Raw genomic sequence first — 72,089 nt, forward strand, 5'->3', positions numbered from 1 at the left:
ACTCTCTCCTCTCCCTTTTTGTTTTCTGTTTTCTTTTGTTTTTCATGTTTTTCCATTATATAAACTTTTATACAATAATGGTTTGATGTATGTGAGATAAGAAGTAATTAATTCAACAAGATGGTGTCACACAAATAAAACTCACATCAATAAGATATAAATTTTATTTTCTTGAACATCTAATGTCTTTTTTATAAACAAAATAAAAGCCCATTGATATTTAAATTGTTCCATTTTATTTCCTCACCATTAGAATTTTTTAGCTATGGCTTTTTTCATTTATTAAAAGAGAGATATATTTCTTTTTTATATTCTCTTGTACATTGGAATCTACAAAGTTGTTATATAATTACATTTTCATGTTTTAAATAAATGATATAATCATCCTAAAATAATAAAATAATATATAGGTAACTAATATTAAATAAATAAGAAAACAGTATAAGTTGAAAATTTTGCTTAACGAATTTAAAAAAACCATTGTAGTAATATGCAATAAACTAATGTTTTCAAAATTATAGTATTTTATATCATGTATTTCCCGTGCATCAGGGACGAATTTTAGTTATTTTAAAAACTAGATGTTCGAATTGGTTGGATTCTCAACTAGGGTCATTAATGGCTTGGTTTGCACTAGAAACCATTTTCATGGTTGGGACATGTTAGAACAAAATCGTGTTATTATTGAGCTAGAAACTAGTATTGAACCGGGACCAAAAAGATTTTTAGAAAACTAAATAATTTTAAACATAATATTTAAAAAATATTAAAAAATTTTAAAAAAACTACAAAAATTTAAAAATTAGACACCTACAACAAACTTCATTTTTGGACAACTCATATGTGTATAATATGATTTGAGACAATTTTCTATAAAGATGTTGACAGTTATAGATATAGCATATACTTTTGAGTCTACTCATATCTAATTTAATCAAAATCTGTCTATATTTGATAAATTATAAAATTAAAATTTATAATATTATTGTTAGTTTACAGTCCTGTTTCTAACATTTATTTTATATATACATTTAATATTATTTCTATTTAATTATTGCATTACCAATTCAACCACTCATTTAACCAATTAGACTACAAAAATCGAGAAATGCTGACTTTTCTTTTGTTTTTTTAATACAAAACCGTGCATATAGACTAAGATCTACTCATGTCTAAAGCCAAAAGGATTTTACAATCTTGCGGAGGAATAGCATAGATCATAGTAACAAAATTGTCATGAGGTATTTGTAACATCCAAAACATTTTAACCTTGATTTATTAACTTAATTAAGGTAGTTAGTAAGTTAATAAGGTGTGTAGTCAGAGGGGCTTAACTTGGCATAATTGATGTGATTTCAGCCTTAAAAGTGGGTCTGGATTGATGGTAGGCCACCTGGGCAAGGAAAAAGGATGAAAAAGTGAAGAGTTGTGTTCTGTGCCACATGCCGTGGCATGTGGTTGGTCTGTCATGGTGCACAGACACAATTTAAATGTAACAGGCTCCTCTGTGCCATGTGTCTCGGCGGAGGGCAGCGTGCGTCGCAGGCGCACGGTCAAAAATTAGATAAATCAACTCGTGAGTTGCGTGAAAACAGAAAAGAGAAAGAGGAGGAAAATGAAGAGCTTTATTTTGGCTCTGCTAGGGCATGACTTTTGGTCCAATTATTGATAGATTGGAGCTCTCAAATACCTAAGGTAAGATCATGGTTCCTTCTTCTTCCTTTTGTTCCCTCATTTATGATTATTTATGGTAGGGTTTGAGTTGGGAAATGGATTTTTGATCCATAAGAGTATGGGTCTGATTCCATTAGTTAAAATGATGTTAATGGGAGTAATTTAATGTATTGGAACACCACATTGATGATTTTAGAAGTGGTTGGTCCATAGGAGCATTGAATGTCCGAAAATTAGTATTTATGAGATAGTTGGTAGAGGTTAATGTGTATTAATGATGGTTTGAGGTGTTATTAATGATAATGTGCATTAATAAAATCTAATGAGCCCATTAGGTATGAATGGGTAGTGATTATGACTTGATAAAATAGTGTATAAGGAGTTTTATGTTGATAAAGCTTAAAGGGCTAAATGATGATGATATCCTTGTATTTGGTTGTAGAGAGGTTCGTCTTGGTGCCTTTCGAGCTTGTTGAAGCTTTGGGAAGTTGATATAGTGAGGGGTAAACCTTTACCTTTTAAAGGTTTGAAATAACTGGGGAAAACTTAATTTTTATAGTTATATGTTAATTGCATTGTGAAATGTGATTTATGATTAATTTGATGATGCATGTTGGCAAGTGTGTGATTGTAAAATGGTTTCTTTTAAAAGAAAACCTTGATTTCTACCACCCTTGATGTTTCATGGAATTAATTATAAATTATGAATAGGGGTGGAGAATTGTGATGAAATATGTATTAAAGTATAGAGCATTTGTGTTATATAAATTCATGTGTTGAGAAAATATTATTAAATGCATATTATGTGTGAAATGTTCATAGCATGATCATTAGCGGGAGTTCACCTAGGGAGAGGAGTACATTGGTTGAAATCCACGTCGTATTGGCAGTGACCTTGGAATCAAAAACTAACCTTGGCACCAACCGTTAGAATCGAAAGGTAACCCTTGTCCCATAGTTAATTCAAGATTGTTCTACTTGTTCTACGAGGGACTCGAACCTAACTAGTCTCCATCGGTTCATGAGGAGGCTAGATTAAGGGTACGACACCCCATGATTGTTAGTATTGGGGAAATCAGATTACATAAGTGAGTGAGTTAACCCTGGCCTGATAGCTCCTCACAAGTAGAAGGCTGGGTTAATCTGTGAAGGATGTGGTCTCATGATAGCCACCAATTTCGTGTCGAAGGTAACAGGAGGATATAAGGTTAGCATATGATCATGCATATAAGTTCGGCCACATAGTTGTTAATTTTGTGGTCTGACGCGTGTTAAGGGCACATGGTTGTTATTTTTGCGACCATGAGTTATGTTTTGAAAACAACATGATATAGTGTTTTATGGTCAGCCCAGTCATATAGTTGTTAGTTTTGTGAACCGTGGCCTAATGCTATGTGAAATATATGTTTATATGCCTAATTGCATCTATTTACAATTAATATGTAATTGTAAGGGTTAAGTAAAACTTAGTTACTAAGTGGTTATAGTCACCCCTCAATTCTCAATATTTTCAGGACCTAGCTCATCGAATCCAAGTCAGGAAAAACATACTGAGGCTTAGGATTGGTGGAGTAAATCCTTTATATGCCTCTCTTTTTCTCTTTACATGTATATTTGTTAATGCCTTTGCCAACTAGGATTAATTGTTATGTTTGGTGCACTACTTGCATGATTCTATATTTAACTAGTATATTTTGTACCCTGAGTTAGTAAGTTTTTGCTGTGAACCCGTGGATAGGGCCAAAATACATGTGCAAGTATGAACATATGTATTTTTGAGAAATATGAATTAAATGGTTGATTTTGTGCAACTTTTCCTCCCCCTTTATGTTTTGTGAAAATTGGGGTTGAGTGGTGATTTTGTGAAATAAGTATTTTTGGTTGTGTGTGGTGTGTTGCACAAGTTCGCAAGAGTCCATTGAGTGTGGTCGAAGAGTTGGTGTAGGCTATTGGCACGTGTAGTTGAATTAGGACACCCCATTTGGGAAATTTTGTGAAAATGTGTCAAAATGGATTTTAGTGTTCAACTTTTGATAGAAAATGAATTTGAGTGTGAAATTGGTGCTATTAGCTAGAGCTAGGAAAAAGCTCCGTGTAGACACTAAAACCACTTCAATTGGACGTCGGACGGAGAGTTGGGACGCATCGAAAGTTCGCTCCCTATACTGTCAAATGACAGCACTGATTTGTCAAATTTTGTGCAATGCGCCAAGGCACATGGCACCTCACGCCGCAGTGCACGAGTTGTAAGCCACGGCGCACGTGTTATTTTTGCACAGAAATGGTTTTTGAGTTTTAAAACTCATTTTTTTAAGGTCCAAATTGATTTTCAAGTTTTTGCTTTGTTTTTAAAACTCTGATTTGGAGCCCTTAAATTTTATATTTGGGATTTGAAATGGTAAATTGGGATTGCTTTGAAATAATTTTGAGAAATTCTCTTTAACACCTCAGATAATTACGAGATTTGAGTTAATTTGTGGTTTAACTTCAGGAAGGTTACAGTATCCGGTGCACTAAGTGATTTGTGCATCTATTCGCTTCTCTATACATGTGATCAAAAGTGATCACCTGGTCCCTCAGAGTGAATTCTTTGATATTTCTAATGATGTTAGATAATGAATGGCTTTCAGAGTAATTATAAGTAATGAAAGACACGCCTCTATGAAGTCAATATGAATATTAACTTTGGATAACTTTTTATTCCAGCAAAGGATAAGGCCTTCATAGATTCCTATGAGCTCAGTTACAATATGTTTGGAAAATCTTTGATCCAATTCCCCTTATCATTTTTTATGATGCCTCCACAAGTACCAATGCACTTAATATTAACTTTGGTTTTTCTAATTCGACATCCAATCTACATTTAAAACATTGGTTTGAATATTAGAATTTTAAAGGACCCTCTTTTAGGATGTAAGGATTTTTGGCTTTCTAACCTGACCTAGTATTGTTTTTCTTGCACGGTTTTAATCATGACCCTATAGTTAAAAAAAATTCCATAATTTTGAAGACATAACTTGGATATTGTAATGAGAAGCATTCATGTCCTTAATTTGGTTAATTTAATTCCTTTTACACGCACAGAGCAACATTCTCATTTTTTTTAAGAATAATGATTTATTGACACAGTCTTCTATTTACACACACACACACACACACAAGGCAATATTATTTTAAAAAAATTGATTTACCCATAAAGTCTTCTCCTATAAACAGGCATGACTTTAAAATTATTGCTCACAAGAAAAACATGCATCTCTCACAAATAAAATGTCACTACGTTCAAGAAAACAATGAACGCTAGAAAATCTCTTGCCATTATTGAGTAACATATTGCATGATTTTTCTGTCGAGATTGCTCATTTGATATTATTGGATTATTGCATCATATTTAAACATTGTCATATTCAAATGAGGATATATAAATATTCTGGTGTGTGTGTGTATATATATTTATTTACCCAGAATGCTCAAGCAAACGATCCTGCTTATGGCGTATTAAATATTTAATTCCATCCTATTCAACCTAACTACTCTCTCTAGTCTTTATTATAAGACATTTTCAATCGTTTCACGTATCACAAAAAAGTTAGTTTTTTTATATCATAAAAGGTTGAGATATACTTTTATTTTTACTTTTGGATTTAAATAATAATACAACTATATTAAATATATTTACACTAATCAAGAAGGAATAAAATTAAAAAAAAGTGATTTAATTATTACAATGTATCTTATATTTTGAATCAAAAATTATTTTCAGAATGTGTCTTATAAATAAGACTGGATAGTGCATTTATTAGTTGTTCTCCTTATATCATGTTTGGGCAGCTTTATTTGCAAGTTAGTTACCATTGATTTCTCAACAATAGATTGGCCCATATGAAAACGCCATTAAAGAGACACTTCATAATTTTTTTATGAAGAAAAGTTTAGGTGAGTTGAATTTTAGAACTCATCAAAATAAAAGTATTCAAATAACTCTTGCAAAATTATTACAATGTGTCTTATATTTTAGATCAAAAATTATTTTTAAAATGTATCTTATAAATAAGATCAGATAGAGCATCTATTGGTTGTTTTCTTTATGCCAAGTTTGTGCAACTTTATCTGCAAGTTATTCACCATTGATTTCTCAACAATAGATTGGCCTATATGAAAACACCACTAAAGAGACACTCCATAATTTTTTTATGAAGAAAAGTTTAGGTGAGTTGAATTTCAAAACTCATCAAAATAAGAGTATGCTTTCAAATTTAAAGAACTCTTACAAAATTACTTATAGATCATTTATTAATAAATTCCTCATATTAATAGTGAGATTTAAACTCATGACCTTGTAAATTATGGACTAAATATTTACTAGTTGAACTAATTTTTATTGAAACTTTTTGCATAACTTAATGAATGTCGTTGTCAATCTAAACAACAGATTGTGCTTTTCTTTGGTCACCTAAACAACAAATTTGATAGTATTGAAATCCAACTGTTTTTAAGATTTCAAGAAGTTAGAGAATCTCTCTCTCTCTCTTACACACACACTTGCTTATTTTCTTTCTAGCCGTACGAGTTATTTTTAAACAAAATTAGAGAGTTAAAATGATAAATTATAATGTAGTTAGAAGAATTTATGATTTAGCCAAATTTGATGGGGAATGATATCAAATAGACAGATAGTGTTTATGTCAATAAGATTGGAACCATAAGATACCCAAAAAAATGTATAAAGCTTGAAAAAAGAACGGCAAATAAAGTTTGGATGAAGTCTTTTATTTAATTAGTTTTGGTGTTTTAATCATTTTCTCATTCTGATTCTGTTTTAATTAGCTTTAATGTCTATTCTTCATTTATTTTTCTGGATTACCATGGGATTTTATTTTATTAGCAGATTTGATGAGCACCTGTGTTTTGTATTGCTTCCTAACATATTTACCATAGTAACCCTAATTTGATCCCATAAAGGCAGTTGATGGGCATGGAAGTGGAGAGAATCTTTAACTCCAGCCATTTCTTGCCTGAGGTAAATTAACTCGGATCATTCAGTTGAGAATATTTGATTTCTATTCTGATACATCAATAACTCACAGAATTTCTTGCCTATAACCTAAATCACGCTGAGAATTTGTAGTGCTAATTTGTATGTACATTATTTCTCTAAATGAATCGATATATATAGGGCCAAGGAGAAAACATAATCCCGGAAAATTTTCTCAATGACTGACAGAATAAAAATTAAAATTAAAGAAAATATTCTATATTGTTAAATAATTATAGAATATTAAGATACAGTCATAATCAGAGAAACTGCAGTTTTTTGATAAAAAGTTAACAAGCCTGGTAAAACAAAGTTAACTTTCAACACATACCAATCATCATCTAATGAAGAAACTATAGTGTTTGTTAGGTTAATGGGCTTGGTAAAACTAAGCCCACTTTTGACAATTTAAGTCATAATGTACAAAATTGTGAATTTAAATCCCACTGTCAATTTAAGAACCTTATTGATAAATAATTTATAAGTAGCTTTGTAAGCATTTTGAACCTAAAAGTACGTCCTAACCTTAATAAGCCCTTGAGGTCCAACTCATTTAAACTCTATTTTATTAAAGAAAAAAAAAAACACTTCTTGTTGAACCTAAGTTATGTCGATGCATGGCAAGAAAATAACCTTTAATTACAGATTTACTGAAAGACTCAGTTACAATTAAATGGAGTATCAACGACTAGATACGGCCCAAAAAATATAATGATTTCATTAACTACCATAAAAAAAAAATATGGAAAATTTATATTACTTACACAAATCAACAATACAATATTGGTCAGCTCCACGTAGCTTCCACAAGGAGATAGGGAAAAAAAAAGGCAGAATTTGACTAACCCATGCTAAACTAACAAACGTATAACCCTCTCTCTCGTACCCAACAGCACATATACATTCTAGTTTAGTTCAACGATGGCTGGAAACTACGAAGAACAAACTATATTGCAATGCAGGTTGGATGAATACCTTGAGAGGCACAGCGAATATCAGTATTCAGTAGATCAGATCAATCTCCCCATCAGCTTGAGGCTCCAAATAAAAACGGAATAACTGAATGAAGGTTGGATATCAATATTCGATTCGTAGCCGTCTCAGTTTGTAGCTGTCTCAGTTCAGCGATTAATATTCAAATCGTATCCGTCTGTGTTTGTGGCGATCAATATTCAATCCTTAGCCGTCTCAGTTCAGATTTGAAGGTGGGGCTGTTGTTTAGAGTTCGACGGGCAAGATTCCTTATGTCCTCCCGTGAACAATCCCTTGAAATCCGGACAAGCTCCCAAAGGGCACCACCACTAATCATGTCTTTTGCATTCACTTCTGCAAATTGTACAACTTGAATTGCTTGAATTTATGCTAAGAAAAATTTTAAAATAGGATCATCTATCAAAAGATAAATGAAACAACCAATTTAGGGATTAGGAATTAAAAGGGCGTTTAGTTAAGTTCTAGGAAAGGTGATCTTTTTTTGAAAAGACAAAATAAGCTCTACTGACAGCAGACTGGGTGAAAATGGTAAACTTTTCAAGCTAAGCTGCTACATACACAAGAGCTAAGATTGGAAACCCCAATCACTTGTTCAAGTGACAAAAGCTTTTATCACTTACATCAACTATAGTTGGTGGAAAGGTTATCTTTTCCCCCCCTCACTATACAAAAGAAATCCGTATCATCATTACTGAACAGTAACCATGCTTTTTTTTTAAAAAAAAAATTCAATAACATAAAAGATGCTTCTCATTTATAAAATTATTTTTGTATTCTATTTTCCTTTTCATTTCATTTCCATTTTGTATAACAACTTCTTAGTTCAATCACTTTTGATAGGCTCATTAATTATTATATATTTATCAGAATCATTTAGATCTTCATAAATTTGGAACACCTGTTTTAGCTATATTGTAAGCACAAATCTACCTTCAAAAATTTAAAGATAAGGTTAGATGCTATTACCATGCTGTGCCAAGTGGCAGATTGCAAGCTCAACGTGGCGCCTTATCGGTGCAGCTTCATTATTAGCATTTTGTACAATCCATGGCAGTGCGCCATCTTCTACTAAAAAGGATCTGCCACTTTTTAACCCTGTGAATGCAAAATCTAATCATCAAACTAATGAACAAAAAATGAGTTTCATAAGTTCATTTGGTGGTGGGGCTGTACAATGAAGCAAGGAAATTGATGGTAGGCATTGATTTTCTTGAAAGCATAGAAGTGGCCTTACAGTTATCGACGGAGTAAAATATTTTGATGTCAGCTGCGTTAAGAATTAGCCCATTATCTATCTAGTTTAATGCATCTCCTTCAATAGAGAAGACATTGCCTCAATATTCTGAGGGCATGAATACAATTTTATCGAATACAAATTTAGAGGCAAAGAAATCCCTCAAAGATGTGAGTATTTCTCATCAACCAAACAAATCATAAAATCCCATAAGCCATGCATTGCCAGTTCTTTTCTTTATTGCTTCAAAACACTCTAATTGAATTTGGAGCAATTCATTCTACGTCTGAATAATTTCTTTGATGCTTTTCAATCAAGAGATTTCATCGCACATGCACACGCTCGGGTGGGCATGGGCACAAGAGCGTGACTATGAACTTTCCTATGAAGGAGAATCAATCTAAAATGAATGTTGGGAGAAACTGAAGGGATTATAATAATTAATTATAATTATTACAGTATTAACATCACACCACTGTCAACCTATGCAAAAGGAAGAAAACTAAACCTTGACCAGAAGCTCGGGACTCGCATTTTGCAAAGTTGGCAATTCCTCGAGCAACTTGGGAAAGAACATCAGGATGTCCACACCTAACAATTCCCAGTAAAGCCTTTATACCACCCTGAGATCTCAGCTTCATTAATAACTTCTCTGGATGAGAAACATTAAAATGAAATAGTAAATATACTTAACATCAAACTCTCAATTGAACTCGAGTAGAAGTGATAATGTGAAGTATACACATGATTTCCAACGTGAATTAAATCTAAAGATGAAAGCATGATATTCTGATACAACTTAACAAGAAAATAAAAAACAAGGAAATGAAGCTAGTACTTCCCATAACATATTTCAGCACTACAACTAAGCTATGAAATGGAAAGTAAAAGAAGACTATATCAATAAATTTTATATTTCTTATAAGAAAACTAAAACTCTCTGGACATGTAGATCACGTTATGTGATGCAGAAAGTACACAAGTTTAATCGTTTAATACTTATGGAATCAACATATAATGGCAATATAAAACCATAACCTTTTATAGGATGAGTTCTCCCAAATCTATTCCCAACTTAAAATTTGCAATCATTGATAACGTCATGTTTACAATTTTCTTAAGCTGATAAAAAAAAATCATCTCCGAACAATATATCTTGTGTTGACAGAAAATGTCTTTCAAAAAATGAGTTACTTTATGCTTGTTCAATTTTCTAAAATTTGGGGTGTAGGATCAATAGTTTAGGGCCATATTCATATAAAGAACGTAAAAATTGATTTTGTGCGTATGTTGAAATCTTTATGCCAGTTTTCTTAAACATATTGAAAGCTGTGTCCAGTTTCATCAATGAAAATTGATTATATATATATATATATATTGTGAGTGCATCTGTAGTGAAGAATACTTGTTTATTAATGGCTATTGGGGGGCAGCAAATCCCAACCAATGATACACGTGAACCATTATAATTAAGGGCTAAAATAATATCCAGCACTTTAAAAAGGAAGTTCAAGGTGAATTAACATTGATGACTGTTACAAGAGAGAGAAAAAGGAGGAGAAACAAAATCCTTATCCACAAACACGTGTCAAGGGGTGAGGTACAGTGTCTATATTTCCATTCCCAACCATAACTATATGACAGCCAAGTATTTCTTTCTTTTATTATTTTATCATATTGCTTGTCCTTTTATTAGCATAGTAATCTATAATTCCAAACCCAACGCATATCAATACACCCCCCTAAAGAGCATCAATGTCCACAAGGATGGAAGAATATGAAGGGGTGGTGGCAGCGGCAGGAACGGTGGGGCTTTGCTGTTGGATGACAGAGAGGTCCTCCCAAGTGGCATCTTCAGGTCTGGAATGCAATCATCAATTTACAACTGAGTAACAGGCAATCAACCTCATCTAACTACCTTCCTAAAATATACTCTAGTTCAAGAAACTGACCTTCCTCATCAATCAGAGGATGCCAGCTACTAACAACAGCATTCCCAAGAGATTTATTTAGGACAGGAAAACAGGATGCACGTGAGAATTCTCTGATGGCTCAGGCTCGAACTCATGAGCAACTTTTCCAATCCATAATAGCGAGCAGCAAGCTTATGGAGTGCAGAATTATTAAGATTTCTGTGAAAAGGAAGCAGCTTCAAATAAAAAACATTTCCAGCTTGAAACTCATCTTTACTTCTTTGTTAGCCAGCGGAACCATTTGATGTTGTGATCTCAGCAAATGATGCTTAAGAGGCTGAATGGTCAATTCTCTAGCTAGGCCTGAACGATCAACCAAACCCTTAGGGAAGCCTCCAACTAAATAAGGAAGATGAGTTGGTGATGGAATTCCATAAGTGGCTTCTTTGAAAGGAGTCATTCCTACGGCAGAAGGATAAGTGGCATTACACCTAAGTTCAGCTAGTGGCAGCTGCTTGGCACATTGTTTAGGAAAATCCCCACCAGTGAAAAAAGGAAGGGGGGGAAAAACTCTCCAAGCACCGGTTTGAGACCTCAGCCTAATAGTCAGTCTGGTGGGTGGTTCACTTATCAGTAGTGCAAATTAACACCATTTAACCGAAACAATTCATGCCAGAATTAACCACAAAAAGTAGGGTCATGATCAGTGACTACTGTCTTAGGGAAACCATGGAGCATCATGGTGTTATCCAAAAAAATCTGATCCCCTTCAGCTGTAAAAGGATGCTTAAGGTACAAAAATGAGCTCCTGTGATTAAGTGATCAACCACCACTGGAATTGCGGACTTACCATAGGATTTATGTAGGCCACTGACAATTTATAGACAATTCAGTCAGACCACATATCCTCAGGAATAGGGAGAGGTTGAATAAAATCTGGACTAGCAACAATGTTTAGGCTTGAAAAAGGCTTAGAGTTTGTTGGAGTCTCCAAGAGATGGAGAGAAGGTTGCATCTCCTTAGCCTCACAAATGAATGTATTTCTGGTCAATAGTGTTTTATTTTGACTAGGTTGTTGCACTCCTTCAGGACACGAGTTTTGAACCTTAAACTCACTATTTAATGCGAAACTCCAGCGCTTGTACACATTTCTAGGTTGAGAAGTTCCGTGTTTCTGAATTTTCATATCCCCCTTAATTTCTAAATGAATTTGACTGCCTTTAATTCTTTTGCTAGGTGGCACAATTGCTGGTTCCCTAATTGTAGAATTGAAGACGTCTAGGTAAGCTATGATGTAAAGGAATAAATGTGTATCATAAGGCAAGGAAAAACGATTAGATAGGGAATTGCATGTCTAGATGAGTGGTGAGGATGAAGGTGGAGAAGCAATGTATAGGTGGTAGGAACCCATTAAGGATCAAACAGCTTTGATACCAAATGATAAGATCCAAGATAGGCTGAGAGAAATAAGGAAAATAAATCATTATTAAAATATAAAATCAAAATCTAACTTCATATATTAATAAGAGAACATTGCACTAATAGAAGAAAATAGGAAGAGTAATTACATTAAGATGATATAGAACAAAAATCTTGCTATATACTTTTCTCAATAGCCACACTTAAGAGAATCTTTAAAGGGCTCAAAAGCCTCAAAAGTTTATTTAATTCATGATATGCTAGCTTTTGAGTTGCTAAGCATATTTATATTGCAAAATACAATCAAAATACTGAAAAAAAACTATATAACTAGATAATTAAATAAAAAATAAAAAATCTACTAAGATCCATTATTTGGATAAAATACTAAATATTATTATTAAATAGAAAATATCTAAAATAAATTAAAAATAATATTTATTCCAAATATTTCTCTAACTTCCCAAATCATCCATTATCCCTCATTAATTGGTACCCTATCACACCTTAGTGAATTTGTATTATTTCTAATGTCATTATTTTATAGCTAACTATATGTTTTCGGGGATTTAGCAACCCACATGAAACAAACAAGTAAATATACTAGTAGCTGAAAGCTCAAATGGCACAAGCTTAATCTAAGACTCAGGTAAACCCTTGCTCAATCTCAGCTCCTTCCCCAAGACATAGACCTTCAGTGTAACCAACAAGAGAAGAGAAAACATGTAAATATACCATTTCCACATAGATTAGCAATAGCTCCAGCTACCATTCGGAGAGTTTGTGGATCTTCAGCATCAGATGAAGTCATTGATAAGAGAGTAATTCCACCTTCAGCCATAATAAGTTCTTGATTGGCTTCTGCATCACCGCAAAAGAAGCAAGATAACATACCAACATTAGTCAAATAAATACAACCACAAATGATAGCAAAATTACCAATTTAAGAAGCAAGATCTTGCAATCTCAATGTTTGAAAATTTAAAGAACTAGTAATCAACAATCACCATTCATCGCAAGATTGGCTATGGCCCCTGCAGCTACCCTGCGAACAGTTTCATCCTCATATCTTCTAAGAAGCATAAGCAAGGATGTAAGACCACCTGCATCTACAATTCTTTTTTGATTTGCTTCTGCAAATCACATTGAGAAATAACATTAGATAAAGTAACATGAGAGTTTAATCAGTTAACTACTGTCTACAAACTACAAACCACTAGTGAAAGCATATACTAGTATCACTAAACAGGAAACAGATGTTAAACAAAACCTCAAGAAGAGGTTAACAATTACCTTCAGCAGCTAGGTTGGCAACCACTTTCACTGCATGAATCCGTACATTGGCATCGTCTGACTCTAGTAATGTCAATATCTTGTGCAATCCAACTGTCAATTTTTTTTTTTGTCATATACACATGAACAGTGAAGAGTTTCAATTATTACACAAACCACTACTTATACCTTGTTCAAAAAGGGTAGCAACAGATGCCTTCTGACCATTCCCATTGTCTCTGAGTTGAGAATTCCTAGCTTGAGACATGGCGGAATCCATGGCAGAAAATGCATTTTCGGAGCCCCCATTTTCCAAACACCTTCTCATCTACAGACATAACATTCAATTAGATTGCAAAGCATACTAAAACAAGGTAATATAACTAGATGGTTTGGAAAGAGGATATTTTTCCCCCTCCCTTTCAACAAACAAAATTTTATTGGAATGAGAACAAGGAATGTCTTGCAGAGGACAAGGTACTTCAAACCAAAAACCACTAGTAGCTCAAAAACATTAAGTGGATAGCCCTAAGACACTTGCCCAAAATAGCCTTCCAGTCTGCTTCAAATGCATATGAGAAACATGTGCAGAGCACTGGAGCTAAGCCATACACACAATTCTATCACATAATACGTTTCAAGGAAAATATAAGGGAAGAGGAGAATACTTGATCTCATAAGGATTAATGCCGGTGACCTTTTGGCCCCACAAAAAAAAAAAAAAAAAAGCCAGTGACCTAAATGGTTTCAGGTGGACCCTGTTGATGCCAATCTGATCAAGGAATTTTATAATTTAAATCGTTAAGCTATCACAGATAAGTAAGAAACTAGCTTCCAGTACTCTAGACTTTGCACCCAAGCCGTTTCAAGTGTCCAAAGCTCTAACAAATGTTGAAACATCATTTATTTAAATCAGGTACCCATTTACAATTCCCTATATTTAAATGGCCGTAGATCATATAAAAATCAGGAACTGACAGGATTTAATGTCACAGCAAAGCCAAAATATTAACTTCAATTCCAAGCAAATAATAACTAATCAAGCAAATGCTGCAATTTGATTCAAAGTGAAAAAAAACCTGATCAGCTTCATAATTCACTTGTAATAATTGGCTTTGCAGTATTATTAACTCTTCTTCAAGTTTCCTTTTCTGATGAGCCTCCTCTTCCAGCATTTGGCGAAGATTTAGAATCTCCAGATTGCCTCCAGCCTAATACACAAAAGATGTTCCCACTATACCAGAAATTCAAGGTTGAAAAGATAGAAGCCAGAGATGCTTGTCATTTAAATCTACCTGTGTCTGTGAATGTTTCCCCAGCTGACTTCTTAGGTGTTCTACCTCTTCTTCAGCTGCCTTTCTACGATTAGTTTCATTATCAAGCAACCTTTTGACCTCAGCAACTTCATCTGTGGATGATGGCCCGGGCCCCTGTTCCATAAAAACTAATTATATGATAAAAAAATTAAAAGCTGAAAAAAGAAAGACAACCAACTAATCTTAGTTCAACGAGACAATAAGCAGAAGCTGGGGAAACCATAGACAACCTGCACGAGAGAAGATTAAATTGTTATCAATGTGATGGTTAATCAAGTGGGATGGGAAATCCTCCCTAAAAGCAAGCTGTGGAGGTGGGAGAACCAGCCCACTTGTGTTCCCCATTGAGGGGTACATGATACTAATAGATGCTCAAACTAACAAAGGAAAACAAGAGAAATAAATCTATCGAGGTGATATAAAACAAGAATCTCGCTCTACATTCTTCTCAATAGCTACACTTAAGAGAATCTCCAAAGGGTTTAATGAATTATTTTATTGATGATATGCTAGCTTTTGAGTTGCTAGTCATATTTATAAAAGCAAATACAAATAAAATCTAGATAACTAGATAATGAAAGACTAAATAAGTCATTAATGGAATCTTATCAGATACTCAATGGGGAACTTAGGCATCCCATACCACCTAAGTCTCCATCACCATCCTATTAAATTCGGCCATGAAGGGAAAAGATAAAAAGCAGCAGCCAGGAAAAATAATAAAATAAGACATTGTGATTTAGATACTGAAATAAATCAAGGTACAAGTGTTACATGCGTAGCTCCCTCCTGAAGTCCTAACTAACAGTGGCTTATTTAGCAGGACTGAAATGTTGTTAGTAGCTACTAGTTAGGAACGGGGAAACAAGGTCCTATATAAGGAGAACTAAACTCCCTGTACGCTGGTGAGGATTGAAAGAATACAATTGTTTTTTGAGTTTTCCTTCCATCAAAGTGGTATTAGAGCTGATCTCTGGCTTGATAATGCCAGAGACTTGATCATACAAATGAATTGACAACCTTGAAATTATTACAGCTGCTACATTGTTTGTGGGTGATCATATTAGAAGTGTAACATTTCACTAAATTTCAAGTGTAAAATTTCTTTCCATTCTCAAATCAAGGCTCAAATAGAAGGGCTTTATGAATTGTCAAGACAACTTTTCCAAAGAATCATTACTCTCTTAAGTAATAATATTGCCTTGCATGTTATGTAAATACTTTAGATCTATGACTATTGTTAAAATATATTCATATATAATCACTGTAACTGTATTTACAAACATCAAACAGGTGACATTTTCCCAGATGCAGTAAATCCAGTAAAAACAAAAGCAAAAGCCAAATACAAGATTAAAGGCACAAAAGCAAGTAAAAATTGCAAACGCACAAAAGAAAAAAAAAACACATACCATACTGATAGAAAAAAGCACAGGCGGCAAAAATACAAAATAAAATGCATCATGAAACATAAGCAGTAAAAATTGCCAATCCAACCAAAAAAAAAAAAAAGGAATCCAAAGTCATGCAGAAAATAATGGCCTGTTTGGCAATCTGTTTTGGGAATAATTTTCTGTTCTCTATAGAACAAAAATATATATTTGGCAATGTGTTTTCAAAAAGTGATTTTGAAAGCAAAAAAAAAAAAACAAACAAAATATTTTTTTGGAAAATAGAAAAATAATATCTTTTAGGTATTCTAAGATTATTGTTCTGGAAAATAAGGGAAAATTAAAAAAAATAACAATTTTCATATTTTTTTTGTTCTCAGAACATATTTTATAAAACATCAGTTCTCAGAACAATAAAACAAAAACAGTTTCAAACAAGCCCTAAGATTTCAGAAGACTGAATTGCTCAGGAAAACAAAAGTTAATTAGTCTGAAATGATAAATATTTGTTTTTTTAGAGAAAAAGCATAACAACCTGTTATAAAAAAACCAAAGAATGAGAAAAGAATTAACTTCAAATATTCCAAAATAAACAATAAAATCTCAAATGAGATACCTCTCCATGAGCATCCACAAAGCCATTGCAGTCATATCTTTCTTGACTCAACACCAACTTATGCTCCAACTGCTTGACTGAATCCATGTACTCCAACTGGCATTTCATCCTCTCTTTCTGCAATGCATGGTACAACTTACAATGAGTACATAAAGAGAAAAGAGGAGCTGCCTGAGGTTATCAAAAATATGCAGAAAAGGACAGCATCATCCCTAATGTCTGCTTCGAAATTACAATGTAGATTTAGCCTATATTGAGAAAGTATCAATTAGTCAAGGATTATTCTGACAAAGTTTATTGGGTCAAGAGATTATTAAAAATCAGAAAGTCAAGTAGGTTAAGGAAGCGTTACCCTAGTATGCAGTATCAAAACTTTATATTAAGTATTGTATGCTTTGCAATGGTATATCACATAAATAAGTTATATAGTATTAGGAAACAAGAGATTCAGCAATGGTCATGCATCATATATTCTTACCTACAATGGAAACCCACATCTATATATTATAATTAGTAAATTAAAGGACTAAAGGGCAAAAATACTTATAAACTTTTCCTCCAGGGGCACCTAGTATCTTTAAGTGAAGAATGGAACAAAAGTATCCATAACATTGATTTAGCAAGTGCAACTGTCCCAAAACCGTTAAAGAAGCTAAACATCCATTATGTTCCTTCACAGTCATCGCCACATGTTGCTAGGTGTCACCCACTCAGCCTTGACTTTTCTTCTGCTTCCAAGTGTCACCAAATCAGCCAAGTGTCCTTAATCTCCTGCATTTTGCTCATTCCCTTTCACTCAACTATTTCCCTCAGCTCTAATGGCCTTCTCCAACTCACCTCACCAATGGCAACAAGCAACAAACAAGTCATGCCATCTACCCCAACCCTATAGCTTTAGTCAAAAACTACTCTTTCTCTACCACTTTCGTTTTCACCATTAAACCTAAACACCCAACTCTAGTGGTCACGGAATAGCTTTTGTAATTTCTCCAACAAAGACTTTCCCAGGTGCTCTGCCCAATCAGTTCCAGTAGAAGGTGGGAAGCAATCAAACTAGTAGATAAATATCACCGAAAAAAGCTAGTTTCTAATTGGGTTGTGTCGGATCTATCTTGAGAACTTCATGGGTGGCTTCTAGCCTTCTCCTCTTCATTTTTCCAGGCTTCTTGAAGACAACTACAGATCAAAGGCAGTAGAAACGAAATTGAGAACTCATGCGTTGGTAGAAGATGATTTTAGCCGGGTTTGACAGAATCCAACCAGTATGGCAATGTTCTCATTTTCCAGCGTAAAGTATGTTATGTTGCTTTTTAATTTCTGGGTCATGACATTTAAGATTGTTAGAGAAAATATGTGATGAAATTAAGGGGAAGTCAGTTTTCTACATCAATTGGGTAGTTTATGTTCACATAACTTAACATTGATCGAGTAATGAAGAGACAAAGTGTGGAGTGAAATTGTGAGGCAAAGAGAAATCGATTGATGGAGATTGAGAGGAAGATTTAAAGATCAATCGATCAATTCATGTGGGTTAGGGTGATCTGGGTCTCATCGACGGAACCCATGATGATTGAGAGGAAGATCTAAAGATTTGGGTTTTTCATGTCTCTTTTATCGCCTTCGTGTGACCATCTTAGTGAATAGAATCTTTCGAGTCCCATTTTAATTTTCACACAAGCTACGCATTTTCTCTATTCATGTTTCATGATCACGGACTTTTCTGGATTGTGATTTCTCCCCCGATTTACATTAGAATTTGGAGTTTTCATATCTCTCACTTTGCATTTTTCGTTTTTGTTCTTCAGTGCATTTCCCACTATTTTTTTCAATGAATTTGCACTGAAGTTTTGTCGATGATGTATAAATGGAACTTCCGAGGAGAATCCATGTAGCTCATGTTGGGTTCTAAAGAAATGGCTAGTGCTTTGGACCTAGGAAAAATCAAAGGGAAAGAAGAAAGATGACGTCAAAGTTGCTGGAAGTCACAAATGGTGGAGTTAAGAAAGGAAGAAGATGATGATGATATGACCACGTGAGAGAGAGAGAGAGTTTACATGTCCATGTTAGCAAAATTAGTCAACCATGTGCTTACACGTCACTTAAACGGTCAACATTGAGTCTTTTTAATGATTTTTGGACAGATACACCAATTCAAACAAGTTTATGAGTATTTTTGCACCTTCATTCACTTAAAGATATTGGGTGCTCCTAGAGGAAAAATTCAAAGGTATTTTTTCCCTTTAACCCTAAATTAAACAAGATAGTATACTCAAGATAGAGACATTATAATATAAATATACAAACCTCCAATGCATCTGCAAAATTCCTCTCAACTTCAGCTATATGACTTTGGGCCTCCAAATTTATTTTTTCAACTTCAGCCTCAAAAGCTTTTTGCTGCCTTTCATTTTCCGCAATCAACTTATCGACTTGTACTTCAAACCTCCGGGCCAAACTTTTATAATCAAATTCCTCCTTTATTTTCAACATATTCTCAACTTTCATTGCCTTTGTGAAATAAATGACACTTAATCAATCATGCAGCCAACATATCAATCATCAATAACATCTTGCATTTGAAATTGTAAGAGATGTATAACGGAGAAAAGGATAGTAAGTCTATAAAAATACCCACCATCTGTTAACCATAAAACTTTACTAACTTGTTTGGGAACAATAGTGACGCAATATACACGGTAAAAAGTACTAGCAAATAGGAAGAGTCCATTAAAAACCATTTCATGGTTGACAAACAGCACAAGGAGGAAAAGCGTACATCTTCCAGATTTTGTGGGCACTGAGACTCTACCTCACAATAGGGTCATGAAAATTACTTTTTAAGATATTGTCCAAATATAGAAAAGTTAATATTAACATTTAAATTGTTCATAAAATGCAGGGAAAAAAAGATATACAACAGGTATTTAGATGATGTAGAAAGAAAGGAAGGAGAACTAGAGGGTAAGCCGGGGGGGGGGGGAGATTGGAAAATGCTGAATATTATTTCAATGGAAAAAAATTCTACGAGTGAATAATCCTAAGGCCATTTATAGAGCTCTAATCCTAGTTAGTCTAGACTACTGTAAAGATAAGATAAACTTTATTTAGATTTAAAAGAAACTAAATCCTTTATAAGATAAGATAGGATAATAGGATAAATCATATAAACCTAATTTAGACTTAAGAGATAATACCGTGATTTAAATAAAAATGGCCTACATCAGATAAAATCAAAGAATTCTGATACAAATTAAAATAACCCTAAGCGTATTCCCCATCATGATCATTTGCAAGTTTCACAACAATATATAAAGCATATTGCATTTTACACGGTAAAATATACAAGTCTAGAAATTCATAAATATGAAAACTGACCCTCTGGCCAAACAGTATGGTACTTGCAGTCTCTCCTCGATGACGTGGAGATGGTCCAATAGTTACAATCAAAGAAGTCCTAGCAGTACCTGCAAATTATTTAAAAAACTCATTAGGATAGCATGATATAACTAAAATTACAGTAGGTATCAACAGCTAAGAACAATGTCCAAGAAGCTCCACATTTGTGGTTTGGACATACGAGTCCTCACTTGCTAAGACAAAATGGGTATATTGGTCAGTTCCTCAAATCATGCGTTTGATGACAAAAGAAGGCCACCTAAACACCATTTCATCAATTCTACTTAAGAACAAAATGATTGTAATATCCCAGCATGTTTTTATCCTTTAGCGAGCTCTGCCTATATTTTGTAGCCTGTCCCAAGCTTGGGTAACGGAGGAGGGTTGTGTTAGGCCCCCAACAGCCAACATGAAACTTTGTTGAATCTTACATGAATATAGACAATAAACGTTTTTATTTGAAATACATGTAAAGACAAAATTCGTAATGAGTGAATGCAGGAAAAAGTGGGCGTTGCACCTATTAAGGAAAAATGGTAGAAAATCGTTTGAGATGGTTTGGACATATACCAAGAAGACTACAAGAGGCACTTGTGAGGAGAGTGGAACAAATAACTTTGAGCCTTGTCAAGAAGGGTAGAGGAATACCCAAAAGAACACTTGGAGGTTTTTAAGCGAGACCTTTTAATTAACAATATTTCTAAAACTTTAATAAATGATAGAGCACAATGGCATCATATAATCCATGTAACCAACCCCACCTAGTGGGATAAGGCTTGTTGTTATTGTTGTTTTTGTCCTTTAGTGACAAATTAAGGACATGTTACTTCAAAACATGAAAGTAGACGTTGCTAATAAACACATGCATATATGCACAATTTTCTCTTTCTTTGTTTTTTTTTTTTTGGTACTAGCATATATGCACAAATTTATTTACACACATGCACACACATATACACACATTAAGTATTCAAAAGATCTGATAAGCACTAATCAAGTAGTCTATAGATGTGAGTTATAAACCTAAGACTAAACATAACTCAATGAGGAAATTAAAAACTTTCATATGCATCATATCAATTTTATAAACTTTCAACTTCTCCCCACAATAATTTATTTCTAGATTTGTCCCTGTGAAAGGAGAGTGTTCAAGAATAAGAAAATCTTAGACAAAGAAAACAAGTGCAATTTTAAAACAGGGAAAAAACAACAAAAGCCTTAAAAATGCAGTGAAGAAGAGCTGCCCATACTCTTTAAATGTTGGAAATAGGAAAGACTGACAATATAGGATGAAAAGAAGTAAAAATGATTATATAGCAAGCCAAACAGGGACTAAAAAACGAGAACTGGTTTCTTAAACCATAAATCAAATTTAATAGCGAATGTGATCCCATTTAGTTGAAGCTGCAACGTCTAATAGTATGAAATCTAACGCAACAGATTAAGGCCTCTTACCTCCAAAAGAATCTCTGAGCAACCTGGTAAGCTTGGAATCACGAATTGGAACATGAGCACTGTTCTCTGCCAGAGCATTAATACATTTTCCCAATGCACTAAGTGAAAGATTTATAGATTTAGCTTCCTCTAGCATTTGTCCTTCACTCCCTGGTAAGAAGAAAAGAGATGGAAATGTTTAGCACATATTGACCTACAAGTACAAGATACTAGACCATCAACATGTAAATATAAAATATAAAACCTATATAGCAAGAGACATAGTCCACGCATCATAAATAGCATTGATTCATTTCTCAAACTCCGTAAAAAGTTCAAAGAAGCAAGTCATGTTAGACTAAAGGCAATGACTAACATCAAGTGAATGCATGAAAGTCAAAATCCCAAGAGGGAATAATGCTAGGTCACATTCCAGGGGGAAGAGGAAAAATTTCAATATATTTATCATCCAACAAAAAAAAAAAAAAAGACTTCTTTTTGCCAACAAAAAACAAAGAAAGAAAAACATCATGTTATTTCATTCAACTGAAGTTTTGACATTTGTGTTTTAAATGCCAAGACAGTTATTAGTTGGTCTGGCTCCCACTCAAATGAAGAAAGGTTGGTTCGAACTTGGCCTTTGGTCCAACTTAAAGCCATAATCTAGCTCCAATCAAGAATGACGCATTACATTCATATCTAACAAACTTGATTCCAGCCTATTTGGAACCATGAACTTAATCTTATTTAAGCATCCAATAAAGCATTATTCTTATGTGAGCAAATTCCAGAGTATGGTTGATTCTATTGATTCGAAAGTGTCGATACATAGGCTAAATAGAAACAGAAAGAGGAAGCCAAATGTCAGCGCTCTCATTTCTTGATTATAGGGGAAAATATGGAAAACGAAATCATCAGCAAATCTGTAACAAGATAATCTGGAAAATAAAACCCATATCTAGGAAATAAAATCAGAGATTAAAAGATAGATTACTGAGATAATGGGCTCTTATAATTGTCTGCATTATGATTAGCACATTAACTTACAGTTTAAATTCAATTATTTTATAGGTTAAGTAATGCTGAAGCCTGAATGTCAAGAAAAAATCAGATAATGATCCGTATCTTGACTGGGAGTTCATTGATTTAAAGAATGTTGTTTTTTGTCTTTTCTTTGTAATTTATATTAGAAATTGATTAAATCAATTATCTAGTTACTAACCAAACACCTATATTTTGATAAAAATCAATTTTGAAAGCTAAAACGGTGGTTTCCTTAAATTAAATCCAAACACCCACATTTTAGTTAAATCAATAATTACTTCCCCTGACACCCATATTTTGATTATGAAAGCCCAAAATGTGGTTCTCATAAGCAGCTCCCACATGCTTCAAGTGCGTTTAGATTAGTGTTGGGTAAAAACAGAGTTTAGATAAGGTTGATTTATCATAAGCATGATTTTGGAAAGAATTGATTTAATCAAAACACAGAAGCATGTGGAAGCTGCTTATGAGATAACGTGGTTGAGGATCTCATAATTGATTTAATCAATTGATGACAACAAGATTTGTTTGCACGGACGGCAGCATGCCTCATGCATAGCATAGATACACAAGAAATGCATCTTCACCGCAAAGACGAAATTCATTATTTCATAATATACAAGAAAATTTATAGACAAAACAATATCTAAAATTGAGCATACACCTGACTTTTGGATACGCTCTGAGCCTGCCAAATCTACCACAACTAGCTTGCTCTTTCGAACAAGTGGTTTAGAAGGTTTGGTCAAATGAGATGAGTCATTATTTTCATTAGAAGAAATATCTTCACTTTCTAAGACAGACCTCTTAACATGTACCTGTATGAGAAAGGATAACTTCATTATTGCATACTTTTTAAAAATAATTACCGAAACAATCAATTTCAAAATTTGGTTTATTTATTCAAAGCATATAAAAAAATTAACTAATTAGAAATAAGCTTCTTTTTTCACCATCAATATAGCATGACTACGAGAAGATTCAGTATTCAACTTTGTGTTGGCAGCAAAACGGTGAGCTTCCCCCACTCTCAGCAGCTCCAAAAAACTCTGTTGGTCTCTAATTTCTACAATCGTAGCCCCAGGCAGAGATACATCACCAGTTCTTGGATCTTCCATAATAGGAATGTTATCATTCGCAGGGTTAAGCAAGTCCTGGATAGTCTCCATGTAAAGCTACACATTTTTCAAGGGTCAAAAACAGATTAAATATTTTCAATAAATTTAATATAGCTTATGAATACAATATAATAAAAGAACAGCATGAAAAAGCCAAATAGCATCCAACTTTACAATTATTAAGATAAGATGCAGCAACCAAGTTTACAACTTGAAAACAAGAGCCTTGAAAACCAATGTGTATGAGGCAAAATGCAGTGTTGTATTTAAAAGCATACAACCTGCAAGTACGAGACAGTGACAGTATCAGTTTCTGGAGATAGATCTGCTAAAATATCCTCCATGGAACGAACCATGATGCCACGATTGGAAATGTCATCTTCCCCCAATTGTCCAACGGTAAAAGTTTTCCCCGTGCCTGTTTGGCCATAAGCCATTACCGTCCCATTATATCCATCAAGAACACTCTAAACACCAGGTTACCAAAACAAATTAAGTCAATAATACAACAGAAAAAATTGGAAACCCTCATGTTGCAACATTGTGCTAAAATTAAACATGATTGAAACACTGTAATACATTGAAACATTGAAACTAACGTTAAAGATAACTGAAACATTGGAATAACAATAAAGATGATGTTCACCAATTCAAAAAAGACTAACTACATCATAATTTTAAATTATCTAGAAAATGCAATAACATCACAAACCTCCACTACTGGCTTAGCAACAACTTCATAGACACGCTTCTGTGATGCAAATTCAGTAAATACTTCATCAAACTCATATGTGTCTGAATCCCAATTGTTCTTCCGAAGTTTCAACCTTTTAAACTGAAAGAGAGTAAATTAAAACAAAATGCTTAATCTTAAGAAAGGCTAAAGCATTTAACAAACCAAGATGTGTATTTATAAGTAAAAGTACACCCCTGAGTCTACAGAAAGTTAATCAAACAAACTCACCTCAGGTTGCAATTCAACGCAGTCAGCAAAATCAGCATCCGCCATCATTTCTTCAGCATTTCGAGGTCTCAATCTTACAGCCACTCGAACTCTTCCAGGTACTATCAAACCATGATCAAGAAAAGAGCACAACAATACATCCACAGGCACACCAAGCATATGCAAAAAAGATAACAAGAGCAATTCAAATAGCTGCTTTCTTTTTAAGCTTCAATTTTCAAATTTCCATGGCACAAGCATAGAACATTTAGGGTTTTAAATACATATAACAAGGACATTGCAAATTAAACCCTAAAACATCCTCAGCTTGTAGACATATTGGCCCTTTAATGCCTTTATTAACCCATAACAAACTCCTCTATAGCCCTTCATCATCACCAATAACAAAATCTCATATACCCAATATTCACCAGCCAAATTAGTGCTAGAAGGAAACTTAACTGCTAAACCCACAACTTCCACTTCCCAGAGAGTTTAAAATTTAAATAATGCCAAACTCATCATACACTAAATCAGCATCTAATGAAAAAAATTTCAATTTTAATAGCATATGCTGCTAAGCTATAACATTGTCGTTACAGGAGACTATTTGAATGAGATTACTAAATTGAAGAAGTCAGCTACCACTAGGTTTGAAGTGAAGGATCTAGGAATCTCAGCTAAGCTACCTCTTGGACATAGAGGTGGCAAGGACAAAGAAGAGTATTGTCTCAAAAAGAAAGTATACTTTAGACCTTCTAGACAAAATGAAAATATAAGGACATAAACCAACTAAAACTCCTATGGGCTCGAACTATTATTCGTAAGGACAGAATTAAGCAAGAGAATACCCTAATAGATATTGGGAGATATCAGAGATTGGTAGGTAAGCTAATTTATCTTTCTCATACACATCATGACGTCAGCTTTCAGTTAGTGTGGCTGGCCAATTCATGAACAAGCAAACTAGAGAGAATTTGATAAAGGTCTATAGGATCCTGAAGTATCTAAAACTTTACACCTAGTACCAAGTTCTCCTTTAAAAAGGCGGGAACATAAAGTTGCTAGAGTTTATCAGATGCTAAATGTGTTCAATAGTAGACAAAAGGTTATAACTTTGTCGTACATGCTTGTCTGGGATAAACTGGCTGCACAGAAAAGGTAAAAGTAAGTAGTGGTGGCAGAAAGTAGTGCAAAAGCGTTGTCTTTTGCACTTGCCTTTGATATTTGTGAAGGGGTCTTTGACAAAAAAAGATCCCAAAACAATTAAAATATTCCTTTTTATAATAGAATTAAACATTCCTTTTGAATTGCATAAAAAGGTGATGCGTAACATCACTGCAAGAGTTAAAAATGAAGATTGACCAGATCTGGAATCACATCAAGTCTCCTCCTTTATATTCAGATTTTGTGCAACAGGCCAAATGTCCAATCCTTATATATCACCTTCATTTTCTTTCCCTTTTCTTCTGCATAGACATTAGTGCTTTACGGCTGTGATGTTTTTTTTTTCTACCTTTAGGAGAGGATCTGGTGTGTGACCTGCAAGTTCCTCCTTCCTGTATTTATTACCAGCCAGACCCTACGTTCATGTATAAAGAATTTGCCTGAATGAATAAGAATTATTCATGGAATTTGCCATGATATCGGATCTGGATTTTCAAAACCTACTCCATCCCTAGATACAACTTTCAGACTACCAACAACCCTAACCCCAAACCATAGCCAAAGCCAATACCAAAATGAATGTTGAAGAAAATCAAGGGGCTAATGATGTTGCTCCAATTTACATCACATGCCATATACTCAACAGGTACTTGGGTATGACGGCCCACTTTGGAGTAGGTCTGTAATAAAGTTCATTTGTGTGGCAAGGGAAGGAGGGGCACCTCACAGGTGAAACAAAAATGCCAACTGCAACAAATACCAAGAAAAGAACTTGGAAAGCTATAAACAATCAAGTAGTAGCGTGATCACAAATTCTGTGGAGTTGAATATCAGTGAGACTTCCATATATTATGAGACAGCTCCAGAAATTTGGGAGGCAGATCAAAAAGCATATTCAATCCAGGAAAATGTGACAAAGATATTTGAAATTGATTGTGCTCTCCACCAGGTAAAACAAGGTGAAAGACATGCAAACCGATATTTTAATGAACTCTCAAGATATTGACAGTAGCTAGACCAATTGGAGACATATACGTGGAACCACCCAGAAGATGCAGAAGATTGCTGAAAAGAGGCACATCTAAAAATTTCTGATGGACCTTCAAATCGATCTAGATATGTCCAGGTATTAAGCATCATCCAACCCTAACATTGTGTCAGCAGACAAGAGAAAATAGGGAGGAGACAAAAAATGAAGGGAAAAGAAAATGGATAGAAAATAAAAGAGAAGAGATGTGATTTTCATTTTCTCTTCTTATACTTGGCTGGGCAACAGAAAACGAGAGGAAAGAAAAGTGATTAATTTCATATGGACAATAACATCCTTATTATTTGTACAAAAAAATTGTTACATAATAAAACTTAATATTTTACCATATTATTTATATAATCTCCATTACATATTACAAATGGAATGAAAACAAAAATATAATTGAAAATTATTTGATCCAATTTTAATTTTTATTTCTAAAATTATTAAATATACAATGATCCAAAAATTTTAAAATACAATCAAATATAAAGAAGTGCTCCTTATGAAAGATATAAAATGCAGTGTGAAAAGGTGAGATTGGTCTGAAAAATTTATGTTTCAGGATCGGAAAACACAATAAAAAATGACAAAGAGAGTGGGGATACACCTCAGGTCCAAAACGAAATTGATTTCGCACATGATAGAATAATCTGACTAAATGGAGGGGAAGCCAAAGGAAAATGGAGGAAGGTAGGGCAGGAAACCATTAATATATATATATATGGGCAAATTTGGAAGGAGATTTTCTCTCCAAAATCTCCCCATTTTTGGAGAGAAAGGGAAGGGAATAGGTGGGTCCCACATATTATTTTTCCCCCAATTTCCTCCCTCCCATTTATCTTTCCTAAGCCAAGTGGGAAAAATGCAGGTTTTTCCTCACTTTTCTCTCATACTTTTCTCTTTCCCCCATTTTTCTCTCTTGCCAAGCACAGCATAAAAGCTGTTTTTGCTTGATTTAGGAGACAAGAAAGCTACAAGTTGATTTAGTATCCCGTTAGCAACCTACCAATGCACATAATAAATTTAAGCCCAAAGCTAATAATAATAAGAAAAATGGCAAGGGTTGGTTTGACCACTGTCAAAAAGGTGGGCAGACCAAGGACAACTGGTAGAAGATTGTTATAATTCATATGTTTCTTCTGTACTATTTACTGTTTTGTATTGTATTTTCTTTATTTATTTTCGGTTAGAAAATAGTTAGCTTAGCTTAATAAATCTGATTCTCAAGATATAGTAATGCCAGGAATTATGATTTAATTAAGGCAAGCCTGTTGCCTCTCTCCTATATAATTTTTCATGAACGAATGAAAAACCTATCAGCCAGCATACAGAATATCTCTTCCTGACCACAGACACACTATCAAGGCCATGATAAGATTTGGTCAGTTCCAAGACATGAACACCAAAGCCCACGGCACCAAACTGTATCACAGGTTTCACCATTTCAGGCAGAAACATGCCACCAGTATAAGGGGCCAATGAGCTATCAGTGCTAATGATCGTCCTAGCTGGTGAATTTGATGACACTCAAAATTGGACACACATTCATGCTGTACAATACAACGAGAGACATCTAGCAGGCTGCTCAGATTCATACTCATTTGATTCTGAAACAAGTATAATTCAAAGTTATGGTTTATTATAACTCACTTATCACGTTGTGGCAGCAAGTCAATATGTATGATGTGCAGCTTGGGCATGTACCAAAGACAACAAATATTTTTCAAAGTTTTATAGAATGCAAAAGATTAAAATACCACCTAAACGCTTCATTTTCCCCCTTATTCTTCTTCCTCCTCCCTCTTTCCCATCACCACTTAACCCCTAAGACACTCAAATTAGAAATACTTGTATCAATCAGATTAACATTTGAAAATCATATTAGAGGTATGTATATCAACAATCATTCAAATTAAATAGGATGCATTTCACAAATAAGGATAAGCAGCAGCATTGATGATCCTCTCCAATGTATCATAAACCAATTTGCTATCCACATGAAACCTCAAATGCCCATCAATTGTGGGTTCCTACTTGACCGTTGATCACTCCCCAAGCTAATTGACCTTCTTCTATGCAAGATGAAGGAGCCATATTTTGAACATTTGATAGGTTCTATAATGTGGAGTTACTAAAGAGGAATTAGAAATGAAAAACTAGGTTGGAGAAGCCATAGCTCAATGTAGTGAAATACCCACAAAATCAATGAGTCGTGCACAAAACCTTCAAAGTAAATCAATCAACATGTTGCAATCAAACCAAATCAGCGGTGAGGGAAATGAATGATGACAAAGGTGGAGCCCAACAGATTGGTGAGGGTCAACGGAGCTCAACGCAACAGATGGTAATAGCAAGTGAAGTCCTACCTGACGACATTAATGCGTCTCATCTCATCACTATCCGTTTCAAACTCAGTCTCCCATTTACCTTTCCTTCCCCTCTCCTTACGAAAACTCTATCTTCTGTACGCACCTTCAGCCTACCTCAGTGCGAGAGACGAAGAGGTAGAAAGAGAGGACGAACAAAATTCCACTCCTACTCTGAACGCTCACGAAGAGGACTCTATTCTCGTTAAATATCTGAATTTCCTCCCTACACTTTTGATGAATCTATTAGGTAGAATATGATAGACGCAAGTAAAGTAGCATGCAGATTTTATATTGAAAGACTCAAAGAAGGCCAACATGAAGTTGCATTTCTGTGCTAGATAAAACAAAATGATATGCCACACATCGCAATTTCAACAAGCCAATACCCGTTCTTACAGGAGCAGCAACCAGCAATAGGATTTACAAAAAATAAAAAATGGCACTAACCTCCGTCACCGTTTCTAGCTGCCAAAGAGGCCGGGCTACTCCGGCGGAGAGCGGATCCCGGAGACTGCGATGAAGGAGGAACCCTTGGTCTGAACGACATCTTCGCACCCGCAAACCGATCGAGCTTAGGCCCCCTTTGAGCGCCATTTCTTTGAACATTAGAGGCCATTGCGAACGAAATCAGTATTAGTTTTCCGAACTCACAAGATTTCTGCCATATGAAGCTCTGGTCGGTGTTGTTCAAATTGCGAGAAGAGAGGGTAATTAGCTGTGGGTCCCGTTGTGTCGGAGCGACAGAGACAGAGACCGTGGAAGGATGGCGGTAGAACCCACCACGGTACAACAAGCATTAAGAATGTGTTTTCCTCGACGACTAAGAAACTTACTGTGAATGTAGTAAAATGTCCCCAGAAAATTGAAATGTTCTTTTGACCAAAAAAAAAAACATTGAAATGTTCTATTTCAACGGAGGAGGAGGATCTGGCAAATTAAAAAAAAAAAATTGAAGGGGTAGACGTATTGGTTTTATCTTAACATGTTAAAAATTAAAATCAAATAAAATTTATTTGCTTTTAATTATCAAAAATTGAAACTCCTCATATCCTATTTATATTGGATTCAAAAAAATCTTAAAATTTATTAACCTTATCTAAAAATTAAATAATTTTTTAACTTTACCACTATTAAATATACGTATTTTAATAATATATTTTTTCTCTCAAATATTTAAAGAAGTAGTTGGTTATCTCCAATATATCAATCAATCTAGATATGTCCCCATAAAAAAAAATGTAAATTGTCAATGCTATTTTTTTTAAAAATGAATGCTCTTGTCGATTTAATTTGGAGTAAAATACAGTAAGTTTCTTTATATTTTGTTAAAGCTAGTATTGACTTCCTATGTGTTACACGAGATGAGATGATTTAACTTCAAATCAAAGAGATTGAATAATAACAATTATCTTGAGGAGGCTCTGGGAATTAAAGCTACAGATAATCTTGGGAATTATCTCAAGTTGCCTATAGTATGGGGTGAATTGAAGACCACTGCACTTTCTTTTGTGAAGAGCAAGATTCATTCAAAGATGCAAGGATGGAAGCAGAAACTTTTCACTTTTGCTGGTAAGGAAGTTTTAATTAGAGCTATAGCAAATTCAATCCTAGTGTATCCTATGACATGTTTCTTATTTCCAAAAAAACAATATAAAGAATTGGATAGGATTATTTTTTATTTATGGTGGGGGCAAAATGAGAATGATGGTAGGAGAATCCATTGGAAAAAAAATGGGAGGATTTGTCAAAAACAAAAATAGAGGGAGGTATGGGGTTTAGAAGTTTTTAGGCCTTTAACAAGGCATTCCTTGCTAAAACAGCATGGAAATTGTTACAGAATCCAAGTGATTTATGGTGTAGGATTCTTAAGGGAATCTATTTCCCTAAAATTGATTTTTTGAAAGCTATAAGTTCTGAGCATTTAAGCGCTGCCGAGAAAAAATTGATTGTTGATGAGTTAATTACTAATGGTTTTTGGAATCTGTCTCCAATCCGGTATAGGATTGATGGTGTTAAGTCTAAAGCAATTCAAAAGTTTTTATTCCTAAAAGTTAGAAAGTTGATTTGTTGATATGGCAATTTGCAAAAGATGGGAAATACATTATTAAGTTGGGTTACCATGTGGCTACGGGGTTGAAAAAGGAGGTTGTTAATAAAAATTAGAGTAGCTTAGACCAAGTTTCAAAGCAGGTCTGGAAGGGCATTTGGAATTTAAATGTTCCTCCAAAGGTGCAGCAACTTTTGTAGAGTATTAAATGGAGCTGTTGCAACAAGGGAAGCTTTATTTAGGAGGAAGTATGAAAAAGATCCTTTGCATTCTTTTTGTATTGAGGAGGTAGAATCTACTAAGCATATGTTGTTTTTATGTCCTTGGGCTAGCAGAGTTTGGTATGGTAGTCTTTTGGCTTTGATTGTTTCTAATGCTAATATTATGAGCTTTGGGCATTGGCTTGGGGATATGTTGGTGATGAACAGGCATATATAGGATTTAGGGAAGGCCTTAATTGTTGCTACTTGTTGGAGGATTTAGAAGTGCAGATGTGATTGTGTTTTTAATGCCATGCAAGTTAACCATGTGAAGGTGATTGACATGGCTGCCTCTTTGGTTGATGAGTGTTAGCGAGCTAGAAGTATTGAGGAAAGAACTACTAAAAGATCTCCTAAATGCAAAATTAGCATGAATGAATGTTGGAGGCCATTAGAAAAGGAAGAATTGAATATTAATGTAGATGGAGCCTTTTCTTCTAATGGTGTTAAGGTTGGGTTGGTGATAGTATGTAAAAATGGAAAAGGGAAATTTATAAGTGGTATCTGTAAAAGCATTTTTGCTAGCTCTGCATTCATGGTTAAATGTTTGGCAATAAGGGAAGCTTTGCTGATTAGCAATAAATTTGAGGGTAAAAGGATTTATATTGAAATAGATTGTGAGGGTCTATTTAATTGCATTTATACTAATTCGGTTGATTGTTGTGAATGACAAAGTGTAACATCCTAAATTTCCTCATTAGTAATTATTAGTATTTTCAAGGGTAATTTGGTCAATTTAGATAAATTGTTATTTATCGAGATTTATGGAGACTAATATGGTTTTTGGATCCTTGGACAGCCTTAGAAGAGGGTTAGGTCGAGGTTTAAGTGGGCCATGGCACAGAAGGAAGTTTAACATCTCGTGGGGCTTTTGTGCCTACGCCACGGCACATGTGTAAAATCTGCACTTATCATACGTGAAAAACAGATCGAAAACAAAAAAGATAACGAGAGAGCGACGGAGAAGAGCTTATGGTCTGCTAGGGCACGATCCTTAGGCTACTTTGGGGGCATTTGGAGCTTGAATCACCATTGGGTAAGTTGTACATTCCCTTTTCTCCCTCTTTTATAAGAAAATCTAAACATTTGGGGCAATGGGGGCTTTGATTTTCGATTCCCTTGGGTTTAGACCGAACTCATTAGTTTATTTAAATATTAGGGAGTTAAATCAAGTTTTTAACCCTAAGTTTATGAGTTTTGTGGTGATTGAGAATTTTTGGTAAGGGTTTAGACGAACCCTAAGTATAATATGATGATTTTGAGACAATGTGGGACATTAATTAGCGAATTTGGTATGTTGGAATGTTTAATAGGATAGTTAGAGTGTGTGGAAATGGTTGGTATTGTTAGAAAAGGAATTTGAGTATTTTAAGCACTTAGAACCTAGTGAATTCGGAGTTATCTGAAATGATAATTGACAATTGTCACTTATTATGTAGATTGAGTGTTACTCACACCATATTGTGCATATAGAATGTGTAGAGCTAACGCTGAGCCATAATAACTCTTTTTGTGTCACAAAGGGTTGAGGTAACCATATAGTTTATTTGTTTATTAACTATTATAACTGTGTAGAAATAATTATAAATGATAAAGTTGTGGTTTTAAAGAATTTTGTGCATAATGTGACATTGTAAATGATTTTAACATGAAAAATTGATTTATAAAAGGTTATCAAATTTTAGTTGATATATATATATATACACATGATGTATATAAGATTGTGATGTGGGAATGTGACGAAAAGTGATGACATTGTGAAAGAGCATGATCATATAAGGTGGGAGTTCACTCGAGATATGTGAGAGAATGTGTGTGTAGAGATATGTGAGTGAAAAATCGATACGGTCAAGCTGACACTATGGAACATCCAATGCAGCATTATATGGGACTATTACCATGGGATATCCAGGCAGTCTGGCAACTCCCTAGTACCAGTTAGGGTGCACTTAGGAGTCAACGACGCCTCTATCACAAGTGTGTGAAGAGGGAAAAACCATAGTCCATGGGCTGGTTAGATTACCTTTTCCCGGTATTTCTACTACTAAAGTGTGCTCGAGTCAATAAGTGGTTGAATCAAGAGAGCTTATGGTCTCATGTCGACAAGTATTGGAGGTTCAGTGGTTAGATGATTATACCAGTGTAAAACTATGTGTCTTGTTGAGAAGAGATATACTTATCTCATAATTATGGTATGCTTGTTATTTCTATAGTTTTGGTACTTTTTCATGGTTATTTGTGGTAATAAACATTTGATGAGCTATATTAGTTACTGAGATGTTTATCTCACCCCATGGTTATATTTTATAGGTGAGGGCTCCGGTAGGGGTAAGGGGAATGAATGAGCATTTGAAGAGTGAAGAGTATCATTGTATAGCTCTTCCCTTTTCTCTTTTTGTGTATTGTAATGAATATTATCACTAAATATTACCAACTTAAGAACATGACATTATTTGGATATCACTTGTATGAATTTGTGATAACTGTGTATATCTTGGTCCAAGAATGATGTTATGAATTAGGTATGTGCTTGGCCAGGTTGCTTACATGTGATATATGTTAAGTGTTTTGAGTGTCAAAATGACCAATTGATTGTGTGTTGAATTTTATCAGCCCCGTTGTGTTATTGTTAATTAGGGGTTTGATGGTCATTTTGAGCGTTATTACTCAATTGTGTGTTATGATTGAATTGTTATGTGGTATATGGTCCAATTGAGGTGGTCAAGTTGTCTCCAGGGCTAATGGCATTGTGTATTGTGAGTTGGACATCATAGTATGTGTTTTGTTGTAAAAATGAACCATTTTAGGTTTGGGTGTTCATCTTTTAAACGGATAATTGTTTGAGTGCGAGACCAGTGCCATTAGCTAGTGGGCTCAAAGAGTTTCATATGGACACTTGAACTGTTCAAATCGGATGGCAAAATGACAAGCTCTGAAAGTTCAAAGCAAAGTCATGATCAGACAGCAGGTGCGCACCGTGGCGCAAGAGGCCCATGAGGGATTTGTCCCTCTGTGCCATCCCTACAGCGGGTGCAGCTTGCGCTGTGGTGGATGGACCAGATAAGGGCAAAATAAGTTGTTTTAGTCTGTTTCAAAGTGAATTGATTTCCATACTTCTATATTTTCTCTTAATTGATTTTTAACCATAGTTTGAATTCAAACAATATTTTAAAAAGGATTTTCTTAAGATTCCAATGTTTTAACTAATTATTTTCAAACCCTTGAGTTGTGGTAGCTTTAGTAAGGGGTTTTATTAAATCCTAGTTATCACAACGATATGTAAGTGTTGTCCTAGTAATATCAAGGCGGACATTACACAAAGTGCTTTAGTGGTATCTGATATCTTATTGCTCAAGGAGTTGAAGCCGTGGGTTTTCTTTTTCCTTAGTTGTTAGATAAGGAAACAAAGTTACAAATATGCTAGTAGCTAGAGGTAAAAAAAGGTTGGAGCCTTCAAGTGTGACTAGAAATAGCATCAATTCCTTTGGTATTCTTTTAGCTGATCTAAGGAGGAATAAGAAAGGGATTGCTGTTGAAAATACTGCTGTGTAGAAAAGAGTTGGTGTTCGCTGGTAATTATGCATTCTGGACATTTTGTTGTTGCTTTTGGTTTGTTTTTTTTTTTGCTATTTCTTTTTTTGTTGGTTGTATCTAGGGTTTATTGCTTTTTGAATAGGTTGTATCTAGATTTTTTGCTTTCTGTTTTTTTTATTAATGTGTGTAATATTTTTTGATATTAATAAAATGGGCCCCTTTTTTGTTAAAAAAATAATAATAGTTATACACATCCAAGTTAACAGCCAGTTATTACATCAGAGAAGAAGAAATTATGAATTGTCAACTCTCAACCTATATTGATGACACAATACAACAAAAAGATTATCACTACATTACCACGCAAAAAGAATTTGCAAAATCATGCCAACCAATAATGAGCATACAAAAAAAATTATTAGCAACAAGAACAAAATAATATGTTTATTTGGGAGAATATAATGAACTGTACTTGTAAAAAGCATTTCCTATGCATTCATGGATCTAATGTTGTAAATTTTAAAATACCCCACAATAAATAATATTTGTAGTTGTAGATCTTCCATTATTGTTGCTATCATGTAATAGAATTTTCAAATCTTCTATAGTCCTTAATCTTGTAAGTGCAACATAAAGTTGTCCATGTGCAATTGGGAATTGTCTTCTCAAAATGGATATCTATTCTTTGAAGGATTTACGTCTATTGGATGAATAAGTACCTTTTGAATTTTTTAGATCCATTTAAAGTTATAGCTTCAACGACAATTTTCTCAAGTTAATAAATACGCAATCTCATTCGATTGCATAATCCTAAAACTTAATCAATATTCATTAAAAGCATAACAGGAGTTCTAATCTTCAAAGTGAATTGATGAGGAGGTAAGCTAGAACTATTTATGATGTTCAAGAATTCTGTTGTGTGTAGATCATCAAAGGAATCAATGTCTTGGATTGACTTGCAAAATGTATTACAAGTAAAGTAATCAAATGAATCCTTTGGTAATAAAGAACACATAAAACCATTGATCAAGTTAACGTTCTCAATGATTGGTGGAAGGATTTCTCTATCATTAAAGGAATTTAGATTTAAGTGGTTGCCCAATAGATTTGGTTATATTGTTGATACAATTGCATTCAAAGGATCTATATAATTTGATATTAGTGATTTTAGAGGAATTTCAATCTAATATGAAAAAGGTAAAAGCAGTAGAATAGAAGAGAGAGATCAGACAGAATTTGAAGAGAAAAGAAGGAGAATTCATGGTGATGATAGAGATAGCAGAGGAAATCGAGAGAGAGAATCAAGAGGTTTTTTGAATAATGCACTCAATTATCATAAAACAAGCAAATTACAATTAAGAATGACCTAGTATTTATAAGCAAAAGGGTCAAACAAAAATAGCAAATAACTTAACTACCCTTAATAACCACCAACCTAAATAACACATGACTTTTATTATTTTTATATCAATACTCCCCATTTAGCAATTGTTGTCCTCAAGGATTTAAAACTTGAAAATCTAGAAATTGTTTATGGAAGTTTAACGAAAATATCCCAACTTGCTTCCTCATCAGGTTTTCCCTTTCATTGTACTAAAACTTCAGTAATAACCCTTCCCCTATGTCTAGAATAAGGAAAGTTAGAACTTCTAGCCGATTTTTGGAGGGATGCTTATGCTTGACAGAGGGATTTGGACATAATTTTAACAGGAAACATGGAAGGTTGAGTAAATTCTAGAGGCAGAAGGAGTTTTAACTTGTATGCAACCTTTCCTATCCTTTCCACCACTCAATATGACCCAAAATATCTTATTGCCAATTTTTGAGTACTTCTAGATGTAATTGAAATCTATCTGTAAAGCTATAGCTTTAGAAAAGCCCATTTACCAACCTCAAATACTAAATCAGACCTCCTTAAATCAATTTTTTGCTTCATATGGTTAGCTTCCATGTTGATATGATGCTTTAAAACATTTATCATATGCTCTCTTATCACAAAACTCTTATTTACAGCTTTAACCACATCTTCTTTAGATAGATATGGAGCATATATTGGTGATTTTTATCCAAAAAGTAATTCATAGGGTGTTGCCTTAGTTGAAGTGTAGAAAGTTGTATGTATCACCATTCCATTGAGGGTAACCACTTGCTCTATTCCTTAAGAGTTTCCCAACACATACACCTAAAATATGTTTCCAAGCAATGATTCAATGCCTCAGATTGCCTATCACTTTAAGGATGGTAGGAAGAAGTAAGCTTTTGCTCAACCTTAATCACCTTTAAAAATTCCTTCTAGAAGTTATTGATAAAAATTGAGTTCTAGTCACTAATGATCTCATTAGAAGGCCCATGTAACTTGTAAACATGATCCAAAAATTACTAACTCAAGGTAGCTGCTAAAAAGGGATAGGAAAGAGCCAAAAAGTGAGCATATTTGCTCATTCTATCCACAATAACCCATATTACCTCTTTACCCCCAAATTTAGGTAGCCTTTCTATAAAATCTACTACTATGCTCTCCCAAACTCTATTAGGAATAGGTAATGATTGCAATAAATAAGGGTAGTTATTGTCTCATACTTACAACGAGCACAAGTATCACATCCTCTTATAAAGTCTTTGTATATTCTTATGCATCCCCTTCCACCAAAACAATCCTCTAACCCTTTGATAGGTAGCATGCACCTTATAGTGGCCTACTTATGGACTAGTATCTAACCATTCAAGGATTTTTTGCCTAACAGCTACAACATAACCAACCACTAGCTTCCCTTTTTATCTTAATATTTGTCCATCCTACACATACTTACTAATATTACCTCCTTTTTCTATAATTCAAAAATTATGGCCTTTAAATTTGCATCCACATCCCAATACTCCTTAATTTTCTAAAGTAACTCAAGAGAAGTGGTGTCAAGTACCATTTGTAACAATTGAGGCCCATGCAATCTTAATAGATCATCTACAAGTGCATTTTCCTTTCCCTTTTTGTAACAAATCTCATGCTCATAACCTAACAATTGAGCTATCCAATACATTTAAAAAGAAGTTTTTTAATTTTTGCCCAATAAGTACTTCAAGCTTTGTTTATTAGTTTTGATAATAAATTTCTTCCTCTCTAAATACTGATGCCAACATTGAACTGCCTAAACCACTACCATCTATTCTTTTTCATAGACATGCCACTTCAAGTATTACGGAGCCAAAGCCTTGCTAAAGAAAGTAATAGGTATGCCTTTTTGCATCAATACAACATCAATCCTGAAAACCACATGCATTTGTTTCAATAATAAAAACTTTATTAAAGTCAAGTAAAGAAAGCACAGGAATTAAAAATAATGCTTCCTTTAATTTTGTGAAAGCTTTTACTGCTGTATCAAATCAAAGAAATCCCTATTTCTTTAATCACTTAGTGAGAGGCCTTGTAATCTCCCTATAATGCTAGATAAAGTGCCTATAATATCCTACTAGGCCAAGGAAAGCTCTTAATTGCTTGATGTTAGCTGTTTTTGGCTAATCAAGGATTTTTGCCACTTTTTTTGTGTTAATAAAAGTAGTCTTATTTTTCAAAATATGACTCAAATACTTAACAGTAGTTGCTTAAATGTACACTTTTCCTTTTTGATGTAATATTGATTTTTTTCCTTAGGATTTCCAGTACCTTTATTAAATGCTCCGTATGATCTATAAGAGAGGAGGACTATACTAGATATCATTATAGAAAGTAAGTACACACTTTCTTAAAAAGGGGTTAAAGATAGAATTCATTGCTCCTTGAAATATGGCTGGGGCATAGGTCAAGCGAAAAGGCATAACTAGCCACTCATAATACCTAGAATGTGTCTTGAATGTTGTTTTGTACATATATCCAGGTGCCATATGAATTTGATGATATCCAACTCTTAAATCTAACTTAGTAAACCATTTTATAGCACTTAATTCATCAAATAGGTCCTTTACAAGAGGGATAAGGTACTAATTCTTATTAGTCCTTCTGTTTAGCTCCTTTAATCAATACACATCCTCTATGAACCATCCTTCTTCTTTATGAACACTATTAGAGTTGAAAAAGGAAAAGGACTTTCTTGAATAATTTCAGATTATATAAGTTATACTACTAGCTTCTCAATTACATCCTTTTGAGTTGAAGGGTAGCGATAGAGCTTTAAATTAAAAGGGTCAGTCCACTTTGAAGGATTGTGGCATGTTTATGAACTTCTCACATGAGTAGCAGCCCTTTTGGCTTTTCTTAGAACTTGTTGAATTTATGTGGGTGGCTCTTTTAATACATTTGAAACAACAAAACAACTAGCTTCTTCTTTTGTAGAATTCAACAACTTTAATAAAAATCCCTGTTCATCTCTTTCTCTTTTAATTTCAATTTTCTTTGGCTGCACCATTATCCATGAGTTAGGTGGTGTGGCTTATAGTTTGCATAATCAGTCTCTTTGCCAAAAATACCTTGTAAGGATCTCATAATTCCAAAAAGCATTTTTGATGCTTTTTAACCAATTTAGACCCAAAATCATATCATAAGTTTTGCGATCAAGTATTCTAAAATAAAAAACAAACTCCAACCCTTGCATTCTCTACTTAAAATTTTTCTGCATGCCATACATTTGTAAATTTTTTCCTTAACCACTGCTACTTATGATACCATTAAACAATCAAATTGCTACCTAAGCTTCTTAGCTAATTCTTGATCCAAGAAATCATAAGCACTCCCATTGTCTATCAAAATTTAGATCTACCTCTTGCCAAAGTGCCTTACAACTCTCATTAAAGATGCTCCTTTAACCTTTCAATTATGTACAATAAGATCAGTGGGTTTTCATCATCCCTACTCTCTATTTTTTTTGACTTTTCAACTAAAAATTCTTTTTCTTGAATTTTTTGCATATCAATAAAGTTTAGTTGCATTTTCTGCCTTTGAGGACACTTGTGATCCTTAGAAAATTTTTCATAGTAGTAAAAGCAAAGATTTTTACTTCTATGTTCTGCTTCTTCTTTTGTAAAAGGATCTTAGAAGGATTAGTGTTATTTTTAGCAAAGTTGTCAAGATTTTTTAAAGTTACAGGTGTCAACTTCCCTTTCTGTTGGGTCCCACTATTTAGGAGGGCATTTTTGTAAGTTGTCCAAGTGTTTCTATGGGGCTTGCGAGGAGGTGTTGGAAGGTGCAAATACCTATGCAATATTCTTGCCATTCATTTTCTTCTCTACTAAATGCTGGATTGTTATTTCTTGCATACAAGTTAGAGAATGTGCCTCTTAAAAAGTTAGTTTGAAAAGTCATATAAGATCTACAAATTCTTTTATTACTCCCTCTATATAAGCTTTGACTAAATACTCTTGTGAAAGATCAAGCTTGCAAGAGATAGAGTCAAAAGTATCATTAAACGTGACCAAAGAACCCTTTTATCTTAGTCGTATTAGGTCACCCATCGGCATCTCGTGTGTGGGTCTAAATCTTTCTTTAAGGAGTAATGATGTACTCTTCCTAAAGTAGGTAAGTCAAACTAAATTTGTTCCATCACTGTGTGCTAATACCATACTTTTTCATCTAAGTAGATCGACGCCATCTTCACTTTTTTTTCTTCAGGTGTGTTATCAAGTTCAAACATCTCTCACATTGCATGATCTATCCTAACACATCGAATCAAGAGAACTTAGGAAATTCCATTTTCGTGAACTAGGTAGGCCGTCGATGCTCTATTCTGTGTCTCATATCCCCCTTGTAAAAATGATAATGCCGTTTTTGCCATCTTTGATACATGGCCGTGGTTGCTTGACTCTTCTTCTTTGTCATACATCATTGCTTCTATCTATTATGACGCATTTATAACTTGTTCATTGAGTGTATCCATTGAATTGAGTTTTGTGAGTCTTCTCTTGATCTTGTACAATTCTATCTCTTGTTAGGTTTGATGATAGATCTTCACCATGCACCATCAAAATGTAAAAAGAAGAAAAGAAATTGGCTAAGGAATGAAAGCTTTAGTACCACTGATATGAAAAAGGTAGAAGAAGTATAATAAAAGAAAGGGAGAGATAAGATAGAATTTGAAGAAAGAAGAAGGAGAATTCAGGGAGAAGAGAGAGATAGCAAAGGAAATTGATAGAGAGAGTCAAGAAGTTTCTACATAATGCACTTAATTATCATAAAACAAGCTAATTACAATTAAGAAGGACCTGGTATTTGTAGGTAGAAAGGTCAAACAAAAATAGCAAATGGCTTAACTACCCTTAATAACTACCAATTACTTAAATAACACATGACCTTTATTATTTTCATATCATAATCTCTGCCACACCATCATGTGATAGACCCAGTTTACCATCCCCTACATCCAACAACCACTATAAGAACTTTTACAACTTACTACTCTCAACTGTAGATAAAGATGATGACAATATTATATTTTTATTAAATAAAAACTTTACAATAGTCCTAAAGGTAGGATGAACTAATATATACATTAACAATGATTGCTTTAGTTTCTTTTAAATGATTGGAAGGATTTGATAGAAACCACCTCCCATAAGATTGCATTTTCAGCCCAAAAGGGGAATCATCATGCATAATATCCCTAAATGTGCAATCAAAGGCTTCAATGCAATAATGTTACATCATTAGTGCTTTAACCCATATGATCAATTTTGTGCACTCAATTAATTTGGCTAATGGTGAATTTTGTTTAATATGACAAACAAGTTTTCAATAATTTAGATTGGAATTTGTAACATTTTAAGTTTAATCTAGTGCTTAATTACTAACTAAGAGTAGAATTAGTAAATAAATAGATTAATTTGGTTAATCACATTTTTAGATTGCTAATGGGTATTTTGAACGGCAGCTCTGGGGTTGGGCTTGGACAGAGTTTGGATTGGATCAGGATAGGATGACATGAGATAAATGAGAGTTTTCTCATTGTGTCACATATTATGACCTGTACATGTTGTGCCATGGTATATAGCTCTTAATCAGACTTAAGAAGTCATGAATCAACCATGAAAAACAGAAGGGAATTTTGAAAATTGAGGAGCATGAAAGGAGAAGAGAAGAGCTTTTTCAAAGCATCAAGAATTGTGATCTTATAAGAGGATTAAAGCTTTCAAACATTTAGGTAAGCCTTTCATCTCTCTCTTCTACTTCTCCACATTGGTTTTAAGGAATCTAGAATGATAAAGTTTTGATATTAATTAGAAAAGTTAGGAATCCATGTGTTAAGTATTGCATGTGGTTCTAATAGCTTGATCTAGCTTCTCTGAACTTAGGATAAGTTGTTTCATTGAGGGTGGTGGAATTGAGATGAGCCCTAAATAAATTTTTGTGTTTTAGAATTGGAGAAGTGGATTATGTTGTGATTTTGCTAAGTGGAGATTAGAAGTGAACGTGTAAGCTAATTGTGGCTTTAATTAGCTCCATTAGTGAGATTATGGGGTGTGTGAAAGGTCTATCTTACTAATCCATAAATAACTCCAAAATTGAGGTAATCACTGGACTAATTCAAGTAAATTACTAAGTTTGTAAAATTTATATAAATAGGATCCTAAGTTTTCAAAACCTAAAATCCTATAAAATCATTTCATAAACTAAAATCAAAGCAAAACCTGTATACGAAAGCATGAACATCATATAAGATAAGACAATATTGAATTGGGGTAAAAAGAGCAAAAACAATGATTCTAGCATAATATACCGTGGCATAAAATTTTATGTTGCAATGTAAAATGTAGAACCCATAATAGTCAAATTTTCTAGCCGGACTTTCGACGCACCTTATTTCTTCATCTGATGTTCGATTAATATGATTTAGGTGTTTATAGAAATCTTTCTCTGAGCTTTAGCTAATGGCACTAATCTCACATTCAAATCATTTCTCAGTCAAAAGTTGGATAACAAAATGCAAACTCATTCATTTTTACTTTCAAAATATAACTAAAATGTCTAAAATCTCAACCAAGTACCATAAGCTCACAACTACCCCTAAATCACATTCAATACACTCAATAAGACCTATGCAGCACACCACATCACTCTGCTAACATGTACAATACATTTTCAATACTCAACCTCTTAATCTCAAAAATGATAGAAGGAGTCTCAATCATGTAATTTCACATTAAAATCATCATCATTCATAAATATACTTACTTCTTACTTATATAAGTTTTTTGGCCATATTTATATTTCACATTTAATTCACATACAACCTAGTATCCAAAATACACAATTAACTCAAGTATTCAATAATGCAAGTAAATCAAACATGCAAATCCTAGTTGGCAACATCATTAATACACAAAATAAATGAGGCCTATAGGTTAGGATAAGAAATCCTATGCCTCAGGCAATTTCCATTTGTCTTGACCTGTTAAGCTAATACCTGTCATATTTATAAGAGAGAGAGAGGTGAGTACAATCACTTAGTAACTAAAGTTAATCTAGCCTATATAAATGCATGTTAATTAATCATATTGATGCAAATGGCATATTCAAATGAAACATATTCACATATTAAATCTCCCAATTCATATAATTACGAAACTAACAACCATGTGATATTATTATTTAGCATGCAAGGGTCAGAATACCAAGAACTATGTACCCTTTATAAGATGTGCAAGACCACAAAAATAATAACCATATGACCATATAATAACAACTATGATCAATGCCAACTTTATATTCTCCTGATACCTCTACATGAAACTAGTTAATATTTGGTGGGATTTATCCTTATCATCAAACTACCTAAGCCTTTCACTTATGAGGAGCTACCTAATCAAGGCTACTATACTCACTTGTAAGTCATAGTTTCCCTTAATACTAACAAACATGGGGTGTTGTACCCGTACCTAACCTCCTTATGAATCAGTGGAGACTAATTAGATTTGAAGTCTCTTGATAAACAAGTAGGACAATCACTTAAAGAATAAGTAAGATAATATAATAAAATAGCTAGCCATTAAGCTCCGAATGGTGGTCTTACCACATGGATTTCCATTATCTACTCCTCTTCCTTTAAGCAAAACCCTCAACTCATATGATCATGCAATGAAACCATAGTTAACACATGATATGTGCAATTATTCATCAAGTCTTCCATATGGAATACCTGTATCATACTCATTACATCTCTTACTCTCCTATACTCCTATCACAATTTCATCACTTCTCAAATCCATAGTTTCTTCAAATCATGTTTAAACAAAGTATAAGAAATAATTTCACACAATCAAATTCTTTTTCACAACAAAATCTTTAAATATTAACTTTATGCCACAATTTTCATTCTTTCATACATTCAAAAACATACTTATATCTTCTATTCAATTATAAATGGCTATAACTAATTAATAAGCAAATGCACAAACTAAATTTTCCTCATTACCTCAAATGTTTGAAAAGTCAAAAGTTTATCCCTCAATAAAAATTCTTCATTAGCTATACCAAAGTTTGAATGACAAGATGATTGATATATAATTAATCATACCAATAATCATTAATATCATCATAAACACTCTTCCAACTTTCATTAATTAACATTTTAACTACCTAAAATTCCAATCTCCTGCACTTAAGCATAACCATTAGCTTTATTAACTCCCATTAACTCCATTTAGCTTCTATGAACTTAAATAATTACTAATATAATACCCAACTATCCTAAATCACACTTTGAAGGTCCAGGGTTCATCCAAAATGAATGACCTAAGCTCACAATGTAATGTCCACCTTGACATTACTAGAATAATACTCTAACGTGCCATTATGATAAATAAGATTAATTAAAATCTCAAGAAAAAGTTATCACAACTAAAGGGTTTAAAAGATAATTTAAAATGTTTGGGATCTAAAAAACCCTTTTTAAAAATTCATTTAAACTCAGACTATAGTTTAAAATGAGTTAAACAAAGTAATGGAAGCATGAAAACTAATCAATACTTGAAAACAAACTTAAACAATATATAATTTTTCCAAAAACTGACATGTCTGCTACATCACAGGCCATATTCACCGCGGCAAATGGCATAGAGGGATGAGTTCCTCAATGTATATTATGCCGTCTCATCATTCGATGTTCAATTTGAGTGGTTCAAGTGTCCACATAAAGCTATTTGAGCCTTCTAACTAATGGCATAAGTCACACACCCAAAATCTCAACTGTTAAAAAGTTAGATACTTGAAACCAAAATGGTCTGTTTTTACCACAAAACACACTTAAGGGTGTCCAAATCACACAACTTAGTTCCATTAGCTCCGGAATCACTTTAATCAACTCAAATAGACCACACACAATATATTAAACCATTCATATCACAATAATAACTATCCATACTTAAAATGACCACCAAACTCTCAATTCATAATGAGGGACTACGGATTAGAAGGAGGGTTGCGCCTCTGACTATGTGCGGCATGCCTTGCGATGAAGGTGGCTCCATAATCATAAGGGGTGGATAAAATTCAACATAAATATCCTTATGATCATTCCAACACATGGTTAACATAATTACATTACTTGTACAAATATCTTAACCTCTCACAACAACTTCAATACACACATATCATTCTAGGTTGAGATACACACTCATGCATCACAATTTTCGTCTATGTGAATACAAAATAATGAAATGCTCCTAAATTGGCATGCTCCTAAATTGGCATATTATGCGTAGCATTTATTACAAACCCAAAATAATAGAGAAGAGAGCTATACAAATATAACCGTCAGTCCTCAATAGTCCTTTCCTTCCCTTTGCCCCTATCAGAGCCCTTTTCTATCAAATATAACTACAAGGTGAGATAAATATTTTAGTAATAGAATAATTCACTGCTATCAATTAACATGCATAACTATAAGGGAATAAAGCTAATATACTAAAAGCATATGTTGGCATAATTCATCATAATCTTTTATGTAATCAATATTCATTTCTAGTCTAGCATGATCATTCTACCATCTAAGCCTCCATATCACCTCAACTAAAACTATAAGCTCTTAGACCAAGTGCACATTCGCAATAGCCTGAGTTCACATTCAGTAGTAGGATTATCTAACTAAAGATATCCTATCCTACTTTCAAACTATGGTCTCCCCCTATCGCACATGAATTGGGGTGTTGTTACTCCAATACCATATCACTACTGTTAAAGAGCATTAACTGCTAATACAATATCCTACTTGGATATTAAGGAGATAATCTCTAACACTGTACCTTATTATGCACTAAGGAGACGCATGCTATATGGACTTCCACTACTTCTTTCTATAGGTAAACTCCCACCTCTTATGATGATCATGCTTACATACCTCATACATAACACATGTTCGTATCCAATTCACATTTTACTCGTATAAGAGATTTTCATAAATTCTCCTAGTTTGGAAATCATTTCAAATGCACAAAAATGCTATTTTGCAATATGCAAGGCTTTTAAGTCATATATAAAAATTTTACATATTATCTCACAGATGGTTAAGCACTTTAATCAAATAGTATAAATTATTTCATTACTTCAACCTTTTTGTTACAAAAAGGGTTATCATGGCTTAACGTTAGCTCCACACATTTTCACTCACATAATAACACTCGAACAACCTTTAATCCACACAAATAAGGGATAACTATCAATTATTACTCCGATTAGATCCTGAAATCACAAGATTTCAAGTACCTAAAACACCCAAACTCCTCTTTCAACAACATCAACTCTTACAATCCATTCCATCAATCCTATTTAACATCCAAACACTTTAACATAACCAATCATCTATCTAAATTATCCTAAAACCATGAATTCTCACATAGGATCCGTTCAAACCTTAGCCAAAAATTGCAAATTACCATAAAACCCATAAACCTAGGGTTAAAGGCTTGATTTAACTCCTCAAGACCTTGACTAAGTTAATGGGTTTGGTCTAAACGTAAAGAAACTGAAATCATAGCCCTCATTGCCCTAAAAGTCATAAATCCACATAAAAATGGAGAGGGCGATGTGAAAGAAGCTTACCAAAGGGTGAAACTTACTCCCAATGCTTAAATCACTCCCCAAATTGAGCCTTAGGTTACTACTTGTGATATCTTAATTTTCTAATCATATAATTATCTAATAATTAGGGGTGAATTATTAATTAGCAAATGATTAAAAATTTAGATGAAAGTTTAGTATTTTAACCTATTGGAATGTTGAATGAATAGTTACAGGTGGAAGAATTGTGTCTCGAAGCAAAGTGTGTATGCGTGGTGAGAATTTACATCACTGTACCACATGCTGCGACACATGCTACATGCTCTGTGATGCATGGACTAAAAAACAAAGAGATAATCATGAATTAGCTTGTGAAAATAGAGTAAAAAAGAGAGGGAAACATGAAAGGAGAAGAGAAGAGATTAAAATTGTGCTAGGGCAAGTAATCTTAGTAGCTTAGAAGAGATTCATGACCGGTAGCTTATTAGGTAAGCTTCGTATAGCCTTAAGCTTTAATTCTACTCTAATTTTCCTTAGTATAAGTTATAGAAAAATTGAATCGAAGAAATTTAAGAGATTGGTTTCTTATCCTATAGTAATGTAAAGGTTCTTGAGAGTTAAATTAAAGTTTTGTAACTGGTTTGGAATTAAACGATAGAGCTTTGAAGTTTTAGGCTTAAATTTAACCTTAATTCAAAGAGAAATAGAGTGGAAATTGGGTAGAAGCAAAATGGGATCATTAGAAGTATTAGAGAGTGATAATTGAGTGGTAATGAGCCTAGAATGGCTAAATAGAAAGGAACAAATGGCTAGTTATAGCCTTATTTGACAATTAAGTGTTTTTGGTCAATTGGATCAATTGACTAATAATGCCAATTGTGTGTAAATTGGTGTGCTTCACACGTGAGTTAAGGAAGGAGACTTGTAGCAAGCTTTTGTGGTGATTATAAATCCACGAGTAACCTTTCTTGTGATAGAGGGATTGAGGTAACTGAATAATTTTCTCTATTTGATTAACTATTGCAACTATGTGAAAGTATGAGTATTATTGCATGAAAATATTTTAGATTGAGCATGTTTGTAAGTGAATGTTTAATGCATGAAAATGATTTTTAAAGAATTGAATTTATGAACTTGCATGTTTTATAACTATATATATAGGGTTGTGTGTGTGTGTGTGTGTGTGTGTGTATGAAGAGGTGATTTATATGAAAGCATGATCATAGGGGTGGGAGTTTACCCATAGAGAGAAGTAGTGAAAGACCATATGGCATATTTTCCTTAATACCCGACGTGGTACGGTGTTTGAGAATTATATCTCTATAGTGCCTTTCAAGGAATGATATTAGAGACTATCTCCTTAGTGCCTATTGAGGTGCGAAATTAGAGATTTAGACTCTTTAGTATTGATGTGAATTGGTGTTGGAGTCAATGATACCCCATTATGTGTAATGGGAGAAACAATAGTCCGAAAGTAAGATAGGATGTCTTTGGCCGAGTGATTCTACCACTGAAGGTGAGCTCAGGGCTAATAAGTGTGTATGTGTGCTAGTTTGAGGTGAGCCTATGGTTTCAAATTGGGATGATTTGGAGGTTTGAATGATAATCATTATGCTATGTGCTCTAATTACGGTGGATTTTGAAAATAACTTGTAAAAGAGGTGATAAGTAGTGAAATATAGTAATGATATAGTGTTTTGAGATGAAATCGATATTATATGATATGTTTACTATATATTATGTCATACTTGCTTATAGTTACATGTAATAGTTGACAGTAGAGAGTTATTTTGTTGCTAAAATTTTTATCTCATCTAGTAGTTATATTTCTACAAGTCATATTGGAGAGCCTGACAAAGGAAAAAGAGTCTGGACTGGCCTATAGTTCTTAAAGCCATGCGAACTCAAAGTTTTGTGTAATGAACTTAATCTTTTGTAAATGATGCTTGTAAGTTGCCATAAGACTTACATGCATGATTACAGTTGTAAATTGTTAAATTTATAGTAATTTTATAAATCTTAGCCCATATGTGTAATTATGTGGTAAGATGATTGACAGTATTTTATGGTGAATGTGTTAGGAATGTGGAAACATATGTTAAATTGGTAAATTTTGCAATGAAAATTGCTAGAGGAATATTTTTGTGCCAAGTGTGAAATGTTTATTTTTGTGGAAATAGGGCTGTAAAATGGCCAAATCTTGATTTGTGTGTGTGTATGTTATAAATTGTGGTTAATTAGCTATATTAAGTCCTATTAGACTTAGTTTAAGGCTTAGAATGGTCTAATAAAACAACGGGATTGATTTAAGAGCTTGAGTGTGTGAAATTTTTAGAAAAAGTAGCTTTTTGTACTCAATTGTCTAAATTTTGATCGAATTGTTGGATCGTATCCAAATTGTCTCATTAATTAGTTTATGAATTAAGCTTTGTGAGTTCTTGAATCACTTCGATCAGACTTCATTTATGGAAATAACACATGTTAGAAGTTCATCCTGTGGACTGTTATATGATAGTTACAGAAACTGGCATGTGCATCATGGCCGATTACATATCACACTGCGATGCATGGCACAGAGAGGATCAGCTTGTGGCTTTGTGCCACATGCCACAGCACATGTGGAGCATGTCGTAGTGCATGCCTTAAAATCTGATATCATTTCTTGGTTTTAGAGACATGCATAAACTTTAATGAATATATGTGTTTGGTTTATGCTATATATTGCTTTGATATGTCAATGAAATATGATGATTTTAAAAATTCAATATTAGGCCTAAGCTTTTTAAATAAAATAATTGAATATAATATGGTTTTGTTTTATAGTGATTACGTTAATCTTCTCATATATTTGGTAGATATAGCGAAGGGTTACACTACTCATTACTTTCTCACGTTTCCTTTTCTCCCACTTCTAATTTCAGTCTATTTTCACGAGTATGATAAATGTTGATTTTACACATGCGATACACCATGGCACATGACATAAAGAATTTCCTTCACAATTTACAAAGAATTCCCTTCACAATTTAAACCTTCCTCTGTACCATAGCCTGCTCAAACTTTGACTCAGCCTTCTTCTGAGTCTGTCTAATGATCCAAAAAGCTATATTGATCTCTCATAAACATCATTAATCAATAATTCACTTTAAAATTACCATTTTATACATATAATCACTTTAAATCCTTGGATTGAAGACTTAGGATGTTACACACAATATTGTAAAAACTTATAAACTATGTGTGAAATACTTAAACAACTCCCATTAGTCCCATTTAGACCAATATGTTTGGACTCATAACCTTAAATTAGAAAATCCCTATCTTCCAACCTCAACTTTTATTTTTGAAATGTGTAAAGAGAAGAAAAAGAGATAAGGAAGGCATATCTAGGTGAAATTAAGCTCTAATTACCTGCGAAAAGCCCAAAAGTTCATGTCCTGACAGAGAAAATACTCTCTCTATCACTCCCTCTTTATTTATGGTGTTCCTCCATTTGTTTTGAACATTTTTTTTTGCATTTTTAAAAAATAATTCTAGACATTATACTGCAGCATAAATTCATTATGCTGCAACATAATTCTTAGTGAGCTAAATTTTAAATTTTCTCTCTACAATTTGAGCTCAGATGATCCAATTCACTTCCAAATCTAATCCAAAGCCTAAAATCAAACCCAATAGGCCCATTAGCTGTCTTTAATTATCCTCGAACCCAATTATACTTACATTTACATAATTACCCTTCCTTAGTTTAATAAATAAGGGAAAAAATTTTTAGGATGTTACAATGTGCGTGGTGAAATTGTGTTTAATTTAACTAAAAAGTATATTTGTTAAGTTAAGAAATTAACATATAGCATTTATCATTATAGATTCTAATATTGAGAACCCCATTAAGGTTGAAGAAGAGATAATAGTGTATACAAACCACAGGTAACCTTTTTAGCAACAAAAAAGTTAAGGTAACTGAATAATCTATTTTATTTATTAACTTGCAAAAGTTGTTTACAAAATTATTTGTATAAGTTTAGGATTAATAAAATATGCGTACTTATGTTTTGAAAAATTGGATTATTTTTAGAAAAAAGTAGAGTTTTGGTATATGGAATTGTGTTTTAAAAATAAAAGTAAAGATATTTGTTACATACACATGTGTTTGAAATGAATGTTAATGTAGTGATGGACATATATTTGCATATGCGGTGAAATAAACATGATTACTATATGAGAAATATATGCATGATTTAGTGGTGATATATGGTGCATATTAGTAAAAGTGGGAGTTTACTCTAGTAGAGATAGTAGAGATTAAGTCCAATGGCGTCATTATACCTTAAGATGCCATATGCATCTTATACTCTCCTTAGTACTTGAAAGGATGTGGCATTTAATAATTATTCTCCTTAGTTCTTGAAAGTGTGTGCTGTTGGAAACTATGCTCCTTAGCATATATAGGATGTAGTATTGGAGTAAGAACACCTCAATTACTTGCAATACAAGGAACTTATATATAGTTCAGAAGTGATTTAAGATGCCTTAGCCAGTAGCCTATCATGAATGGTGAGCTTGGGATTGGACACATGGTTTGGTCTTGTAAAATAGCCTATAGGTTCAGTTAGGAGTATTTGAGGATCAGATGGGTGATCATGTGTTGTATTGTGATGATAATATTTCTATCATTGTTTGTATTTATGCATGCTTTAGTAATTTTTTATGACTTGCTAATTGAAATTTTTATCTCACCCCATGGTTATTGTTTTACAAGTTCTAAGTTTGATAGAGTACAAGGGAAAGAGCTAGGGAAGGACTAGTTTTCTAATACACTTTGTAATGCCCTAAGTACTTTTAAGTTTGTGTACATGTATATATATTTGATATGTTGAGTTTCCAATTAGGAATGTATGTTATTTTGATGTTGCACTTATATGATAATATATGTGTGTTGTACTTTAGCCTTAAACTTATACATATATTGACTTTGTGGCAATTTTGTGGGGATGGGCTAAAATATTAGTATGAGTGCAAGGGATATTATATTTATGTGGTGATAATGTAAATTGGGTGTGTTATATAGAATTGTAAATGTACACATGGGTATTTTGAATATGATGTGGCAATGATTTGGCCAAACAGTGATTGCTTGTGGTTTTGTGGTATTTGGCCTTATTTTATGAAATCGGGCTATAAGTGATCAAATCTTGTGTTTGAGGTTTTATTATGTGCTTGATTAGTTAATCAAGTATGTAATAGTCCATTAAACTTGTTTTAAGTCCTAAGTTAGGATAATGATATAAGGTTTGTGGTTTGAACACTTGGATACACTAAAATAGTTTTAAAATTTGACTTTTGTATTTGAGTATCCAAACTTCTCTATGATCTTTGATTGTAACAAAATATGTACCATTAGTTAAATTTTCAAGCAAGCTTCGTATGGTAATTGAATCACTCCAATCAAACTTCAAATGCAAAATTGGTGCATATTTGAATTTAAGTTATAAAAGCTATCATGACAAAGCTCGCGATGCAAGATTCACATGCCATAGTATAACATCCTCAATTTTAAATTTAGGATTTTTAACTGTTAAAAAGGGAAAATTGGTAAATTTTGGGTGATTAATGATTTCATGGTGTTTTTAGATTACTAATGAGGTTTTCGGACCTTTAGGTAGCTTAAAAGTAAATTAGAATAGTATTACAATGAGGCTTGAGTGGATGGCCAAAATGGCACATTAGCTTATCATGCCATGTACCGTGGCCTATGGCCAATTTTTGTGATAAATCAATCTAATTTTAAAGCAAGGAAAAGAGAGAAAATGAAAACGATAATAGAGAAGCTTTGTCCTGCTAGGGCTTCATCATTTTAGCCACTTTAAAGGCAATTTACACTAATTTAACATTTAGGTAAGCTTCCTATTCATCCTCCTTTTATCCTATGCAAAATTTTGAGTTTGAATAAAAAAAACGGTGTTTATTTCACCTCCCTTAGGTTAAAACTAAACCCATCAAGTTAGTTAGAGCCTTGGGGAGTTAAACTAAGTTTTTAAACTTTAGTTTAATGATTTTATAATGATTTGGAGTTTTGAGTTAGAGTTTTGACAAACCCTAGGTAGAAATTTGAAGATTATGAGCAATGTGGGTGAAGATTTGATGTTACATATCTAAGTATTTGAGTATAAAATAGAATTAATAGAATGTGTTGAAGATGTTAAGTTTGCTAAAGAGGGAATTTAGGTATGTGGGTACCTAAATTTAGGATATAAATGGTATTATCTAGAGTTGTAAATTGATTATTAGTGTTTAATATTATAGATTTAATATTGATCGAGCATTATTGAGCTAGTGCAATCTTGAGGAGTAATTAAATTGTCACAGTAACCCTTTTGTTACAAAAAGGTTAGGGTAACTAGATAGTCTAGCCCTTTTACTTGTGTATTTGAGTGGTTTTGAGTTTTCACAAAAATGCACGCTCACGTGCACATACACATTCTATTATAAGAACTATTAGTTTATTTATATAAATTATGGTGTTAGAAATCTATGTGAAGTGGTGCTAAACTATAATGTTATTTCTATGTTTGAAAACTATTTATAATTAATTATTAATCATTATGAAACCGAATACGTTTGAAATGTTGGTAATTATTGTATGAGCATCCTTAATAAGCTAAATATGCATGACCAGTATTGTATAAGTATGATCATTGTGAGAGGGTAGGAGTTCACCCTAGTGTTCTAGGGATACATTATTTGAAATCCATATGATACACTAACATTGTGAAGGCCATAGTACATAGTCTTTTTTGTTTGGAAGTCCCAGTACTATCTTAGAGATAGATTAGGCACACAACACCTTCGATATTCAAGAAAAGAGAGAATCTGTGGTCCAAAATGGGTGAAGGCATCTTTGGCAGAGGCTACCTCCTATGATTGGTAAGCTTGAGCAGGTCTAGTCACATAGACTTAATTCTATTGTATTATTAGCCCACATATTCATTCAGAGGAAATAAGGTAGAGAATATTGATCATGCATTATATGAAATAGAATATTATAATCATGGGTTTGTCTGTATCCAATAACTTATTTTAATTGCCACTTTCATATACTCATATGCTATTTCAATATACACGTGAATAGATTAAATTATTTAGTTATTGAGACATTATCTCACCCCTGTAGTTATATTTTATAATGAAGGCTTTGATAAATGTAAAGGAAAGGAGGACTCTACCTAAGTTTGAGGATCTTGTGTTTGTATAGCTCTCTGTTTCTTTTGGTATTGTGTAATGAATTATTTATAAAATTATGCCAACTTAGGATTATGCATTGTTTTTAGGTCACTTGCATGAGAAAATGTTGTTTTAGTGTATTTCAATATAGAATGTTATAAATGATGAGATTTAGTTGTAAGAAGTCAAAATACTAGTGTAAGTGGCATTGTTAGGTGTTTGTATGTGCATAGATGAATATGGCATTGTTGTGTATGATCATGCCTATACCCGTTGATTATTGTGAGATTAGGGTTTTAAGGGCCAAATTGTATTTAGAATGTATATGATAATATATGACTGTTCAATTAGGTGTATTATGACCTGTTTGAGTTATTTTAAATGGTCTTAAGGTTATTAGCACTTGGTTGGTGGGTTTGAACACCTTTGGGTGTGTTTTAAAAGGAAAAAGGGTCATTTTGCATCCTAGGTGTACAACTTTTAAATGGTAAAGAGTTTTGTTATGAAATCGATGCCAATAGATAGGTGACTTAAAAAGCTATTGATGGATACTTGAATTGCTCAAATTGAATGTTGGATTGGGAGAAATCATACTTTAAAAGTTGGTCTAGTAGTGTTGTCATGAAAGCAATTTGTTATCATGACAGCAGGAGTGTCCTACGACACAAGGTTTTTGCGTTTCGGTATAATACACATCAAGGGGATTCCTCCCCTTTGTATCATTATCCATGACATATGTAGGGTAGTTTAGAGTGTCCAAATTGCCCTTAATTGATGTTTTTAATGATAAATCCCTCTCCATGCTTTCGTATCCTTTCCTTTGCATGTTTTGAATTATTTTTTGAGCTCAAACATCTCTTCAAAAAAAGTTTCATAGGATCTCAACTTTTAAACTTGAATTTTAAAACTTTATCTATTATGGTAACCTATTGTAAGGAATTACTTATTCCTGATTATCATAATAGTATTATGTGCTGTGTTCTGGTAATTTCAATGTAAACATTACACATAGTGCATGGTATAAAGGCAAGATTTGCCCTCTCTAGACCACATACCATGGTATTTGTGCTAGAATGTGGAAAAAATTAATATTTCAGCCTACGCTTCTTGTTGTTGGTTTTATTTTTTGCTTCCATGCTTCATTTGATGTTTTTAAAAATTGAATTTTGAGCTTAAATGATACTTTTGAAGGTTTTTTGGGATCCTAAATAATTTTAAAATTTGTTTCCAAATTATATGTTATTAACCCTTCAATTGGATGTTATTATGATGGCTTAATTACCTCCTAATGGCATAATGTGGTGTTTATTGTATTGTGATTTGTAATAATCTTGAGGCAGACATTATATAATTGCAAAGCTTAAATGTGTTGTTCTTCTTGATGGCAATAAGGTTACTGCTGTTCCACTTGATGCAACTGTTAAAATAATATCTCCTTTGTAATGAAGTGTAAATGTCAATGCATTCCATAAAAGTGTTTTCCCTGTGTCGCCATAGCCATATACAAAAAAAAATCCTCCACTCGATAAAGTTAATGAAAACAACACACTATCAAAAATCTTCTTTTGCTTAATGGTTAAAGATTTTATTAGATTGGCAACTTCATGCTTCAATGTGATACAATCATAGCTTAATTCTTGTAATATCAAATGATTAGTAACATCAATTGTGTTGCTTGATATAGGGAAAGGAAGAAAAGGAAAGTCATGAAGACTTTTTCCATTTTGTTAAAACATAGACTCAATCCATATAAGGATACTAAAGATTAAACTAAGTAGATAACATATAGGGATCATGAATGGAATGAATAAATGGCCAAGAGTGAAGTGGATAGAGATGAAATGGAACTCTACAAGTAAAAACAAGCGAATCAAACAAGGAACCTAAGGAAGCTTGTTTATTCAAACTCTTCTTTTGCTTTTCTTTGATCCACTTTGAATCTCTTTTCTTTTCATCTATATTTTTTTCTTTCTACAATCTTTTTCTCTTGCTTATTTCTTGTTTCTTTTTCTTCTTTCTTCTATTTTTGTTTTCTTTTACTGTTTCATGTTTTTTTTACTTCCAAAGCCTAGCTTCCACACTTGGGTACAATACAAGAAATGCTCCTACAAATAAACAAAAATGGAATGTATGACCAATGTGAATGAATGAAATGGATTCCCATAAATGTTATCTACTAAGCTTAATAAAAAAGAGTCATTGTACATTGAAACATACTAAATGAAAATACATACAATCTATCCAAATTAGGGTCAAGTGTTTAAAAAAAATGACAAAACAGAGAAAGGCTCTATTTGGCTAAATAAGAGATAATCAAGTTATCAAGGTTAGCTAAAAGGCCTTGGGCACTTTAATGATAGTCATAATCACTTTTCTTACAACCAATGCACAAGTGTAGTTTCTAATAAGAGAAAACAAGTTCTAAAGGATTAACAAAACCAGGAAATAAATAACTCTCAACGGTTGAAGGCCCCTTCCATATGATTTATTTCTTACTTCTCTTAATCAATTACACTTAACCAAATGATTTCTTGGTTCAAAACAAATTTAAACTAAAGAAAGCAACATCTCAAAAATTCAAACTCAAATGCATAACTAAAATTATTTTTAAAACTCAAGATTGCTTACAAAACAACTTTTTTTTTTTTCAAAAATACACTTTCCCCTACACTTAAACAATACAATGTCCTTAATGCATGCAAACACATGATAGAAATAATAAAACCAAATTTGTAATACATATAAAAGTATAAGAAAAAGTCCATTTTATTTCAAAAATTTAACACCAAACAATAAGGAAAAGAACAATTAAAACTTAAACAAAACCTAAAAAGTATCAGGTTGTAAAACAAAACCAAAATAAAAATATATTTTTTAAATTTTTTTCTACCCTAATGAATCAGGTTATATCTTTCCCCCATACTTGAATCTCGCAAAGGTATCCACAAACACAAACACAAGCAAAGAATGGTGCACCACATGTATACATATGTGATAGCAACCAAATCCTAAAAAGTGCTCCACTTGTGTTATTTATGAACAACCAAAGCAATCAAAAGAAAATAAGAAGGAGAGATACAACCTTTGAAGAACTCAAGGAGGATCTTTGTAATGGAAGGCCTCAAGTTGAAACCTCCTCTTGTGATTTCTTTAGTGGGTGCCCTCATACCCTAAAGAAGAAATCACAAGAAAAATGTATATAGATGTGATATAGAAGCATCCAAGTATCTAGCACACTTAAAAAAATCTAGCAAACTTAAATCATCATATAATAAGTAAGATGTGCTAGAAAACTTAGAAATCACACCACCAAACTTGGGATTAAGCATGTGGTTAGTTCTCAGTGGAGGTATATAAAATATAAATTTCCCAACTAAAAACTCAAAGATGGCATCATTGATGTAATAATGTAAACTCATAAAATGAAACTCAACTCCACTAAGTTGGGGAAGAGTAAAATCATGCAATAAGATGCCAAAACCACCTTTAGCTCCTAAAATCATATCAATAGGTGTATAAAAATCAAAAGTGCTTGAAACTAAAGGAATACTAGCATAAGTGACAGTATCAATTGAATCCTTAAAATCACACAAGAAGGATTCATGCTTAACATCATCTAAAGTGCAAATCATATCATGTGAGTTAGAAGAATCAAAAACATGCAAGTCCTCTATGTTAATCTCAGTTTCTTTTGCACTTTGATGGTCAATATGAATCTTAACCTCACTCTCTAATGATTATGCTTCACCTAATAAACTAAAGCCATTATAATGTTGTGTACTCTCAATGCCACAACTAAGAAAAGAATCAAACTCTAGCAAAGACTTAGACTCATCATCATCATCAAGTGTGATGCCTAACGGTGTATGATCTTTATCTAAAGGTGTTGCAAAACCTATAACACCATGTTCTTCTTCTTTCTTTGGTCCTTCAATACCTGAAATAATAAAAGAAGAACTCTCCTCCAAAGATGGAGAAGGATTAGGCACACTTGAACAAAATGCATAAACAACTCTAGAATTAATCAAATTATCATAGGTCAAGTAATGTGGAGGCATGTCACATGAAAAAGATGAACTAGAGCCATTATAATGTACTAATGCATAATTATTACTTGACTCAATCTATGGTGCACAAGAAATTCTAGAATTAATGCTCAATTCACTATATTCATCCAAAACAAGCAAATTACTCAAAGAAGCAAAAGTATGATCATGGGAAGAAGTAAACATAACATATGTTTCAAATGGAGTAATAAAGGATAAATCATGCATGTCAATCATGTTTTCATTCTCCTATAAATGCAAACTATAATGCTTTTCTAAACTAGATATTTGAAGCAACATCTATGCAATTCACATAAGTAAAATCATTGGTAAATGAACATGTAGAACTAGGCAAGGAATCATCATCATCCATAATCACTTGAGTTTTAGATACATCCTTAACATTAGCAACAGGAGGCATGACATGAGAAACATGAGAAAAGCTTGATCTCTCTTGAGGAGGTTGAATCACATCTTGGAGAACACTCCCATCGTTTTGAGCTTAAAAGATGCCATTATTGTTCTCAAGTTGTTGAACAGTCATATCTATACTTTGTTGCTTTATTCCAATATTCTCCAACCTCTTGATCAACATATCTAATTTAGAATCTTGAGAATCAATCTTTTCAATGTTGTCATGGTGTTTTCCATCTTCTCAAGGAAAGAGTACATTTGCCTATCACCCCCATCATCTTAAATAGGGAAGGGTTGGATCTCCTCTTGATTACCTCCACAACTAAAAATAGGGTGTTGCATTCAACTTAGATTGTAGTTACTCTTATAATTAGCCTCAAATAAATTTCAGCCCCCTTGATTGTTTTGGAAGTAATAGGGCCTTTATTGTTGATAAACAGCTCCAACATCATGATTTTCATAGGCATAATACATGCAAGTAAAAGTGGCATACATGATAGAGTTGCAAATCCTACAACTAAGAGCCTTACTAGCCTTGGATACGAAGAAGCTTTGAGGATGAGATGGACTAGCAATGGACCTTTATAGAAAATCAAGTTGAGTACAAATGTTCTCAAGTTGAGCACTAGGCATGTCATAATTATTAGCATGAAAATACCCAGCCATGTTATCTAAAAACTAATGAAATTTCAACCAAAGTATTTAAAGAAGAAGAAGATGCCCTTACAAGTTCTACAAGATATATACAGTTTAGAATACCCAAGAAATGATACTGAAACAAAGAAAAATCAATAAAACAAAATTAAGCAAAAATCTAGAAAAACTAGTAGAAATGAAACATACTAGAACAATATTTTTGTGGAATTTTTTTCGAAGTTGAAAATGACAAAATTAGCAAATACTCAAAACTAAGAAAATGAAGCCAAGATATCGAAATAAACATATGAATTTTTTTCAAACAAATTTTCCAAGCAAGGAAAGAGATATGCTCATCCAAATGTAGCCCTATCTTCCTAAAAAGTCACTGGGAATCAGCAGAGGAGTTTGTGTACTTTTTCAGTACACAACTCCCTAGTCTTGAATCAAATAGAGCTAAAATTTTTACCTAAAACTATTAACAACAAAATGTTATATAGTTAAACTTTTTAGGCCAAAATTCCTTGTAAATTCTTCCTAGTATTTTTTTGAAGTAGGGTTTTTAGCACTGGAAATTCCAGTGAACCCTGTTTCACTAAAGCAAGAATTCAACCAACTTAATGGCTAAATTAGCAATTATGTTAAATAGAAAAGTTAATCCTAAGATAACCAGGAACACAATAAAGTAAGAATTAGATCAAAATGATGAATATAGTTAAAATTATACCTATCCAAAATTCATGTACAAATTCTGGCAGAGCAAATTCCCATAGCTTGTAAACCAGTGAACTTAACTTAGCAGATTTAGAACCCATATGTCCAGAATTAATGTTGTAGTAATAAAATCCAGTAGCTACTTGACCAATAAGATGACCAAATGCTCAAATAAAACATGTCAGCCACTACAAGCACTAATTCCAAAATTCACAAAAATGAAACACAAATTAAATGGCAATTGAATCAAGAATATGTATGGCTAGTTGCTCCTCGGCAATAGTGCCAATTGATGAACCCTAGTCACTTAGGTTATCAAATTTAAACTAGAATGTAGAAGTGAGCATTTTAGGTCATTTTCCTAGAGAGCAAAGCATATAAGTTCTTGGTTCAAATGCTACAAATTAAGAGAGTTTCAAGTAATCAAAACTAAGTCTAAGTGCATGAATTAGATGTTTGTAATTTTTTATTTTAATTAGAATGAAGTGAATGATGATTATGGAGAGCCCAAGCCAGATTTCTTAACATTAGTCATTGATTTCTAGAATCGTATGAATACAAACCTTCCTAACTAATCTAATATGAGACACTTAAAAGTCTATAAATGTGGTGCACCATTAAACTTAATGGACACTTATGAGTTTAGGTCAAGTGAATTTAGATTGAAAACTATGTCCAACCTTGTTCTACACAAGTTTCAAACTAAAACTAGTAGAAGAAAAACAACATAAGCTAAATTCATATAACCAATATAGATCTAAATCAAGTTTAAACATAAGCTTGAATAAGAATCAATAAGAATTTATGAAACAACCCTAGAACATCAAGTTAAATCATAAATTCTAGATCTAAATATAGACTTAAAATCTAAATCCAACATTCATATCCTCATCAAATTTGAATTAGAATTACATAATCTATGACTAAACATAGTGTTGAATTCAAAATCCACAAAGAATCAAGAGAAGAACTTGAAATCAAGAAATTGAATGAAGATTACAAATCTAGAAATCTCATAATGTCAAGTCATCCTTTTTGGAACTCTAAGTGCTTAACCTCTTATGTTCTTCTTGTTTAACTAAATTGGAACTTGAACTTGAGAGAATAGCTTGAGTCTAGAATTATATGGCCTACTAAATGGAATGATGGAAGTGAACTTAAGGAAGATGATGGACGAATTATAGTGAGTAGGTGAGGAATTTAGATAAAATATAGAAGGATGAAGGAGGAGAAATGAATTTGGACAAAAGAGAAATGTTGGACGAAAATAAAGAATTGGAAGAGAGAAGATGAATAACAATTTTGGAATGATGAAGGTAGAGATGAACATGTGAATCTGAATTGATGAAAGAGATTAAAGCAAATCTGGAAATGAAGAAACATGATGAACATGAACTATAATTTTGAAATGGAAGCTAGAATTGATGAAGAAATAAGGCTGGAAAACATGATTTGGAGCTGGAAAAGGTGAAAAACCAAATCTAAATCTTCAAGCTTGATGAAGATGGCATCACATTTATGGAGGAGATGAGAGAATTTCAAAGAGAATGGGAGAGGAATCAGATGATGAGAGAGAATGGAGAATGAGAAATGAGGTTGCATTTAGAAATTTTTAGCATACATATGTGTGAATCAAGGTGATAATTCCAAAGTTGAGTAATGATATTTTTAAAGTTTAGATCTAAAATTTAATTTCTAGCTGGATAAATTAGATTAAAATTGAAGAATAAATTCTGAAAATCAGAGGGAAATGGCGCCAATGTGCTGGATGTAGAGAGCATGGACTATGTGATTGAAGTGTAAAAAATGTGATCCTCTTTAATTTGTCTTCATTTGCCACATAAGTCATGCATTAGATTCAGATGTGAGTCACGCACAAAATGCTTCTTTCTTTGCCTCATAATGATGTCGTCCAATGCCTCTTCTTGGATCAGATTTTCATTCACACACATAATGCTCATTCTTCACTTATGATGATGTCATCTTATGAATTTTGTGCACCTTTAATTTTGATTTAATTAATTCTCTAATTAATTTCTAGAATTCATGCCCTCTAGCCTAACAAATCTAGAATTAACTCCAATCACCACTTCTTCTCTTGCTCTTTAAGCTCTCAAATGAAGTTGACTTGTCTTTGTTTCTTAGCTTTAAATTTACCTCTTTAAGAATCTAAAAATAAAATATGCAAAACTAAATAAATCCTAAAAAGAGAATTAAAAAGGAAGGAAAAAGAGAATTTGAGCCCAAAAATCCCTATTAGCATTTACAAGTGTCAAAACAATCATTAAATAGCATTATTAGAGTCTATAGAGTCTAAATGTAAAAGACAACCAAAAACTGGGAAATAGACCCTAATATACCCAATTTGATGCCAAAAATCAAGTGTATAATATGTAAAATATGAGATAGATCAGTAGACTTTCAGGCTAGGCCAAGCTTTAGGTAGGCTCAGGCTTCTAATTTACCTCACAGGTTTAGGCCTATTTGGTTAAAATCTAGCTCGACCTAGCTTATTTCTACCCTTAGCTCATGGTAATCTTGGGAAGCAAGTATTTAAAGAGTATGGCCTTTGAGTTTTCAAAGGTTTGAGATCATCAAAGAATCTCTAACTTATGCTATTGCTTGCTAGATTGATTTAGGTTGTTTTGAGAACATGACTAATGTAAATTTAAGTAAATATACACTTGATTATTGTTTTAGAAAATAACTACAAGTGGGGTTTCCATGATTTTTCAATAAAAGTTTATTATACTGGCAAAATGCTATATCTTGTTGAAAGATTTTATTATCAAATAGGAAGTTTTATATACATGCTTATTATAATTAATTATATGGTTATATGCATGCCTGGTTAATTGCATTATGCTTTAAGATATGAAAATGCATGGAGATAAATATTACATAGTAGCATGATCATGATTTGATTAGGAGGATTCCCTAAAAAGAGTATATATTATTTTCATGTGGAATTATATAACCAACACTATGGCTGGCCTTGGTGTTTAGTTTCTTAGATTAGGTCTTTTTGAATCTCACCCAAGAATAGGTGTAAGCATAGGTTGCCTAGACCCCTTAGCCTTAATATGATCCTGGACTAGGTATGGAATAGGGCATTTTGACACCCCCAATAGATTTAAGAATTGGGGAATCCATGATTCAATATTAAGTGAGGCATTTTTAGTTAGGTGTCTTCTCATGATTGGTAAGCTTAAGTTAGTCCATTCACATGAACTTTGTCCTATCAAATTGTCAACTAATAGATTCGATCGGTAGTATATAGAGGAGAAAAGGAGTTGTTGATCATGCATTTGAAAAATGTCATAGGATGTGATATTGTGATATTATGGTATTGTGCCTTCTATCTTTATTATGGTTTTATAAATCCTTACAAGCCTTTATTAATTTGACTTACATGTGCATGATTTAGAATTTTCCTTAATTACTAAGTAGTTTTACTCACCCTTATTGAACTTTTTATAAGCACTAGCTCTAAGAAGGAAAAGGGAAAAATGTTTAAGGCTTAGGAATCTGTGATTCCTACTATATAGTCACTTTCTTTTGTTATTTCATTATGTGTAATTTAAACAATAATGCATCGCCAACTCAGATAATTGTTTTGGTTTACTTGTTCCATTGCATGTTAATTGTGATGATCATTTGTATTTAGTCCCTAATCTTGCATTATGTGTTGACAATGTTAGTTAAGGCCTAAATACTGGTATAAATAAATTGATAAATGTTTTTTTATTACTTTTAATAGTTGTAAAAGAATCACATTATGTTCTTGTGCGATGTTAGCCTTCCTTGTGGTTTTTACTGAAATTGGGGTTTAGGAGTGAACAAGTGATACATGTGTAATGTTAGTTATTTGGTGCTTTGTACAAGTGGTCATACATGTTAAAGACTTGGTCTAGGTGGTGTTTTAGGCTTTTTGAACTTGATGTGGGTTTTGGACACCTTGGAATGGTTTGAGTGTAAAAAAAGAGTAATTTTAATTTGAGGTGTCTAACTTTTTACTGTGATATAATTTTGAAATGAAACTAGTACCAATAGCTATTACTTGGAATAAGTTTTTTGTGGACATCTAGATTTGACTTAATCAAACAATAGACAAAGACCCAAGATGCATCAAAAGTTTGCCTCTGGTGTTATGTTATAAAAGCATATATATTGTAAAGTTTTGTGTAGTGTATCACGATGGATGGTGCCTTTACTGTGGCATGCAACACAAGTATGGTTTGCCATTATGGAATGACCCAAACTCATTAGTCACGGCAGAAATGGCTTAGCCATAGCAGATGATGCTGTATTACTAGTTTTTATTTTTAAATGACTAATTTCAAAGGTTTTTACCATCTTATGTTATTCCATGCTTTTGTATACTTTTCAAACTCTGATTTATGATATTATGAGCTTGTCAAGTTGAAGTTAATATTAACTTGATATCCTAAATGTTGATTGATTTACTATTTATTACCTAGGTTCATATCCCTTTCTAGTAAACTATAATGGTTTTCTAAGATTAGTTGTTATTTGTTAATACGATTTCATATTTTCAAAGTTATAATTTGATTTTGTTAACCATGGTAAACTTTTCAACCTAAGTCTATTTTTTTTTACTATAATTAGTTTTGCTAAGAAATACTATTTACTATGATATGGTTGTTAGGATGGTCAATTCATAATTACGATTATAAGATGTGGTTTGATGGTTAAGCCTTATGGTGAAATTAGTTAATATCACATCTTTCATGTCATTTATTACTTAACAATCTAAATTATAAGATATATATATATATATATATATTATAAGATGATGCCAATTTACAAAGGAGATGATTTACAAGATTCTTTTCTATCAACTCAAGAATCTCAAACAAAGGTAGAAAATCATAATAAAATGTTAGTATAGGCCCCTCTTGCTCTTTGATAAATGTTTGCTGACCAAGGGTGATTTTAAATTAGGTAAAGGTATAAATTTAACTACCAACTATTTTTCAAGGATCATTATATAGCTTATACTACGAAGTGGCAAGAAATAAATTTTGAACTATTAAAAATGGAGCATCTAGTAGCCTTTGTTAAATTTGAACAAACATCTGTTTTTTTTTGTTACTTTGGACCCACATTCAGCTTAGCCTTAGACAACGACAACAAATAGCCATTGAAATTCTTGATGTATTGCAAACTTGTAAGAATTGTGTTGTTGCATTGTATGTGCTTAGCCATGGAAGCTTGAGGTTCAAAGCTGTGGCGAAGGAAGTATGGAGGTATTAAACAAGATTGAAGAGAGAGGTACAAAGAGAGCTAGAGAGAAAATGAACTCAACTGCATTTTGGACATGATTTTACTGAGTATATTTTTGATTTCATCATTATCCCATCCCATGAACACTATAAGAGAGATTTATATTTGAGTTCAACCTGTACTTTCTGTGCATAGCTAGAAATGGAGACTCTAGCTCTTAATCACTTGTTCTTTTTCCTTACTTTTAACTTCAACGAAGCATCTCTCTTTCCCATTTGCTTTTTTTCCTATCAAGCCTGTTCATTCACAGGGTATTCAGATTTCTAGCTCCATCTCTAATCTAAGTGCACTAAGCTTTAAATTGATATACACATCTTTTATGCCTGTACTTACTATCGTTGTCGCCAAGTCGGAAACTTTTATTTCCTAATTTACCCCTAACAAGCTTAAGAAAGGCACTGATATCCTTGTCAAAGCTCTTGAGCATCAAGGCATTATTAATGTCTTTGGCTACCCTGATAGCGCTTTTATAGAGATCCTTCAAGCACTCACATACTTCAATATCATCCCCAACATCCTTCTTCACCATGAGTAAGGCATTGTTTACTGTTGCGGTTTATACGTGTTCTTTAAAGGTTGAAATGAAGTAGAGATCCCTTAAAGGTTCAAGCAAGAGAAAAGGATCTTCTGAAGGGTAGAGGGGACAGAGAGAGAGAGAGAAGGTGCTTATAGAGGCACTAGTTGAATGTATAAGCGAAGGCAAGTTTGAAGTGAAGCGAGTGCTACTTGTCAAAATTTACTAATTTAGTAGGCCCTAGATAGGAAACTAGCATCCATCCATTTAAAATTAATGAAAGCTATTGGATGCTCCATTTTTAATAGTTTAGGATTTATTTCGCACCATCTCATAATAAAGGCTATCTAGTAATCTTTGAAAAATAGTTGGTGGCTAAATTTACACATTTATCTTTTTAAATTTATGAGTAGTAGGCCTATACTCCTTTATGTTCATTAAAACATTGAAGTTTGCAATGATATATGTTCTCTCCTCAATAGGACTTTAATGGTATTGAGGGAAAAGAATCTTGGTCATCACATATACCTAGATATTAAAAACCTAATATAGAGATCCAAAAATTTTTAGTCTAATTTAAATGGAAGTAGTTACTTAGCAAAATATGTTGAGGAAAAATTTTAAAAAAGCAATGACAACTAAACATCCAATTACCAACCTCTTCATCACATAATATCATGGAGATGTAAAACAACTCAGATGATGATTCCTTCTAGTACACATGCCACTTCCTCAACACTCTTACCATAATTTTCCAACTATCAATGCCGTCATAAAGTTTTTTAATCATAATCATAATTTATTATGATTCCTCTATCGAATAAAGATGTAGGCCAAATTGAATGGTAACATTGTAATTGAAGGTCAGAATGCAAATAGGCAAACCTAAAAATGTATTAAGTATGGCTAGACAATTGCCATAGCTATTGGTAAATATAATAGATTAACTCCTAGTAGATAAAACTTTTAAGGTGCTACTATGCAAGAATCATAAATTATAGTCATTACTAGATAACAAAAAGAATACATTGTATCCTGGATAAAATTTTTCCATTTACAGTAACCTTAAAAAGGAACAACTCTTTTAGTTCCTATTATATAACATATCTAAATCCTAGCTATAACCTATGACTTGATAAAACATTACAACATGACAGGAAAATATATAACCAACAATCAACTTATTGTGCATAGATGTGAAGTCCTATCAACTAAATGAAAAGCAAATTTTATTAAGTTAGCATTCAAGAATAGTGCACTCCTCATTAAGGAATTTCATTAGAAACCTAAATAAAACTCATCCCATCAATACATGCTCATTCACATTACCTTAATAATTATTGTTACACTTTACCATAATATATTATATATTACTCTAGCTCTGTTCCTTTATAACATGACTCTTCAACCATCTACTCAAACATAGCTTCTCTCTATAGAAACAACCTTGTCATCAATATGGAAATATTTGTCAAGTTCTTAATTTAAAAAATCTTCAATATATTTCAAAACTAAAGTGACCAAAATGTGTCTATGATATGTATCTCTTATGGTCCTTTAGTAATCTCTTTAGAATTACCAATTGATGCTACCAAAATCAAAATTGAAGGTTAATAAAGTAGGCAACTTCTAGCAAGGATGGAGTTGGTATGAAGATCCTTATTACTTTGTTGTTACTCTTATTAGTTACTAAAGTCAATAGGATTCATCAACCTATACTAGGAAATTGCTGATGATTTCAATTCATTTAGAATAACTGCATAATATTTGGAAGAATTTAGAAAGTATACACCTCATTTGTAGGCAAGGTTTCCAAGGAGGATCTATTAAGGTCTGATTCTATATGACATGTTCCATGGGACATATATGAAGGTGCATCCAGAGCTAGTTCCTAACCTAATTGTACATTTAGTTGGTGTTTAGTATGTAAGTCCTATTGTCTATACAATTAGCTCACATTGCAATAAAAATTCAAAGCAAGTTTACGAGAGCTCAACCACACTTTGCAATATAATTGATTCAAAAATAGGACTTTCACTTCCTTCAAGTGTAAAATTAGGCTATGATCTAGGTTTTATCTTTGATTAGATAGTATATTGGTGTAAATGACAATACTAGTACATCTTATTTAAATTTATAGCTTATAGCTTGTCTTTATATGTTTAATTCTAACTTTTGTGGGGCCACGGTTTCTATTCAATATTTCTTTTAGGACTTCATTCCTCACTACATTCCTATATGAACCCTTATTGTGTTGTCCTTGCCATTTCAATATTTCAATTTGCTATCAAAGGCCCATTTACCTTGCTCTTCATCATCACTATTAATAACTCTCTATATAGCAGACAAAAAGCTTGCACATCTTAATGGTAAACTTTATAAAAAGATTTTGGCTAATTTTCATCCTAAAATGATAGAATTCATAAAATATTCTTAAAACATCTTTTAAATATATATCCCAAATTGACCTGTTAACCAATAATTGCAACCCACTACATTAAATGCTTTTATAAAAAATACTACTATAGGGTATCACAACTTTAACAACCTATGTATTTTTAACATAGGTCAATATATCAAAGACATAAAATAAGACCTACTAGGTTCATCTACTACTACTTCACATGCCATCCTTTCAAGCATCTACTTATGTTACATTAGTCACAATAGTTGGCCAATATTTCTTATCTTTCATGGCGGAAGTCGGAATATGTGGAATTCTAGTGGACTTTGGTTGCATTTGTGAAATTTTTTAGCTCACACTAACATGTAAAAGGAACAAAAAACATTGTAAGAAAATAATCAAAAAATAGCATGGAATAACCATTTATATGCTTCTAATGACTCAATACCTTACTTCCTCCTTACCATTGCATACTAGATGACAACAACCAGACACCTTTTTAATGAGTCAAAACCCTTTAAGAATTGAACTTAATAATAGCACAATTACCATAGAGAAGATAGCTAATGTAGTTTTGTTTGGCATAAAAAAATTAAGCCAATATGAGAATGTGAACAAAATGGTGATATAAGCTAGAAAAAATAATTAAAAAAACTGTTCACATGAAAAAAAATAAAACTCCTTGTTTTTAATCAAGCCTAAGGTTCTCGATTGATCAGGCCTTGATTTTAGTCCATTCAAGCTTACTATTGACTACCAGTATTCCAACAACATCTAGAGAGATGAATATGACAAATCAAAGTACTAAAAAATTTAATTCACTATATAATAGCAAACCAAAGATCATTAAGGACAAAGCTTGGAAATAATGATTGAGTACTATGGATTTATAGAATGATAAAAATAATTAGACCAAACATGACAAGAATAAAATATAATCATAAATGGTGGAAACTCTGTGATACCTATTGTGAAACATCTCCCCTTTAAGAATGACATAGAAATTCTTGATCTAGAAAACTTTCCTCAGCTTTAACACGTTCAAGAACCATTGCATTAAGTAATCGCCTACCAAGGATATGATTATCCAAGTAACCTACCATCACAAAAAAAGGAACTTTCATATATGAAGAACATTTTTAATGAACAAATTGCTTGAAATAACATACTAGACTATCGAATCGATGAAGACCACTTGCTTTAAGTACTCGAGATTGTGCACATATATGTCAAGGTCATAGTGAGGGAATTGGTAGTGAACTTTAACCCTTATCTGCTAGGACTCACTTGAACCATAAATCTTATTGAGAGTGACATGCTATGATAAGTCATACTCTATGGTCACTAGATAGTGAAGCTTTCTAGAATGTTTGAAAGATGAAGGAAGGAATGGAAAGAAAAGGTGTTCATAGATTAGCCCAAAATGATTGTATAAAATCAAATGAAATGACTTCCAATAAATAAACAGCTTGGTAAGCAGTTGAGGGATAGATAGTGCAAAATAAATGATAACAAGAAGTTGAAAGGATCTCACAAATGTACTTGTAATAAAATTGAGCTAAAAATTAACAAAAGAGAAATATTCAACTTGCCTAAGTGGTTTACATTCTAAACTCTAATAATGTGCATACGTTCATGCCTTCAACTTCTTAAAAATAATAGTCCATCTATCATAATATTCACTCAAATAAACTATCAGCAATCATATAATTTATTATAAAGATACCAAGAAACATAAGGACAAAGAAACCAAATAATACCATACCTTGACTGGATGTCCAAGTTGAGTTACACTCCAACATGTACAATGACCCTTGTACAATTCCAAGGTGGATACACATTCAAAAAAATTAGGATCTCCTCTAACAATACATTGAAAACATTTACCTTAACGTAAATAGAAATGAAGGCCATATAGCTAGTACCTAGCTCAATGACAAGCCATGACTGAAGGTGGTGCCATGGCTAGAAAACCAACCACCTAACAGGCACCAAGCCTGATGAGAAGCCATTGCATTAATTAAAGCCATCACTGTTCATAGCTACAGTGAAAGTAAAGAGGAGCCGGATTGAGGAGGTGGCTTAAGAGGTTTTTTTTATAGAGAAATTGATTATAAAGATGCCATATTTTTTAAAATCTACATTTTAGTCTAGTTTTTAATAACATTACAAATATGTTATTATTGACCAAAAAAAGAAATATTTTACTAAAGATTCTAGAATACTTACTTTTTTTTTGCAATTATGTTAAAAATTTTAAAATTATTAATTTTATCATATAATTTTTTTAGAATTAATTATAATTTTTTGGATTTGGAAATTTTTTTTAAAGAACCAACTGAATAGTGTTATGAGGGTTATGTTTAGAATGTGAAAATTTTAATTGATTTAAATTTTCAATAATCTTGTAAGGACCTTTTACACGTCATAGAGTAGTAAGAGCATAAGGCGTTACATTGAGATTAATGAAAGTAAAATTTGATGCCAAAAAAACCTAATAAGAGTAACAAAAAAAAATTAAGAAAGTTTAAATCATCCATAAGCTTAAATAAAATGCTTAAGTTGTCTTGTACTTAGAACCATTGAAAGATGAAGAAGAGACTTTGCAAGCCTTCCAAGGAATCTTATAATAAAAATTTAAAAAAATAGAAAAAAGTACAATTTGGATATTTAGTCAGCCCGAATAAACCAAAATAAGCCTAAAACTAGAGAGTGTTTTGGCTGGGCTTGCTATATGGGCTTTTTTATAAGTTCAGAAGTATTTTGGCTATCTCAAATAAGCCTAGTTTTCCTGAATTACTAGCTCCAACTATGAAGAAATAAAAGCTATGTGGATTTCTATCATTAAACTGAGTCTTCTCACAAGATTTTTTATTTGTAATTAGTGGGGGTAGTGCTATTTGAAATATGATCGCGAATGTAGGCTGGGTTGAAGGATATTAGACGGAGCAAAGTATTATTATTTGTCGGCTCATTTGGAAGTGCAGAATGACAAAAAAAAATTGAAACTATTGTTACTTGCAACCTACATCTTTTTCCAAGGCCAAGGCTATTGTCTTTTGCTATGATTAGGCACAATGAGTTTGAGAAGAATAAATATTTAAGCTATTGGGAAGGACATGGGATATCTTCCATTAGTACGAGAAGGTTGGGTCAATGTTTATGTTGACATACTTATTTTTATCTTAATTATGATATGAATTGAGATGGTATGATCAAAGACACTCATCAATCTCTTTTAGAATCTTTTATGCTTAAATTATTTAAAGAGGATCCTCTTATGGCTTAATGTTGAGCTTGTTTTGTTGATCTCAAAAGAACGTGAGATGGTGGTAATTGGAAAGTGAATTTAAGAATTGACTCATTGGAGGTACTAACTCTTATTAAGAATCCTTAGAATGATTTTCATGATAAATGGGAGTTGACCTTTGAATGCCAAAACTTGCTTCATCGAGAATGGACTATTGATGTTGGGTACATTCATAGAGAAGACAACTTTAAAATTGATCTCATCATAAAAAATGTTCTAACATTGCCTGTTAACCTCATTTTCTACCCTGGATCCTTTCTTGTTAGTGCTATAAGGTAGTTAGAGGTGTTTAATTTATACCCATTCTGATTGGTCTGGTTTCATCCTGGTCATAT

The 72,089-nt window shown here is 33.0% G+C and overlaps 1 protein-coding gene across 2 annotated transcripts; it reads right to left on the bottom strand.

Moving 5' to 3' along the window:
* Positions 1-7,439: 7,439 nt before the first annotated feature.
* On the bottom strand, positions 7,440-30,170 carry LOC129287971 (kinesin-like protein KIN-UB). 2 transcript variants are annotated; one of them, XM_054924271.1, is made up of 19 exons: positions 29,815-30,163; positions 24,820-24,920; positions 24,568-24,690; positions 24,137-24,322; positions 23,691-23,912; positions 23,402-23,555; positions 21,715-21,864; positions 20,239-20,327; positions 19,168-19,371; positions 16,864-16,980; positions 14,836-14,970; positions 14,620-14,751; positions 13,730-13,868; positions 13,562-13,654; positions 13,276-13,401; positions 13,004-13,129; positions 9,445-9,588; positions 8,669-8,797; positions 7,440-8,035 (listed from the first exon to the last, which is right to left on the bottom strand). In XM_054924271.1, the coding sequence occupies exons 1-19, from the start codon at positions 29,981-29,983 to the stop codon at positions 7,875-7,877; spliced, it is 2,700 nt and encodes an 899-aa protein (XP_054780246.1). In that variant the 5' UTR covers positions 29,984-30,163; the 3' UTR covers positions 7,440-7,874. The 2 variants fall into 2 exon arrangements, 1 of the variants encoding a protein (XP_054780246.1); XR_008587856.1 differs by lacking the exons at positions 7,440-8,035; positions 8,669-8,797; positions 9,445-9,588 and adding exons at positions 10,432-10,796; positions 10,889-12,306 and having other exon boundaries at positions 29,815-30,170.
* Between the last annotated feature and the right edge of the window lie 41,919 nt (positions 30,171-72,089).

This window comes from Prosopis cineraria, unplaced genomic scaffold (genome assembly GCF_029017545.1).
Source record: "Prosopis cineraria cultivar Desert tree isolate PC_DT_omini unplaced genomic scaffold, ASM2901754v1 PC12, whole genome shotgun sequence".
Lineage (NCBI taxonomy): Eukaryota > Viridiplantae > Streptophyta > Magnoliopsida > Fabales > Fabaceae > Prosopis > Prosopis cineraria.

Coding starts and splice junctions, on each gene's coding strand:
- LOC129287971 (XM_054924271.1), bottom strand. CDS start 29,983: ATGGCCTCTAATGTTCAAAGAAATGGCGCTCAAAGGGGGCCTAAGCTC. Junction 16,981..19,167: donor ATTTTGCAGATGCATTGGAG/GTTTGTATATTT, acceptor CATGCATTGCAG/AAAGAGAGGATGAAATGCCA. Junction 13,130..13,275: donor AGCCAATCTTGCGATGAATG/GTGATTGTTGAT, acceptor GCGGTGATGCAG/AAGCCAATCAAGAACTTATT.